The 60,948-nt window shown below is 39.5% G+C and overlaps 1 protein-coding gene across 1 annotated transcript; it reads left to right on the top strand.

Annotated features, from left to right (window-relative positions):
- Window positions 1–511: 511 nt before the first annotated feature.
- mtnr1bb (melatonin receptor 1Bb) lies at window positions 512–49,131 on the top strand. Its single transcript, XM_062433886.1, has 5 exons — window positions 512–719; window positions 40,733–40,851; window positions 40,954–41,298; window positions 41,918–42,307; window positions 49,066–49,131. The coding sequence occupies exons 1-5, from the start codon at window positions 512–514 to the stop codon at window positions 49,129–49,131; spliced, it is 1,128 nt and encodes a 375-aa protein (XP_062289870.1).
- Window positions 49,132–60,948: the final 11,817 nt, after the last annotated feature.

The raw sequence follows: 60,948 nt of genomic DNA, 5'->3' as shown, positions 1-60,948 counted from the left end.
TCCCGAGGCGGTGCGATGGTTTGACATTTTAGAAAGGATAGCCTTCTCTTTTTTTCAACGTGGGTGCCTGCAAACGGATGGGAGTTAGAAATGCCAACCAGCAAGCCCGGAACACTTGAAAAGGATGGACACTTAAAATATGAATGGTCTGGAATTTCCTTTATAAAATATTGTCTAAACGACGTATAATCTGCATTTTCAGGAGGTGTAGAACCGCCGCGTGTCCGAGCTTTTGGTGGCACGTGAATGGATTACTTTTGTGCGAAGATAAGGAAGCACAAGAGTCCATGTAACTTTACGTAGGTTACACGTGATCAACCATTAATATCAAGTTGCTCATATCATGTCCATAGACTACTGTGTGTAGCAGACTTGACGTGCGTTCTTTTGGAACTCGGAGAGGCACCCAGGTGCGCTCCATGTTTCATTCAGGACATACCGGTACCGGCGGTACCTGCGGGACATAAGACACAGTTGGGACTTGGAAGCAGCATTGGGCTGTGGGCCAGTGATGCCGGACACATTCTCACTCATAAAGAACCGCACAGAGCCACGGCTGGGGCAGCTAGAGCGCACACTGGCCACGGAGGGGAGCGCCCGCCCCGCATGGGTCATAGCAATATTGGCAAGCGTGTTGATCTTCACCACGGTGGTGGATGTGCTGGGGAATCTGCTGGTGATAATCTCGGTACTCAGGAACCGCAAATTGAGGAACGCGGGTAAGATTCGTCCCATGCAATGATGTTGCCTAATTTAATATAAAAGGTCTGTAAACCCGGTGATAGTGATCACAACCACTAATAACAACTCATATCTTGACAGAAACATCTGACTTAAATTATTTTGTTTATAGCTATTGCAGAAATGTAATTACTATGATATTATTATGGGTAGATACAATTTAGTTTGCATTAACCCTTAACCTCTTTCTGTAAGCTGATTGTGTGCATTTCATACTTTGATGACCCATGCCCCCTATAGCTGTCACTAGTGACCTCAGTGATAGAAACTATTCCAAAGTAACTTCGAGCAATTTAGTCAATTTAAGCATGAAAATTAGGAATGGAAGTAAAAATTAATTTAAAAAATACAACACACAATTTCAGCTGAATGTCTACTTTTGGATTGCGTTTCAACCTACTTCTGGCAGCCTGCATGCAACCTAACTGCATTGACTACACTGCTGACAACATTATCCAGACCACCATATGGCACAGGCTTCATATTGCTGAAGGGCATCTGGACAGAATATGTACCTGTTGATTGGAGCAGTGATGTCTGGTACAGGGAGCTAACCTTTACACTTCCAGTTAAAGGATAGTGTGTTGAAGACTTATTTCTGCCAATCATGTCTTCACAACTTCATATAATCCTATAGTGACAGCTACGTTGTTTCTTTGCACTATGCTGCTTTGATTGTCTTTTTCTTCCCTCATTCTTGTGCTCCTCAGCAGTAAGTTCAAAGGTAATCTGATTTACACTGGCTTTGTAAGAGCTGATAAATAAGTGCAGTGGAGTCCTTATGAAAAGCTGACTATAATAGTGTTGATGAACCTTTTCTGATGTGAATGTGTGAAATTACCCAGGAGACCTCATGCAGCTACAGTGAAGCATAATGCCAAATCATAAAGCATGGATGGGTTCTTTCACTGAACTCTTGCTCCAGGTAAAAAAAAGAAAAAAAAAGTCCTCCTGTGGTTGAAATTCGTCTATTTTTTAATGAAAATCAACTCCATTAAAAAAACTTATTGAACCATGCATTAATCAAATTTCTTATGTTTTGGTTTAGTTTGTTTATTTTCCTCTCTTCATTAAAATCTACTGCCACTTTTTTTTAACCATAAATTCATGAACCAAATGATCCTATATCTCATTCTAGTGAAATATATTTAATATATGCTAAAGAAATTGTTTTAACAACAAATGGGAGATCAAAAACTTCAAGATGAATATTTTGTGCAGTGAAGTCTGCCACACTGTGCTGACCCTCTATTTTGTGCTTCATCAGGCAACATTTATTTGCATATTCTGTAAATCAGCAACTATTTTTCAGCCAGCAGGATGCAACCAAGAATCTTTCTTCCTTATTACACGATGGGCAGATAGCAAGAGGATTAACAAAAACTGCTACATCCTTTCATTTAAGGACATTATGAAGCTCTCCTTCTATTGATTCACATGGGAAAAACCTTTTTTTCAGTCAGATGGATACAGTGATCAATGGACATGGATTTTCTTAAGGTTTAGGTAAAGTTCAGCTTAGTCATAGCTCTGTGTCACCTTGAATCAAGGTTGTTTTTTTAAAATGTATTGCCACTGTTAAAAAGAGGTGGAACTCAAAAAGTTAAGAATTAACAAACACATTTGTAAATTAGGAGCAATATGTTAAGAGTGATTTCATGTGTGTAGTGTAACCTAAAAGCTTCTTGTTAATCATTATCGTATTAGACATTAAACACAGAGACTTCAGTTAGCTACATTCATAGAATTGAATGTAATCAAACAGAATTCTTCTCAGCTCTTGGGTGAATAAGACAGAGATTATGGCTCATTCAAAGAGACTTGTTTTTTGTAATCACAGAGCATGTTTAACATCTTTATCGCTTTTAATTTTCCCTCCTGCATGCTTTCAAACTGATACAGTGAGTGCGTACCGCCATGTGAAGCAAGCAAGACTCAAACAAAAATTCTGGCAGTTTTTGCCACACGTAAATCTCACACAGCGCATATGATAGTCACCCTTCTATAAGGATCAGCATGTGGGATAAGATGATGCTCTGTACTGTGTTTGTTCATTGGCAATACACGTTTATCTGACTGCAGAAACTGATTCAAGTACCTCTTGTGCATCAGCAAGGTGCCTGTGGCTTGCATGTTAGAGGAACAGGTCATCATGTTGATAACAGGTCATCATGTTGATTTTCTTTTACTGAATTAGGACCATGACACAACCAAGGTGCTTGACAGTAAATTTAACATTACAGGACACATTATACCGTTCAATCTCATGTAACAATGGTCTGCACAGGGACACCTGACATGTCTTCTGTTATATCAACTGTCCGGATGAGACTACTCTATATAACAGTACAAAAAATGTTGACAGCTTGCCTGTTCAATTTCAAGATATGTTTGGATTATGTGTTGTATCCTTTCTTAAAATCTATTCTTTTGATTTTCTGTAGTTTCCTCTATAGTTCAATTGTGTTTCTTTTCGCCATTCACACAGAGCATCCGTGCCTTGATCTTTCTCAACTCAAACAGCCCACTCAGCAGTTCAGAAACTGAGCTGAACCCACAGTCATGAACTCGAAGGATGAATACCGTAGACTTAAACAACCCACTCAACAGTTTAGATGGAAAAATACTTACCTAAACAACAGTTCTTAAAACATTCACAGCAAGAGCAGAGGGTGGCATATGATCACTACAGTGGTCATAGCTTTGCATAAGTCCCTGCTGTGTCTCTCTGTGAACAGTAATAAAAGTAAACTGACCGCTGAGTGCTGGATTGCAATATTTTGTCAGATGCTAGAATGGTGAGTGATGACTAACGCTGCTTTATTGTCACCCGCCCACAATAGTGATATATGCATACCAGTTGTAAATATTACAGTACAAACATTATTATTATTACACAGAATTGGATTCAAAATATCTGTAATTTACACAAATCAAAAGTCTGATGCATGTCAGCCATTTACTGCAGCTAAGCTGCATTAAGATTGCAGAGGGATTGCACATTACCTTTCCGTACAGTTTTTTCCCTTTTCTCTTTTCAAACACCACAATGTTTAATTTAAAGCGCTTTCTCTCTCCTCATGTTTTATTGTACTGTATATAGTGGCAAGCTTGTGCCGAGAAATTCAGTCATAAACATGAATGCATTCATGAGCCATTAGAAACCATTTGTCCCCTGAAATTTGTCTTTTATAAGGGAAAGCTTTGACTCATATTCAATCTCTCTAACTTACAGATGTGTGCTTGCATGCAAAAACACACATGGCATATTCAGGGATACACAGTACAGTAAAAGTCATACACATCATATTGTAATGTTTCCTTTATGAATGGTGTATGTGTGAGTATGTGAAAAGTGTCTTGCATAGTTGTGTGGGGCAGAGGTTTTTGTCCCCTGAGATTTGTCTTTGAAGGAGCTTAGGTGTTGCAAGCCTTCAAAGCGAGTTAGACAGGGTCACACATTACAGAGACTCTCTTCAAAGAGACTTTATTTACATCATATCTCTCCCCCTCCCTCTCATTCGCTCTACAGCTACTTTTCTCTAAAGCTCTCTGCCTCTACAGAAATAATGCCTACATTAAAGCTGAGAGTAGCGATGATCGGGCCCTCACACCTTCATGCACATAAGGGCACACTGCAGTCAAAGTCAAAGTTTATTGCAGACATGTAGATGTCTTCATGCCTTGACTCTTAATGGTCCTTGCATGAAGAATTAACACTTCCTGTGTCAACTATATAGCACTAGAGAGCACCCAGTAAGAACACACCATGTAAAGTTAATGTAAATTGGATTATGTTTGTCACATAAAGCTTATTTCCTGTTGTCAGTAGGTGATGCTGTGACTATAACTCAATATTGACATGCAGATGTGTTCAGGCCTGGACTCTTATCAAGCATGATAAAAACGGAGGCAGATTGGAATGTACAGTTACAGCAACTTCATGTTTCATATTTTGGGCAAAACTGAGTGGCACATTATGTCAAAGGCATTTTTGTGTAACCTCAAAAGCTTCACAATGTAGCATCGCAGAGGTTTTTATATGTCCCTAAATCTAAAGTATCTTGTGTCAATTCTCTTGGAGGAGTTTATCAAAAATAAAAATCTAGCTTCACTGTGCGAAAAGATTGCACCTTAAATTCAAAATATCTGACTTGTTGTTGGAATTGTATGTGTATGGCTCCAAGAGGCTGGAGATGGTACATCTGCCTACCAAATTTCATACAGCTATGTCAAATTTAAAGGTGGAGGCCATTTTGCCACACCCAAGCCCAAGACCCATATCAGAAATCAAGACATGCCTCTTCAGAAAGTAATTGGGGGGGGGGGGGGGCTATAGAGTCATCAAGACATGCCTCTTCAGAAAACTAATTGGGGGGGGCTATAGAGTCATCAAGACATGCCTCTTCAGAAAGTAATTGGGGGGGGGCTATAGAGACTCTTTTGGAGTCCTTGCCTTTGCCTTCCGGCTCGGTCCCTAATAATCATCATCATCATCATCATAATCATCATTTCTATTATCACATAATTATTATTACTATAGTTTCAATGTCTACATCACATGTCAGAGATATGAAAAATGTGTCACCACCGCGGGTCAGCCGGTATGGTGCATGCCAGGGCAGGGAGCCTTACCGACGGGGAACTCTGGTATGGAGAGTGACGCACAAAGCTTATTTTCTTAACTCTGTCTTTGGGATATTATTTCAAACCAGGTCTGCTGCCTGTTGTCTTACCTTTTTCCAGACAGAGATTTGGTGATCAGTTTCCCTCCTGATTGGAGGTTTGTCTTTTGGAATGTGTTTGTTTTGTTTTCAGAACGTATGTCATTGTGGAGAGATTTTCTTGACTTGGAGTGGTGACAACAGGGGTTTAATAATCAATATAATCACATAGAAAGTCTTGTTTGAGGAGTTTATGTGGCTTACATAGACGTAGCCCCAACCAGAAACTACCATGCCGCTCAGAAAGACAGCCACGTTCACCTCCCATATTATTATTTATTTTTCAAAATTGAGCACATTAAATGTATAATGAATTGATATGAAACACTCTATCATGGCCATTTCTAAAGTCAAACTCTATGTAGACAGATAAGGCTAACAGTAGCAGCGCTGCACTAGCAATGCTGACTGTGTGGACACTGCACGCATGCGAGCCGCAATAGTTCGGCAACGCACAAACACTGCTCATGTAGCGGTAGACAGTGGGTCCCAGGAGTAAGGCTTGAAATTACACTCCCTACTCTGTGCAGTGTTTCACACCCAATCTCCCTCCTTCTACCTCTTTCCACGGTGCTGAAACACTCAAACCCAGTCTCTTTGTCTGTCTCTCTCCAAGGTGCTGAAACGCTCAAATCTAGTGTCTTCACTGTTTCTTTTCATGGTGCTGAAATGCTTAAACCCAGTCTCAGCACTGCCTGTCTCCCTGGTGCAGAAACACTCAAACCCCAGTCTCTTTGTCTGACTATCTCTAAGGTGCTGAAACACTCAAACTCAGTCTTTCCATTGGTCACTCTCCCTGGTGCTGAAACACCTCACAGTCTCTTTGTGGTGCTGAAACTCATACGTTGTCGCTTCGTTAGACTCTCTCCATGGTACTGACACTTATTCATTCAATTTTAGTTTATTTCAGTTTTAAACATGAAAAAGTCGTTAAAATGTTAATAGAGACAGAGCGTGCACATGTGTATGTCAATGGTCTGTCTGGTTTCATTATACTTGTGACGAGCAAACTTTGAAAATTAAAGCACTTCTGGCAATTTGGTCAAGGACATAACTACATGTATGGTGGTCCTGACATCTTAAAAGGGTACAAATGGGTTTAGAGTTACTTTACAGTAGATATGTAGGGCTTATGTTAGAGGTACTGTATGTGTTTGCCCCCAGTAAATGAATGCAGGTCAATAGATTATCCTCAGAAGTCTGCAAATGTGTGTGTATGTATGACTGAAGTAATGTGACGGAAGTGAAACAGTCAGAGAACTTGTGTGTTGAGTTCCTAACAGGCAACTTTAGATTTCTAGTTTATTGGACAGTTCCTAAGTCTACATTTCACATCTTTACATTTTAGGCATTCGGCTGACACATTAATCCACAGTGTCTCCCAGTGAATAAATATGAGGGATTTCTGTGTCTTGCTCAAAGACATTTTGACAGGAAAGGCTGCTGTTTGCAGACTATTGCAAGGAATCTCTGCGAACATGAACACCATCTTGCTGCCCTGTCTATACTTAAAGTGTACATTAACTGTCAATTTGAGCAATCAGCTTTTAAAGTCAAAGACCCACAGTGATTTACAAAAAGGATGATTACATATTTCTGCTACATACTTATGAGTGATTTGTTTGTGAAGTGCATGCACGATATAGAAGCATAGCCGAGATATGTAACACCATTATATCATATTTCAGTGAATATTGCACTGTTTAAAAATGTGATTTTACGATCCACTGAAAAACTTCCTCCCAATTCACTTCTACCTAAAGTACAACATAATATAATTGTCTGGCAATTGTTCGATTTATTATTATAGTAATTATTTGCTTTGCTTAATAACACCTGAAACGTGTGTCTAAGTGACATTAAGGTTAGAAATGACTTATTTCACTTAATTAGACAGATATCTAACGATTTTGAATAATCATTTTCAAATGTATTTTTATAAATGAAATGAAATGGGAATCATTAATTATCTACCATTGTGGGTAATGCTGTCAGTAAACATAGCATCTCTTCCAGTACAATGTTTATTTACTCCTCTTTGAGCATTAATCCATTTGCTCTTTCCAGGATCATATTCAGATTTTATTCTTGGGGAGTCTTAGACTGCTACAAATTACAAGGAGCAAACCAAAAAAAACATCTAAACCACATCAAATATATTGGAATAAAAATAACAATAGATTGTTTTTTAAAGCGGTGTGAGGCGCAAAAGGTACAATGTAGTAGGAAGTTCCTTTGATAAATAGGTTGATCTTTATTGATATGAAGCACTTTGCAACCCTTGTTTTAGGGTTTCAAAAGGATTTACTTACTTTCCGTACTATATCTCTTCTTATTCTTACATCACTAATGTACCAAGCACATAAGCCTACAGAATGCAGAAACTAAGATTTTAGTTAGGATAAAAATCCTGATTCTTGCATCTCTGCTCTGTTCTTAGGTTTAGAATGGATTTTAATATTCTACTCATCACTTTTAATGCATAGTTATGCCCTTCATTTCCACTATGACCCAGTAGGCATCCTCAGATCCTTTCTTATTCTACTATAATTTATGACCCCAACCAAGGTTGTTTTTTTTTGCCATGGGGGCACTTGCTTGTTTGATTTTAATTCATTAAAATCAAAACAGAAGATCAGCCAGCTGAACAGGTTGTAAGATCAATCAGATTTCCTCTAATCCCGAGGAGCTTTCTCAGCCTTCTGATGCCCAGTTAAAAAAGGGTACTCCAAACCAGACAGCTGAAAGCAGGTTCATACCAAGCAATGACCCTATTGGAACCTTTTCATGTGCATAACAGAGGAGATGGAGAAAACGGAGGCAGGGAGGGAGAAAGATCACAGAGCAGGCGAAATGGAAATAGAGGAGTGTTAAGCTGTAGCTTAAAAAGAAAGGCGGGAGAGATTAGACACAGGGGCTCTGTTGCTAGTTTGATTTGAATTAATCCATTTACTTGATATTGAATCATTTGGAATCTTGCATGAAAATTGCATTTGACATCCCATTATACATCCCATTGTGACAAATATCAGCCACTCAGTCTAGTTTCATCATGTAGTTTTGTGTAGAATCCATAGGGGAGCTAAGTTGCCACTGATCTATAATGCATGGGAGCTGATTTTCTGTATGTGTTGAGGCTTTGCCATATAATTCTTACATCATCTGATTTTACTGTTTTATTGTCTTACTCAGTGAGTATTTAGGCAGAACTGAAGGTTGGACATGACTGCTTAGGATGTTTTCAGCAGCTTCTTCCTTAGCGTGAGCTGTGCCCAGACACTGTCCTGCATCTTTTGGGTGAAGCATGACTTCTGTAATTCCCTTGAACACAGACAGATGGATAAAGGAAACAGGAAGAGCTAAGAAAGAGAGGAGCAAGGCTAGAGAGGGATGCGGAAGGAACGATTTTGGAGGAGCTCAAAGAGAAAAAAAAAATGACAAGGACACAAGCTATGATATAAAGAAAGACAGCCTAATATTTAGATAAGAGAGGAAAAGGGCTGAAATCTTTGCTTTGAAAAGGAGGAGTGATGCTGTTTTAGAGAGGGAAGAGGCGCACAGCAGAGACAATGTAAGAACTACTGTCATGTGTCATCAGAATCACCCAGTTGTTATCAGTACTTTAGTGCTGAGATGGGGGATGATTCAGTAGCACAAGTTTGCACATATGCGTGCACACACACACACAGCAGCTGACAGAACAATTTTCTTTAATCTCAATTACCATGAACATGATAGATTGACCCATTTAATCTGCAAAGCAAGTGATCGGTAATTTTGTTCCTCTATTCCTTATCAAATCCTGTAATGCCTGCTGTATCTCCCCATATCCATAATACATGCATTGTGATAATTTGAAGTGCATTATGTAACAGTTTCTCAAAACCCTCAGGCAGCAGTGGGTGAAGAGGTGGAAGAAGCTAGGGATTTGCTGCAAGAGAAGGAGGAGAAAGATAGGGAAAGGAGGGAGGTGATATAGAGAAGCCATGAGAAATCAAGGGCAATCTAGGATGAGAAAATGAGAATGGAAAACGCAAGGAGGGAGGTGTTGCAGGGATGTGCAGAACTGTATTAATGCAAACGAGTCCACAAACAAGACAGACAAACATAATGTTTGCAGTGGGAGACAATGAAGCAGGATGGAAGCCACTTTCTAATCTACTCCTGGAAGCAACTGCAAAGAGATGTAGATGAAGACTGCACATAAAGGTTTAGGCGCCAAATGAATAGGATGATACTGACTTTAAATGCATCTGGAAAATTATTTTATATTCAATGTATACAGGAATTTGTAGTCACCCTCAGAGCATGACTGATATCATATCATAAAGCCTAAGAAATCGTAGCGGATTGCAAAACCTCTTCTTTTTTTGTAATTTTCAGCCATTTGCCAGCACAAGATTGAGAGCTGCACTTTGATGTGTTACACCCTAGCTCTGGTTGAATCATCCAAATGTTGTGTTGTGTCAGTGGTGTTAATGACGCTGCGTGCTTTGCTTCAAAGAAAATTACAAGAGGAAAAGTGTGTAGTTTTCAATCAACTAGTTTTCTATATGGTAAACCATGAAGCCATTATAAATACAGTACAGTACAGAGTTACAGCTCATATAAATCTCATTAGAGATGGGCTTATTATGAGTCTCTTAAAGAAATATGTCTAAAGGGAACATCTATTTCTAACTTATTCCAATTACCACAAATTGAATATTTTATAAACGGTTATTGATGTGGCTCATGCATACTCTCGTCCTTCAAACTTTAGTTGAAGATGTTCAAGGCTCAAAGAATCTGAGACTGGTGGTATAATGGAAATTACCTCTTACACATAACTTGTTCCCTAATTTTCATCTCATCAAAATGTTGATTTTGAGACTGAGCCAAAGATACATTTCCATCTCTATATTTATATTCTGGGGCTCTAGTTGGACATCTTTGCATGATTTATTGTAAAAATAAAAATAAAAAAACCCCCAAACAAACAAAAACAGCAAAAACAACTACAAAAACAAAAAACAACTCGTTATTTACCTCATGCTGGCCCATTATGTAGCTCTTCAGTTCAGCCTCTGTCTCAAACGAGCGCTTGAGCGCTTTTTAACACCCCTCTCCCAATGAGCCCACTCTGTTCTGATTGGTCGACTTCCACCAGCTTGAGAGGCTGTGTAAAGAAACAGCAGTAGTAGGATTTCACTTCTTTTTCTCATTCTTTACTCAAAATGTCATCTCTTTCAAGCTGAAATCCGATCAAAAATATGCAAGCGGACAACATGAGCAACCACTGAACAACCAGAAGAGACGGTCATTTGTGGGTATGCGCAAATCATCTGAGGTCAATTGAATGGGGAAGCAGTGATATCATTGCAAACGGAGAGTTCAGGGCTTTCAACATTCAGGGAACATTTTTACATACAGTTTTGGAATATTGACTCTGTTTAACATAGACATCTGACATTAGAAGACTATATAAATGACATTCACACAAAGTTAAAATTTATTTGGAACGGTTCTCAGAAATATTAATTTCACTACCATACAGGCTACAGGGAATTCAACAAAAGGGGCATTCATGATTAGAAACAAAGAACAACAATTCAAAGTTGTTTTTCTCTCCTGGGGGTTTACATGTCCTTTGGTTTCCATTCATCTGTTACACAACCTCCGATCGGAGCATATTTGCATCCCTGGTTTAACTTGGCAGCCAGGAAAGATGGTTTGAGTACTCAAATGCTGTGCATCCAAAATGCCAAGTTTTCTGATCAAACACATAATGCCCACAGAAATGAAATCCCTTCAAAGGGTGTAGTTGATCAACTGGAAGTAATTCTATAAGTTATGAAGTAAATAGGCAAGCCAAAGTCTTTACATAATGAAAGAGATTGTGCCTGAAAGACACATTTTGGTGGTTTCATAATCGATAATGTCAATAGTTATTTCTCCCTTTGTGCAGTGCAGCTTTAATCTAGACTTTAATTTTCCCAATGTTCACTGTTATAATGACGAGCTAAGACAGCTTTCTGATTTAATCATCTGCTTTGCTACAGTTCAGTGTGCACTTCAAAGGTCAATCTGCTAGGACAACCGGACTTAATGTCTGCCTGCTATACTCAGTGGAAAAGCTGGTAAGCCTCAGAATCACAGAATCATTTGGGTCCAATGTGTACATTTACCAAATCACAGATATAATAACATATATTACTAAGAATCTACTGTGTAGAGAGAAGAGTAACCTCTTTTATCCAGCAGAGGTTGCAGAGTTTTTACTGTAGGAAACTATTTGACAATGCCTTATAAGTTGAAGAGTTGAACTTTGTGCATACTTGTGTCTTAGAGCTACTTCAAATTTTCTGTGAGTTTAGAGACAGACTGAGGCATGTCTGCTGCTGTTAAACTTTACAGCCTGGTCAGGGAAAATGGATGAGACCCAGTGTTGTGCATTCTAAATGTGGGCGCGGGATGGGGTGGGGGTGGGGTACAGAGGGTTTGGCTTGCCTGTGGCAAATCGTCCACAAAGTGCATTTTGAATGTAAATTGCTCCTGACCTGAGTTCATCTCCGCATTGAAACAAATATAATAAGAAATAACATAAATACATAATATAGAACACAGACGTCCTGTAGCCGTTTGTTGCACACAATTAAGTGTTTCGTATGTTATTGACTGTGCGAAATATTTAGGAAGGTTTCATCTGGCTCAAGAGGCAGTTTGAGAGGGATTAGTAGCCTTGCAAAAGATAAACAGCAGTTGGCAACAAAATTTCAATTTCCCTTGTAGCTTCTGAAAAATGTGACCGATATCTTACCTAGCAAAACGTTTTTCTAGTACCATAAAACTCTCAAGAGGAAATGAATAGCCAGCTGAAACTCCCTGCAGTCACATATTTGTGAATAAACAGCAGCCTCACGATATTCTCATAACGCTCACTAGGGGATCTTACAAGTAAGAAAAAGCTCTTCACATTCTGTCAGCCTATTTCCTCAGAGAAAGGAAACTGGCAATTTGAGTATGATAATGATACAAAATACTTTATTAATTCCTCCAGGGAAGAAACTCATTGTCACCATACATAAAGGTCAGACAACCAGTTAGACAATAGGAAAAAGGCATACACATTTCAAGACAGTACAAAAAAACCGGGAGAGCACAGTACCATAATGAATACTGTAAACTTCAATGTGACTGAACTAGTTTATGTTAGTGGTTATATATTACACTACATTACCACAATCCTCACTACAACCACCATCTTATTCATCTACATAAGATCATCATCAACAGTGACTGTCAATGACAATACTCATTAAAAAAAACTTCACTGCAGCAGGCACAGAGGTTATCCTGAATCTGAGAGCACTGGGCCTAACAAGCCTGTCATTAAAAGGGTTCTTCAGCATGCTAAAAAAAATAGTTGATAGGATGATCCTCATTTTGCATAACATTATTGAGCTTCCTACCCATTCTTTGCTCAATAATGACTTCTAGTGAGTCAGGGGTCAAGCAATTAATGGATCCTGCCTTCCTGATAAGTTTATTGATCTTGTTCCTTTCCTGAGCTTAAACCACACCCAACAGACTATGGCATAAAATAGGATGCTTCCTAAAATGCTTTGATAAAACATGTACAGGAGTGACCTTCTGACATCAAAAACCTGGAGCTTCCTGAGGCAAAACAGCCTGGACTGGGTCCGTTTAAATATGGCACTGGTGTTCTCTTTCCAGTCCAGCCTATTCATCCACAAAGACACAGAGGCACTTATAAGAGGAAGCCACCTTAATGGCATCATTTTTAATCAAGACATAGCTCACCACAGCGTTCTACTATTCCAAAATCAATGATTAGCTCCTTGGCCTTAAATTAAATGGTTTTCATCATACAATTTGATGAAGCCACCTACCTCCTGTTGGTAAAATAGGTAATTGTCTTTGAGGATACAGCAAACAAGTGTGGAATCATTAGAACATGTATGCAGGTGGTAGCCTCATGCCGGCCTCAGCCTGTAGTCAGAGGTATCAGGTACAGATCGGGACACAAACGAGGAACCGGAGGGCTCAGGCTGAATCAGAGTCGTTTATTACAGGCAGGGGTCAAAACCAGGCAGGCAGTAGAATAGGCGAAGGTACAGGTAATCGGCTGGCTATAATCTAGGTCACGGATCAAAAGCTGGTCATACACAGGGAGATACTCAAGGAAATTATACGCTGGAACTCTGACTCTAAGGACAAGACGATCTGGCACAGAGGGGAGGGGAGACACGGCTTAAATACACAAGGAGGGGGAAGACAACTAGACACAGGTGAAACACATTAGGGAGGGGAAAGCAATCACACAGGCGGGAAACTTGACAGGAAGACAGGGGTAAGACAAGGACTTCAAAATAAAACAGGAAGTGGCACAACAAGAACAGAAAATCAACTAAAACCCTAACAGGCACTAACGGGCCCTGACAGTACCCCCCCCCCTAGGGCCGACACCCGGCGGCCCAGGACCTTGGGAACGGTGAAAGTCGTTAATGAGGTGGGGGTCCACGATATGGCGAGAGGGCACCCAGGATCTTTCCTCCGGGCCGTATCCCTCCCAGTCCACAAGATACTGCAGGCCCCGGCCCCGCCGCCTGACCGCCAGCAGCTTCTTCACGGTGTACACCGGGCCCCCACCAACGAGCCGGGGGGGAGGAGGGGGTCTGGTGGCTGGGACAAGTGGGCTCTCCTTGAAAGGCTTAATGCAGCTGACATGGAAAGTGGAGTGGATCTTGGAGGACCTGGGAAGCTGCAGTCTGACAGCAGAACGGTTAATGATCTTTGAGATGGGGAACGGTCCAATAAATCTTGGGGACAACTTACGGCACTGGACTCGGAGAGGGAGACCACGGGAGGATAGCCACACCTTCTGACCAGGAGCGTAGTCTGGAGAAGGGCGGCGGCGGTCGGCAGACTTCTTGTAGGACTGGGAGGTTTTCAGGAGAGCTTCCCTTGCACGGGCCCACATGCCTCGGCACCGACGGACTAGGGCAGCAGCGGACGGCACCGGAACATCTCTCTCCAGAGCTCTGAAGAGAGGAGGTTGATAACCGAAAACCACTTGGAAGGGGGTTAAGCCGGAGGATGAAGAGGGCAGGGTGTTGTGTGCAAACTCAACCCAAGGTAGGGACTTGGACCAATTGCAGGGATTCTGGGAGGTGAGACAGCGCAAACCAGCCTCCAATTGTTGGTTTACTCTCTCCGTCTGGCCGTTGCTCTGGGGGTGATAACCAGAAGTCAGATTAGCTTTAGTCCCAATTAGCTCACAGAAAGCCCTCCAGAATTGTGCTATGAATTGGGGCCCCCGGTCGGACAGGATGGTTTGTGGGAACCCAAAATCTTTGAATACCCTCCTTAACAAAACCTCAGCAGTTTCTTTGGCGGATGGGAATTTGGGGAGAGGAATGAATTTCACCATTTTGGAAAACCTGTCAACAGTGGTGAGGACAACAGTGTGACCCTGGGAGTCTGGCAAACCTGTGACAAAGTCTATGGAGATGTCCGACCAGGGGCGATGAGGTATGGGCAGAGGATGAAGGAGACAAGCAGGGGGAGCATTAGATGACTTCTGTTGGGAACACACAGAGCAAGCAGAGACAAATTCACAGACATCCTTCTTTATCTCTGGCCACCAAACCTTTCGGCCAGGCGAAACAATGTACGTTTAACCCCAGGATGGCATGATAAGGGGGATGAGTGTCCCCACTGAATAACTTCACTCCGGAGATTTGGTGGTACAAAAAGCCGGTTTGGCGGAGGAGGAGCCGGAGCAGGGTTGCGGTGGTTGGCTTCGATGACCTTAGTTTCCACATTCCATGTGAAGGCTCCCAGAACCTGTTCTGGGGGCACAATGGGGGTCTCTTTTCCCTCTGCATCGTCATGGGAGAAGATTCTGGAGAGGGAGTCAGGCTTCTTGTCTTTAGAACCGGGTCTGTAAGACAAGACAGAATTGAAGCGGGAGAAGAACATTGCCCACCTGGCCTGACGTGGATTTAGCCTCTTGGCAGACTTGATGTACTGCAGGTTCTTGTGGTCGGTCCAGATCAGGATCGGGAGGGCCGCCCCCTCCAGCCAGTGTCTCCATTCTTCCAGCGCCACTTTAACCGCCAGCAGCTCCCGGTCCCCCACAGCATAATTTCTTTCTGCAGGGGACAGTTTTCTAGAGAGGTAAGCACATGGATGAATCTTTCCATCCTTACCCAACCTCTGGGACAGGACAGCACCAACCCCCATATCCGAGGCGTCCACCTCAACAATGAATTGTTCGGCGGGGTCGGGCAGGGTGAGGACCGGGGCTGCTGCGAAGGATTTCTTCAGGCGCTGAAAGGCCTCCTCTGCAGGCGGAGACCACTGAAAGACAGACTTGGAAGAGGTTAGAGCATGGAGAGGGGCGGCTACAGAGCTGAACCCCTTAATGAACTTCCTATAGAAGTTGGCGAACCCCAGGAAGCGTTGCAACTCTTTACGACCTGTGGGGGAAGGCCAATTAAGTACATCCTGTACCTTTGAAGGATCCATCTTGACCTGACCGCTGGAGATGATGTAGCCTAAGAAGGTCACCTGGCTCTTGTGAAATTCACACTTTTCAGCCTTCACATATAGTCCATTTTCCAACAGACGAGTCAGAACCTTTCTGACCGTGGCTACATGTTCGTTCATATTTCGAGAATGTATCAAAATATCATCCATGTACACAAAAACATCTTTGTTAAGGAATTCTCGGAGGACTTCGTTGATCAGGGACTGGAAAACTGCAGGGGCATTGGTGAGACCGAAAGGCATGACTAAATATTCATAGTGGCCAACGGGGGTGTTGAAGGCTGTTTTCCACTCATCCCCCTCTCGAATCCGGACCAGGTGATAGGCATTGCGAAGGTCTAGTTTGGTATAAACCTGGGAACCCTGAAGAAGATCAAAGGCGGAGGCAATGAGTGGAAGTGGGTACCTGTTCTTTATTGTAATATCATTAAGGTGGGTGTAATCAATACGAGGTCTGAGTGTCTTGTCTTTTTTCTCGACAAAGAAAAACCCTGCGCCTGCAGGCGATGAGGAATGACGAATCAAGCCTGCTTGCAGGGAGGCCGTGATGTATTCCTCCATGGCAGTACGTTCAGGGGCAGACAAAGAATACAGACGACCTTTAGGGATAGGGGCACCAGGTAGGAGATCAATGGCGCAGTCACCTTCCCTGTGGGGAGGAAGAGATAGAGCCTTAGACTTACTGAAGACTTCTCTTATATCATGGTAGCACTCAGGCACCAGGCTAACATCAGGGGCGGAGTCAGAGAGGGACAGTTCAGGTGACGGGGAGCTTTGGGTGAGACTGGGGAAACAGTTTTCCTTACAGGTGGGTCCCCAACCCAACACATTACCAGATGCCCAATCCATGTGGGGATTGTGACTAACCAGCCAAGGGTAGCCGAGAATGAGGGGGTGAGTGACTGAGCGGAACAGGTGGAAGGTGAGTTGTTCAGTGTGGCCATCTGAAAAGGTGAGTGCAACCGGTGGTGTTTCATGTGTGACCTGACTCATGAGCCTGCCATCCAGGGCTGTGGCAGATAGGGGCTACTCAAGGGGAACAGTCGCTAGACCTAGCTGGTCTGCTAGCTTGGAGCTCATAAGGTTTGTGTCAGCCCCAGAGTCTACTAATGCCTTTACCGAGATGGAGGTGGTGTCTGAGGTGAGTGCTAAGTCAGTTAGCTGGCGGTGTGTTTGGGAAGTTAACTGTGTAGCACTCACCAGAGACGTTGGAGCATTGGAAGGCCTGGAAACCCGAACCGGACAGTGAGCTATCACATGGCCCAACTGAGCGCAGTAGATGCACCGGCCCTCGAGGAATCTGCGCTGCCTCTCAGTGGGGGTCAGCCTGGTCTGCCCAATCTGCATAGGCTCAGGAGAAGTTGTCGACGCGATGTTGTCTTCTGGGGAAAGGGGAAGTTCCGTGGACCTGAGAGCAGGTGGCCTGTAGGGAGGAGGAGATGGTCTGCCTCGCTGGCGTTCCAGGAGCCTCTGGTCTATCCGAGAAGCCAGGGACACCAAGGCGTCGAGCTCGGAGGGGAGGTCCAGGGGAGCGAGATGGTCCTTGAGACGTTCCGACAAACCCTGGTGAAAAGCATCTACCAGGGCCGGCTGGTTCCAGCCACTATCAGCAACCAGGGTACGAAACTCAATGGCGTAGTCCATGACTGACCGTCTCGACCGGGGGTGGCAGAGTGGAAGATCTGTTTGAAAGTCTCTAGGAAAAGGGGCAGTGAATAACACACAGCTGAGTCACGACTCCATTCTGAGGTGGCCCAGGCGTTGGCTCTCCCGGACAGGTAAGACATGATGAACGCTATCTTAGCTCTGTCAGAGGGGAAGGCCTTAGCCTGAAATTCAAAATGGAGCTCGCACTGGGTGAGGAATGGACGGCAGTCACCGGAGTCCCCGGAGAAGCGTTCCGGGCTGGACAGTCTGAGGGAGCGGAGCTCAGGGAGATTGGCCTGATCAGGCTCGTCAGGAGCAGCGGCAGGTGGTTCAGCGGAGGTGGTGGTTGTCAGTCTCTGAAGCTGATCGATGACGTGGGCGAGTTGAGCCGAGACTGTAGCACACTGCTCCTCAGAGTGGGAGGTGACCTCGGCCAGGTCATGATGAAGGCGGGCAAACTGCTGGTCTTGCTCAAACAGTTTCTGTCCCTGTGCCCTCAGCGCGGTGCGGATCTGGTCCGATTCCGTTGCGTCCATGTTTGGCCAGATCGTACTATCAGGTACAGATCGGGACACAAACGAGGAACCGGAGGGCTCAGGCTGAATCAGAGTCGTTTATTACAGGCAGGGGTCAAAACCAGGCAGGCAGTAGAATAGGCGAAGGTACAGGTAATCGGCTGGCTATAATCTAGGTCACGGATCAAAAGCTGGTCATACACAGGGAGATACTCAAGGAAATTATACACTGGAACTCTGACTCTAAGGACAAGACGATCTGGCACAGAGGGGAGGGGAGACACGGCTTAAATACACAAGGAGGGGGAAGACAACTAGACACAGGTGAAACACATTAGGGAGGGGAAAGCAATCACACAGGCGGGAAACTTGACAGGAAGACAGGGGTAAGACAAGGACTTTAAAATAAAACAGGAAGTGGCACAACAAGAACAGAAAAATCAACTAAAACCCTAACAGGCACTAACGGGCCCTGACAAGAGGCTTATAAAATAAATAAGATGGGTACAAAACAGTGCCTTGGGTTGTGCCGGTGTTGGTAATAATGATATTGGATACCTCACCTCCACATACTAGGGTTTAGTATGTGAGGACATCTCTTGGCCCAGATGAGTCAGGGCCAATAGTTGTCCTTCTTAACTGTATTTTAGATATGGAGGTTAGGTATGAATGGCAGAAAAATGTCTACAGCTCAGCCAGGACAAAACTGAAATCTTGGTTATTGGTACTGAAATTCAATGAGAGACAAACTCAGTGGAAGCACCGGCATTAAACCGTGTTCAACAAATAAAAAAATAGGCATTATCTTTGAACAGATCTTAGTTTTGAACATCACATTAGAAAAATAACTTAGGAAGCATTTCAATGTGTTACAGACATTGCCAAAGTGCAACTGTTTCTCTCTCAAGCTAATAAAAGAAAAACTTATGTATTTTTACTACCTGCAGGATTGACTGTAGTAAGCACTTTAAAACTCAGCTGCATGTGTGTTGACTAGGACCAAAAAGAGAGCACACAGGTCTCTGCACTGGCTACTTGTTTGCTTCAGAATTGATTTAAAGATCATTTTATTGGTTTATAAAGCTCTTAACGGTCTTGGTCCTACCTATTTATCAGATTTGCTTTTAGCCTATGAACCCTCTCGAATCCTCAGGTCCTCTGGTAGTGGCCTTTTAATTAAGTCAGAACAAAAACCCACAGTGAGACGTGCTTTTATTTTTATGATCCTCTCTGGAACAGCCTTCCTGAAGACCTGAGGGCAGCAGAGGATGTTGATATTTGTAAAAGCAAACTCAAGACCTACCTTTATAGCCTGGCTTTTAATTGAACTTTTCTTTCCTTTTTTATCTCTGTTTGGAGTTTTCATACCTCACTTTTTTATTATTACCTTGTTTTGCAATTTTGAGTTTTTATCTATCTCTAATCCTGCTTCTGGTGTTTCCACATTGCAATTTGACTAGATATATGATCCTCAGTGCCTGTTTTCATTGAGTGCTGTTATTATTGAGTGTTTTATTAATTGCAAAGTAATTTATCGCTTTATGTGGGGTCTTGTTTTACTGTTTTATTGTGTGAAGCACTGTGTAACATTCTAGTTTTTATGAAAAGTGCTATACAAATAAAGTCTGACTGATTGATTGTAGTCTGTAACACATGCAACAGTTGCGTTCTATGTTAGAATCAATAAGCTTATTGGCTAAAATGTGTGGCTTAATTGTGATAAAAGCATCAGCTGACTCTGAGTGACTGTAAACTATAGAGTAGAACATAATCCACTCTAACACACTTCCTATATGCAAACTGGAGTGGATCTTGGCACGCAGAAACCTGCCTACTGAATTGCCCAAGTACTACTATTTTGAAGCTGAGAGGTGAGAGCTATATGCCTGAGGTCCCTGAGCATTTGTTTTTTTGGGCACAGGCACAATGCATGAGGTTTTCCATCTCAAAGCTATCATGGACTGGGAGAGAGATTGAGAGAAAATGAACTGGAGCACATCACTAAGTTGGTCTGCCCACACCTTAAGGGCATATGGCAAGACCCCATCTGGGCCAGGTGCCATATTTGCCCTGAGCCTCCTCAGCTGGGAGCAGACCTCATCAGAGGTGACTGTTTCTGGGGGGCTGGGTTACCATTTGACTCCCTCAGGGAGAGAGTGGAGTGGACTGATTCAAGCTCAGGAGAGAAATCATGTTCATCGAACTTTTCAAAGAAGTGGTTAGCCTCATCAGCAATGAAAACCCCTTCCTGGATCCTAGAAATTCATGCCATTCCACAAACCTCTGGTGTCTCTCAGCTGTAGTTTGCCGTCAACTTTATGAGTACAAATCAAAGATTTTGATCTTTGTTTTGTTCAATCGTGTTTTGTCATATATCCATCCACATGTACAGTAAATGTGACTAATTCTGCCATCAGTCCAGATTGAGCTGCACAATGGCCCATTCAAATTGCAATTTTGTTGCAAGTTAAAGCAGTTGTTGTTGACTCAGATTAAACACTTCACCCTAACCACCGCAGGTGAGTAAGTCTGGTGATTCTTCAAATAGACATCCACCTCCCTACACTGAAAATGAGCTGCAGCTCACAAGTCAGCTGTGCTGTTTGAAAACACTTTAATGGAACAACAGAAATGTAGCCGCTGCCAGGCACACACACATACTATATATGGCAACTCTGCATGTCAGGGAAACATAGGTGTATTCACACCTGATGAAAAAAAAACAACAGGTTGGTACCTACAAATCCAGCACTAAAACATATTGACAGACCTGAGCATTATTTTTGTGCCTTCACACTTCAAGTCATGCTAGAAAACCTGTGCCAGAGTAGCATCACTAATGTGGCATGCATTAAAGATACAAACTGAAAGCCACTCCAATGGAGTGGAAAAAATGACATGACCCATTCATGGTGCCTATTAACAATTTGATGCTTGAAGAAGTAAGAGCAGCAAGGAAAAGAAGTGTGGATTTTATTAGCAGGTGATTCAACTGTGATTGTATTTTCAGTTAAACATGGTGGAAAATAGTACACCTTTCAGGGCAAAAGGATGCAGTGTTCATCAGAGCTGTTACATTAACATTGTGATTCACTAGGATGTTTTAAAGAAGATTGTTTTCTTAAACTTTTAATACATTCTACCCTGTTTCCATGTATTTGGCAAACTGGTGACAAGTTTATAAAGACCACAGATACAGCCAGCTGGAGGCATAACTGAACTGAGTGAATTCTTAGGATGCTGCAGCAACCAAGTCTACACAGAGCAAGAAAAATAAAAAGAATAATATAGTTTTTCAACTGTTTTGCCGGCTATTCTTCAGAGAATATATTCAATTTCAATATGCTTTGTAATGTATAACAATAGTTTTTGTTTTGCTGGAGCTATTACAAATATAATGTTGGGTCACTATCATTATAAAGTATTCATTTAAGTAATATATCTTTTTTTAACAACTTTTTTTGCTTATATCACAAAGACGAAATAGTATGGAAGAACTATAGTTAAGAATCATAAATAAGTAAAAAGACAAATTTCAAAAGAAATCACCAGGTTCATTTATTTTACTTCTTTTGGATTTGAAAATGTCTGTACATGTTGAAACTTGTCCAATAGTTTTTTTTGTTGTTGTTGTTTTTAACACTTATCAATGCACTTTATGTAATCCACTGTAACATCCTAGTTTTTTTTCAATTATCCAGTAACATATTGTATTTTATTCTACTAAGCCAATGGCAGAAGAAGAACAAAAGTTATAGCTGTTCAAAATGACTGGAGATGACTTCGCATTTTATGTGGTCAGACAAATAGGTTTTATATGAGTCGCCTGCTAAAAATAATGCAACAAAGAAAGGCAGAGAGGCCACACCTGAAGGTACTGCAGCCTGCGGTTGGACAGAAGCTAGCCTAGCTGGTGAGTGGCCTGCCTTGCCAGCAGCAACATCATCTCCTTTAGCCAAGTTGATGAGGATTTAACTGCTGGGAACCAACAGGCAGAGCTGGTTGGCAGTATTTGCACTGCAGTTGACAACCAAAGCTACAGTAAATCATTATGCTGCTGTGAGTTTCGCCATTGCCTGTTATTTTTTATTTGACTAAATCACCAGCACAGAGAGAAAAAAGCTAACGTGTGACAATAGGAGGTTTGAAACTTTCCTCGAAAATAAACAGAAAGAATAAACCAGTGGCAAGTGGAACAAGAGGCAAGCTGAAACCTTTGCACAGGTAGACATAGTAAGGAGCTTAGGCTTGCAACTAATAATAATTGTCATCATAGATTAATCGGTCGATGTCAACCCAAATATATAAAGCTTATTATCATAGAAAGATACAGAAACCAGAAAATATCCACATCTTCTCCCTGTGTGTGGTGTCAAAGTAGTTCATGTTTTCAGACACACTGCTAGCTTGATGACAATGTTCAGTTATTAATTCTGATTGTGCAAAATGTGTGGTGTTTGTGTGCTAACATGCTAAGCTAAGATGGTGAACATGGTAAACATACCTGCTAAAGATCAGAATGTTAGCATGCTGACATTAACATTCAGCTCAAAGCAATACTGTACCTCTAATTACAGCCTCACAGAGCCACTGGCATTGCTGTAGACTCTTATCTAACTCTAACATTTCTTAGGCTTGTTTGGACTACATAGACTGGCCATCCATATAAATAGATACAAAGATGCTCCATTGACTACACAGGTGTTTAGACAAAACGTACATTTTTTGCGGTGCATGGAAAATTAATTGGATTAAAAGGGTATTAACAACAGTGTAAGTGTTGGATCACAACCCAGTACAGCTTATTAGTAAAAGCACCACCGCTCCCTTCAATTTGTGCATTACAAAAAGTTTAAATAGAATAGGAATAAAAATAAATATGTGTGATTGGGGGCTCTCTTCCTGAGCCTCTGAGTTCTGGCCTGGTGTATGTATCCAGTAACTTCTTCATAACTGCAGCAGGGAGAACAGGCTGTTACCGCCAGTGGTTGGAAGAGTACAGTAATGAGCTCAAAACGCAGTCCAGGGGTGCTCCAGTGTTAAGGATGAGAGTAGAAGAGGTGTGTCCCCCTACCCTCACCACCTGGGGTCTGCCAAGGATCCACATGTAGAGTGAGCCAATCTAAGATCCTTCATTTTTGTGATGAAACTCAAGGGAACTATGGTGTTTAACTCTGAACTTAACACATAGCTCTCTTTCTTGTCTGGGTTAGATATGGTATGAACGATATGTGCTATAGAATTTTCTGTTGATTGGTTGGGACAGTTGGCAAACTTGGGTCCAGTGTTCCCGACCATCCTTCAAAGCATTTCATCAATGCAGATGTGTGTCTCTTGGCGGTAGTCATTTGGGCAGGCTGGTCCTATTTTCTTGGGAATGGGAATGATGGACTTCTTGAATCACGTGGGTATCACACACTGAGCCAGGAAGGGTTGAATATCATTGTGGTCAGCACATAGTTTAAGGACCTGACTACTGATACCCTCTGGTCCTGTTGCTTTCTTGGTGTTCACACACTTGAAAGCCATCCTGACATCATGCTCAAAAAGGCGATAGATGATAGATGTGAAAGTTGCACCCACCTATCTATTAACCTCTGCTTCAGGTGCTTCTTCTTGTTGGCTGCTGATGGCCTCAAAGACAGCATAAAAGTCTTTTTGCTCACTTGCTAAAGATACATGCATGCTTGTCTTTGTGGTTGGGATCATAGCTGGTGTTTATTCCCTCCGCCTTTTCCTCAATGTTTACTCCGATGTTTACATTTGAAATCTTTGTCTGGCCAGGTAGGAGAGTCACCAGGATGAGAGTTCACAAAGTTGTGAGTTGATCATTTCCCTATCTTGATGAGTGACTCAGTCATGTTATCACTGCGGTCATCAAATGTAACCATTCAAAACACTCATATACATTTTGAAAAGACTATATAAACATACATACACACACACACACATATACATATAACATGTCAACATTAACGCGATAATAACGCGTTAACACAAATTAATTTTAATGGCACTAATGTTTTTAAAGTGCGATTAACGCGCACATGTTGTGTTTGTATGGAAAGCCCAAAGTGCCATTAAACGGCACTATTTCAACATCATTTATCATAAGATGCCATTTTTTAAAATTATTTTTTAATATTTTATTTCTGGTTACTCTGAGCTAGAAAGACAGGCTACATTATAACTCAAAGTTGAATCATATAACTAATTATTAATCAACGTTGAGCCTGCATGTGATGCTAATTGTGATATCTTACTTCAAACTCTCGGCAGTTTTGAAAGAGCATGAAAGTGTGTATATGAAGAGTTCTGCTGCTTAAATAAAGCTGGTATAAAGCCGGCTTGATAGACTACCCAATCTCAGAATCTCAACTCGTTCTTTTGTTAGTTGAATGGGAAGAACAAGTTCCGAGCAAGGTCTGCGAAAGGGGGATTTTTAAAATATATCCTCACTCTACTCTAATCTAGCTACTGCAGTCTCCTACCTGTTCTCAGTTGCAAACGACATCTCCAGGGAGGTTCTCTGTCGCTACGACGGATTTCTGTCAGTTGGACTGCCAAAAGGCCATATATACGAGAGTCAATTTCCAAATGTCAATTAATTGTTAAAATGTTGTTGGAAATAAGCAGACCATTACTGCATCTAAATGACTGAGTAACAACTCTCCACCGCTGTGTCTGTCTCTGCTGCATGGAGGCTCAGCTCTGCCCCCGCTGAGACAGAAGAGAGGAGCAGCTAACGTTAGCCTCTGCTGCAGTTTGCTCCTCTGCTCTCAGAAAGTCTGTTCTGTTGCTACTTTATGCCGCCTCACTGTTCTGTATAAAAGGTCCGGACACTGAATGAGGGGGACAGAGTTGCTCCGCCAGTAAGCGGCTACAGAGGTAGGCTACAGGATGCTGTTGTGTTAGCTGTGGCCGATGAGATTGAGAGTGAATGAAGTGAGGGGGAGCTAACAGTAAAAAAGTCAGTGTGGGCGCAAAGGTGCATATCACACCCCCCTCTCTCCCGTAATTTCCTGTCTCTCTACTGTGAATAAAGGTGTCTATGCTGGAAAAAAATCTGTAAAAAAAAGCCAGTGAATCAATCAACAATAACACGTTATTTTCTCATTGTTTCACAGTGGTTATGTTCAACAGCACAAATAAACTTCTCCACACACCTCCACTCAACCCTGCTGCTCAGCCTCAAACCTCTGAATCTGAAAGGCTGACGTGCTGTTTAAAAGCATACAGCAAGCATACAGCTGATATACATATATATGTGTGTGTGTGTCTGTGTGTGTGTATACATATAGATAGATAGATAGATAGATAGATAGATAGATAGATAGATAGATAGATAGATAGATAGATATCATGCAGACACTCTTTTCACCTGCCTGGTGTGCCCCAAACACACTTTGGTATTATCTCAGAGCAGTGCTCCATCACTGAGGTAGGAACAGTGCAGAGATGTTCAGAGATAAGCTATAGATACGCTTAAGCTTCCTGTCTGGGCTGTGCAAGTCGATGTGCATGACTCTGTGTGTTGGATGAACTTGAACTTTCCAATGCCAAATCCTTGAAACTTCTGATGTTTCTTTAGTGACTGCTCTGATCGATACCACACTTTAACTTCACTGCATCTTCTTGGCTGCTGGCTTTCACAGATTCTGTCTGGTTATCTTGAGTTATCTCTGGATTTTTCACTCCTGCTTTAATAGTCTCCCCATTCAGTTCAACAATATGCACCTGCAAGCACACAGATGTTTATCCTCAACTTATCATCGGTATACCAAGGACTGTATTACCACAAGGCAGGATGAGTTCCCATGACAAGTCAGCAGCTACTGAACATCACACCCCCATATTGATTGTCAATATATTAGTCTTTTTAGTTGTTTTTTCTTTTCATTGTGTGATGCAGTTTTGATGTATTTGCCCTTTTAATATCCAACTCCACAATCCCTGCTGCCACCCCAGTACAGTGGATGTAAAATAGATTCTATTGTCATTTGTTATGGAATTGAAAAATAACATTAAAAAAATTCAACAGCAATGTTTTGTTCCGCAAACAGTGTTCTGGTTGCTCTGGATAACCCACAAAGACTATTTATTTAGTAAAACGGAGTTTCCTAATGAAAACGTTTTTGTAACTTCAGTAAGCTGACCTCTTTACAAAGTATGTACACTTTTTTTTGCATAACTGGTCCACTGTGGGTAATGGGTTTTTTAAACATGTTTCCAAAGTATACCTGGTCCCTAAGCAGGTACTGTACAGAAAGGAGTTTTATTCATTTATTCATTTTTTAAAATAATTTCTATTATTTCTTCCAATTCATCAAATCATAAGAAATCACTTGGCAGTACCCGTTTGTGAGAGATTTTCACATGGATTCTGGCTAATAGTATAACCAATTATGATTGAAAAAATTATGATTCCAACTTTCCTTTTTATCATTGTGTCAGTTGTGACATAGCAATCATCATTTTACTGAGCAGAGATGGTAAGATATACATATTCAGTGACACTCTTATCTGGAGTTAAGCACATTATGAGATATATTATATATATATTCTGAAATTGTGTTTCTTTCTCTCTCTCTCTCTCTCTCTCTCTCTCTCTCTCTCTCTCTCTCTCTCTCTCTCCCTCCCTCTCTCTCTCTCTCTCTCTCTCTCTCTCTCTCTCTCTCTCTCTCTCTCTCACTCTCTCTCTCTCTCTCTCTCTCTATTTATATATGGGTCAGTGACAAATAAGGGTTGCCAAGATGAGAAACTAAAAAATAGTTTTAAAAGCATGCATCAGGTTTATTAATCTACATTTTGGGTTTGTTTTGGTTTTATGTAATTTGAAATGGCATTTGCAAGATTTTTTTTTTAACCAAAAGTAAGACTGAGTGCTCCTGAAAATGTGTCAAAGAATGATAAATATTGATATATATAAAAATAATTACTTCATTTTAAAGCATGAAATGAAAAGGAAAAAAATTTAAAAAATATCCCTTCATTTCAATTTTAATTTGTCAACATTGAACAAATAAGTTGGGGCCAATGATGTAAAATTTGTTAAAAAAACATTTTTTTGCATTGTAAAAGTGGATAACATTTTAGTTCACATTTATTTTCCAGTGCATAATCAGATTTTTATGAAAAAATAGTGTTGGACACTGGGTTGCATCAATGGATGTAACCAGTATTTTTCATAAAAATCTGATACACTGCCTGAACATGTTCTTTCTATACTATAGTCAAACGCCATTGTTTGTTGAAGAAATGTAGACTGAAAAATCAAATATGACAGTTAACAAGGTTCAGTGAACATCTGACAACAAGAAATGATTAGGATGTTATTTTTTAAAATCCAGTCAGGGTTAGGGTTAGGTATTTTAAAGTTAAACGTAGTTTAATAGCATCATAAACTACTGATATTTGACTAAAATGTCCTCTAACAGAAAAGCTTTTAATAGGACTCAAATCATGTAAGCAGTTATACGATTTTGACATTTCATTTTAGAATCAAATTTGACACCTGTGTAAGAACATGGCTCTCATCGCAATATCTGAAATGTAATTCTTAAAGTAAAAATTTCATTTTAATGAATTCTTATGAATTATCAATGTTTTCTATGGTTACACCATTGGACATGTAGACTGAGCAAACCTGACTCAGTTTATGAGTAATTGTTAAGAGCTTCTAACCTTGTCAGGCAGCAGTTGTGATCATCAGGCGTCCTTCTCCTTAAAACCACTTCCTGTTATATGACCTTCTTCACAATTTTAACAAGTTTTGGCCTTTTAAATGGTGGTTACACTGTGATACACTTCATGTGGTTCACTTGACTTGACATGATTCCCCAAATTATATTTAATATTTAGAACAATTGTATTCCATTAACCTTTATTTGATATGAAATATAAATGTATGTGTGTGTATGTATATATATATATATATATACACACATATTTATATGGATAAAAACAGACTGAGTTAAATATTTTGTGAGATAGAAACCCATTCAGCATCATGAAACACAGACCTGACATAGATAAACCATTTGCAAGACAGTTCCTGAGGGTTTGGGGTTTCTGTGTGTGGATTAAAACCACCAGCTGTAAATCCTTCACTCCATCCCTTCACCTGGCAAGCTTTTGTATCACATTGCTGTATTGTGATTCCACCAATGTCCATATGCTTTCTCCTGCAGCGTCTACTCTGTGTTGCCCAAACCCAAGGCAAGCCCCAAAGCAAGTACCTGAAAACAAAATGGCCATATGTACTGGAAGCACTTATTATGCAATTGACAGGCACTATTTGGAAGACAAACACTGTCTCTCAACATTATGTTTCAGACAAGGGAGCAATCTACCATAACTGCTGCAACAATAAGAGATATTTTTTTGATGAAGGTGATACAGCACAGACCTAAAAATTGGAAATATTTAACTTTTTGACTTTTTCTCTGATGTAATTCCAACTCTGCTTGCCCTCATGTATATGGTAATGAAGTCACGTTTTCCGGTCATCACATGATACAGAACCATCTGCCTGCTCAATGCATCACCAAGTTTGATGTTCACATCGTGTACTGCCAATGCTTTTTTTTTCTTTCCTGATGTTGTGTCTCTTGTTCATAAGTTGTGTAAGTAGTATGTATCATACTATGATATATTATCTTTAATGTGGCATAATATTGAGCTCAATATTAGTCAGTTTATGAAAAAGTTAAATTTTTCATGAAGTGGTTGCATGGTAAAATAAATGTTGTGCAGACTTACGTCGAGAAATATCCCAAAGGATTGTGGTGAAAAACAAATGTCTATGCAAATGCCTATGCAAGAAAAAAAAGATTTTTTACTAAGTACTATTCTTTTCCCACCCCACACATAACAGATAACATTTTGAATAATTTAATACATGTGAAACCACATTTTACAAGAATAATGTGCAAACACACAAGCAATTCATCCCAGCTGCACAAATGCACACATACATTCATACGCTGCCACAGCATGTTTAGTGTGAGTGGTATTCAGATGAATGTGAATGAACACAGGCAGCAGATGCTGATGCTTACACAAACCAGAAGATGAGTGACTTTGATAAGTTTGTTTCAGTATGGCCATTCTCTCTGTGCATGGCGGCATAAAGGGCAGAAAAGTGACTCTTTGTCTCATCCACTGCACACAACAATTGACTGTAATTGAATATGCAAATTGTCTGTACACAGGAGCAGATCATTATACAAACATACTGTGTACAAATCAGATCACCATGCAAACAATGTTAAAGCAAGTGTCTCTTCACTAAAATGTCTCACCTTTAGTTGAACACATTTTAAAATCTGATAAATCAACATTAATAAACTCAATGACATTAGCAGCCCTGTTGTTATTATTCTCCCTGTTTATACAGTAAAGTTACTGTGAGAAGGCTCCTCTTTTTCCCTCCACGCCTTCCATCTTTGTGCCTGACTGAACACAGTTTAAGTTGTTCCTTATCATAATGCAGGTGATTTACTCAGTAGTTACGGTTGCTTTGCACATTTGCCTGAAACTAAGGTTATACAGCATAGCAGCTCCTTAATTGGTTCTCAGTTCATTAGCATGTAGAGCACACAGCATTAGGGTTGTGTTTATTTTTGTGATCAATATTTTGTGTTAGTCTTCAACTTCTTGATTGTAAAATTATTTGACAGCATGTTTTTAATGTAATTTATTGAGAATTAATTATTAATGCTCCTACTGTGAAAACTATATTAGGGATTTCATTGCATTGCGTTAGGTATCTTCAGGATAGTTGTTTAACACTGTAACACAATAATCATTGACTATGTTTGCTGAAGATTAATGTAATTTATAAATGAATTTTTGTATTGGGTGTTGCACATTGTTCACACTGCAAACAAACTGTGACCTTTAAAAGAGAGGCAACAGATGCAGAGAAAGACAGAGACCTGAGGGGGGGGGGGGGGGGGGCAGCTAAAGGAAGAGCCTCTTTGCAAACCCTGTTTCAAAGCAGCAGCGGACCAACTGCTGAATCACATCACTGAAATATTCAACAGCCGGTTCTTACACGCTTTGCTGTAATCAAAGTGTTTTTGACTCAGTAGCTCTTGTTTAAGAGTAACTTAACACCACTTTAAAAAATCTTTCTGTCCCCCAGTTGTTGCAGTGCTGCAGTAATGTAGAGGTGATAAAAGGTGGATAATATTTGAAACTTTCAACCAGAAGATGTCAGTGACACTGCTTTTCAGCTTGATGTTAAAAGGGCCACGTAATGCTTTTATCTGCATTTCTGTTATTTATATACCGTTATGTATAAATGTTTGTGAAACAGGGTCAAAGTTCCAAAACTTGAGGTTTTATCTATGTAGAAATGCTAACTCAATCAATCAATCAATCAATCTTTATTTGTATAGCGCCAAATCACAACAAAGTTATCTCAAGGCACTTTACACATAGAGCAGGTTCTAAACCGTACTCTTCAAGTTTTAATTTATAAAGAGACCCAACATTCCCACATGAGCAAGCATTTAGCGACAATGGCAAGAAAAAACTCCCTTTTAACAGGAAGAAACCTCAGGCAGAACCAGGCTCAAAGTGGGCGGCCATCTGCCTCGACCGGTTGGGGTAGAGGGGAGAGAGAGGAAGAATAGGAGAGAGAGAGAGTAGCACATTGAAAATAAACATTGAAACTAGAAGGTCCGGGACTGGAATCTGTCATCCGGACGTCTACAGGCCCAGATTGCCTGTGAGATGAGAAAGCACAGACAACTCCGGGGAAGAAGTGTAGGTTACTGAATGCATTAATAGTACATTAATGTTATTGGATATAGATGGATGGATAGAGAGAGAGAGCAAGTCAAAAGCCTGCTCTGAACGCTTCATTTGCAATGTTTGTTCTACCTTACCAACAAGCTGACGTTGTTTCTGTAGCACTGGTTGCTACAGTTATTGCTAAGGGTTTTTCCATGTGTTATTTGCATTGTCCACTTTCATATTTCAGATTGGATTTTGGCTTGAATATGTACGTATGTATTTGAAAAGTGGGTTTTTTGGGGTAAGAACAAGAAAAAGTAGTGAAATTCTACTACTATCACTTGTTCTATGGTTCGTTGCAGCTGGTGGATATCTGCCAAGGAGCAACTTCAGGGACCTGGCCATTCAGAGCAGAATGGGCTCATCGGGACCTAATGAATATCAAAGTAGGGTCCAAATGTTGTCAGTAAACTTTTGTTTGGGGCAAGTGTGTGGGCATACCCTTTTTTATGCTGTTTTCCTGATAGCCTTGCACCACATGATATGCGTATTATTGCTCTCCTTCAAATCACTGGGAGGGGGTCCTGAAAGAGAAAAAAAACTATAACAGCCTATTTTAAACTGAGGGTGTTTGTAAAGAGCCAGTATGAGATACATATTGAACTGAATTGTAAATCATGCAAGGATATTCCAAGAGAGCCCCAGATTAAAAATAAAGACCTGTAAATGTGCATAATATGTCAAAGTTGCTCTTTGAATTTGGAGATAAGCATGTGAATAGTCCTCACCAGAAAGATAAATTCATCAGCCAAATTCAACACCAAAATGTAACATTACCTGCTTACAATTTCTTTACAAGCAACCTTTATGATTAGGCGAATAATGAATGTTCTTAACACTTTTATAGCACCATATAACATCTTTGGCAGGAAGTCAGCTGTGTCTGACTTTGACACGGGTGACTGGTCTTTGCATCCTGTTTCTTACTGACAGTCAATGTTGGTTTCCTGTAACCATGACCACGATTCTTGCATAACCTTAAGCAGCGCAGTTTTAATTGCATAAACTTGACATAACTAGAGGTTACAATCAGAAAATGCTATATTGGTCCTAACAAGAGATGACTTTGACTAAAAGACTTGTGGGGAGGCAAGTCTTCTGGGTGAAGGCATTCCATGGAGACTTTTTGGGGTAAAACACACAAACCAAGGCAGTTAGTATAAAAAAGGAAGGTGGATATGAAAAATACAACAACTCTAAATATTTAATTAAAGTTCTTTATAGTACTTAAAATGCAGTACACATCTCAAACTATGGCCTTTTGGTTATTTGTAATCCAGATTTATCACCTCAAAGAAATTCTGTGCTAACCTTTTTTTTAATTGATCTGCCACTGAAAATGTCTGCTCATATAACCCTTTGACATATTTGAGCACTAACTTCCAGGTAAATTAATAGTCAAGTCGAATGGACTTGTCACACCTCGTATTGGATAAATTGCTGCACATCCCTAATTAAAATGTAACCTTGGGGTTCTTTATATCACTTAAGTCAACCTGAATGACTTTTCCTCTCCGCACTTCAGACAGAATTTACTGGAGGGTCAGACAAATGATTTGTCAAGCCAAATGTGCTGTAACAGAATATTTGGCAAGCTGTGGATAAAGTCTTTGCAGATAGGAAGTGACTTGACATTTATCAACATCAATTCAATTCATTTTTTTCTTTTTTACTTTAATCTCCCAAACTTGTACATTTGTGGTAAAGTTAAAGCCCCTGCCAAACTGATTAACCTTACAAACAGGACATGTCTGGCTTTTGAAGTCACATTATTTTAATAGTTACCTGTAGCTGTCATATAAGCATGCCAAATTCAAACATTGCCTGCTGCAGCTTTAGTGACACTGACACTAGAAGCATATCTGGATGCGCCGTAGACTATGTTTGTCCTTGCTCCTGCAGAAGCTTATGAGAGTGTAAAGTTTGACTTACAGTATTTGCCTAAAGTGATAGCTGCTATTTAGTTACGGCATACATATTCTGAACTCTGTAAAGGAACAGAGTTAAACTTTAGATATTGGTTTTCCCCCCCCTTTTAATATGGAGAGTCAGTGAGTGATACAGCTCAGTTTTAGTGTTATTTCTATGTAATATAATATAATCTATTCATTCCATTTCAGATTAGCAACATGGCCTGACCTGTCTCTGTTGGTTACAAACTTGTTTTGTCTTCTCAGAGAAACACATTCCACTTCTGTAAACAAGGCAGCAGATGTTGCAAAAGCAGGATTATTAGGAGGGGGAGAGCAAGCAAGGGGCAGAGGGAGGGTCACCGTTCAAAACAAATTCCTTGGTTGAGGAATTTGAAGGGTAGCTGAATGAACAAACACAAAGAAGACAAGATGGATGGTGGAAGAAGTGGTATACGTGACTTAACAATCCTCTTTTTCCCTTGTCTGGTCAGCAGGGCCAAACTGAGACTGACATATATGACCAAGCAGTTGGCAGGGCAGGGGAATGAGGAAGCTACCGGCATGGAGAACCTCTGTGTGCTTTGTAGAGGGCTCTGATGTATAGTGGTGATGACAAGAGCGTCTATTGCCTTCCTCACAAAACTATGAGAAAATGATTATCTAGTGTTCTGTCATCGGCTTATTCTCTCCCTTTCCTCCACCGGTAACAATCCCATCCTCTGCTGACCTTTAATCTCCTTTTATTTTTCCGCCATCTTCCTAATTTTCCATTTCCTGTTGACAGCTTTGTTCATTCACCTCTGCAGATTGAGTCAGGCGTTGCTTTCTTTTTGTCTTTGTGTCATGTTCATATATTTAACGGATTGAGGCAGTGACCAGAGGTGACAACATAATTACAAAATCCTTTAGGGATTGTATTACTTACCCTCCTTAAAAAAAGAGATTGGCTCCCCTCTTTTAATGTAGCGTTTCCACATGAAAGTGCAGCTTTTATCGCTCCTGACCACTTCCCTTCACATCATTCCCTTCTGGATTCCGTCACCATTCCTGTCATCATTCCCTTACCATCTATTTTTTCCCTCACTAAAAAAACACATTTAAATGCAAACAAGGCAAATCTGCCTTGCATGTCCTCCCACAGGAAAGACATTAAAAAAAAGCAAATGAGAGGAAAATCATTGCAATCTCTTCCCCTAGGGCATTGCTTACAGACGTGGAGGAAAAATGCACAAAATCACTTTTGGTTCTAACATTGTATATTACAGTAATCATTTACACATTGCTTTGACAAAGAAGATTATGTTTCAGTCAACATTTCCATATGTAATTATGTACATATGAATAACCCTGTTAAAAGCTGTCCAAACTTCAGTCTTGAGAATATTAAATCCACCCATTAGACATAAAAGGAAAAATTTAAAAAACAAGCAGCAGTGCAAAAAATACTGCTAAACTACTACTAAATATACGGTGCATGTTTTTTTCATTTCCTCTTTGATTGCAGCTAAATAGGTTGCAACACTTCAGACTGCAAATACTTTCATCTGGAAATTCAAAAAAATTCAACGTCTCTGAACAGTTTGTTGTCCAAATTGCACCTCATTCCCAGGGGGTAAATTAAGTTGCAATGTAGTTTACATTCTGCTCTGTGGGTCAATACCCTGAAACAAGATTACCACATTTAAGCTTAGACTCTCCTCTATGAATAATTATGAAATATGGTCATCATCATACTCCACGGCTTAGTAAACAGATGGATCAAAATTAATTCTCACAGGTGTGTCAGCATGCATCTGTGTTTGCTGCTTCGTCGAATGCTCGCTGACAGGCTGGTGGGTTGAAAATGAAGCAGCCGGCTACACTGCTCTCACACACTGACCCAGAATTTCTGAGTCCACGCCAAAGCAGCGCATGTGTAAGCAGTGGCGGGTTTATGCAGTCATAACAGCATTACTTGGTTAGGGAAGTCAGCCACAGAATCTATCACAGAAATTCTCATTTTGGTTGATTATTACACCACAATCTGCTTTGTTGTTTTATCTTTTTCTTTTATTGCAGAACAATAATTTGTCTATAAGATGTGTGTTTGAATAAAACAAAGAAAAAATTATGATTAACGACTTTCCTATTTAATAGTCACTTACACCATCACATCTCAAAAAATGTCCTTAATTGTACAAATGTAACATCATAACAAACTTTACTCACACATTCAAGAATAAACATTACCACACACAACTAAACACACACAATGAAACAAACATCTTAACTGGCATAACTACATCGAATCTGGTTTAATGCACAATTATGCCTTAGCGAGAGCCTCATAACAGCTGTAAAGCTGTACAAAGGTTTATGTAATGCTTGTTATTTCACATGTAGTGTGATGTCACGGCAGTGCAATGGAATAGGGGGACATTTTAGACAAGTCAGACATTTCACTATTGCCTTTTTAAAACAAAACGTGACTTTGACAGCTGTGTGATAATTGTCTGAACACTTAGAAACTCACAATTCCAAATATGCAGTGATATTTGCTGTGTTGGACGTGGTCCAGTTGAAAATTTAAATTGACAATGGCATCCCCATAATTATATATATATTTTTAAAGTTATACGCAGTCCTTTCTGATTGTGTAGAGTGCTTTTTTGTTCCGTGGAAAAATTGTTTGTGAAAATAAGAGAATCATTTTTGAATTACTTAGAAGTAAACTCAAACAGAAACTGTCACCAACCTTTCAAGAATCCTTTTCTTGTCTGTGCCTGCCTTTGTAGATTAACTTTGACTGTGTGATTGTGGAATCTTTCTTGTAGAGTCATAAACTTGGAGCACCAGTTTTAAAGTTTTATTGCCTAATTTAACTAAATGTTGTAACAACCACAAATAAAATGATCTAATTTTCTTAGCAGGCTGCTCATTGCTTAGCATGATTAAAAAAAGCCAGAGATTAGCAAGCACAGTTGTTGCAACATTCATTTTAAGCACATTCTTTTTTTTTTAAATGAAATGGTTAATGATCCAAAATTTGAGCAGTAATTATTAACAAGGTCTATTGCCCATGTGCTTGCTCAAACTGATATTGCTCTGACAGCGCATGGAGGCATATTTGCATGGAAAAAAAGCTTGAAAGCAAGCAAAAACTTGTGCTGCAAGAAGATAAGTAAGACAATTACCAGAAACACTATGTTTTAGGATGATCATTAACATAAAAAGAAAAGTAGAGTTAAAGTGAGTTAAAGTTTAAGTTTGAGTCTGAAATGTCTTCCCTGTAAAGACTGCTGTTGCTTCAAGATTACATGACAAGCAATCTGATTGGGGTTTTTTTATTTTATTTTTTTGCTCTCTGTCTGTTTATTATATAGAGGTTTGTGTGTAGGCTACCTCTGTGTTGGTTTCATGCTTTGATAGTATGTGTCTTTCTCCTTTGCCTAATCTATTTATTGAAGTGCCCACACACACAGGCAAAGCAGTTAGTAATGAACATTAATCTATCCAGACCGAAAAGATAATTTCCACAATTATCCAATATTGGATACTTATCCAATTTATATTCAAATGCACCGGAAATAATGAACAGTATTGGAGTATGAAGTCTTATCAGACTATAATTTGAGATGCCATGCTGCATTTGCTTTAACCCACACATGAAGTAATTGTCCAGAGTTTTTCTTATCAGCATATATATTTGTTGAGTGGGACTGATACATATATACTGTGACTGTCCAAATACTGATATATTAGACAACAATGTTGCCCTCATATTTTTAATATGAGCTAGACTAATACATTTTCTTTGCTGATTTTAAGTGTAATTTAATATATTCATTGTTTGTATATTAGATATTATATCACTTTTCCTCAAAAGTCAATGCAAATCACTCTAACAAACTGCTCAAGCTGCATCAGTCAGTATTTATGGAGCAAAGTTTAGATTAAAACCAGGCCTCAATATGTATGTTACAGAGACATTAATGGATGTTTCATTAATTATTTTAACCTAACTTGTACATTTTAAATGAAATTGTCTGTCATGGCCTTGAGGAAAGCTATTACGGTTAAGGAATGGAAAGCCACAACAAGCTTTGACTGCCATAGCAGCTCTGTGAGACAGTGCTGTTGCTATTTAGCAGGTAGGATGTTCACCATCATCACCACCTTAGATTAGTGTGTTAGCATACTCCCCTGTGCTGATTTACATTTAACACAAATTGCAGCTGAGGCAAATGTTACATTTTGTAAGTATTTGGTAATTAACTAAAATAACCACAATTTTGACCTTTTTGATGATGGTGCTAAAGGAAAGGTCAGTTCTTGCAATGCCTAGATCCAGGCAGCTATCAAAAATCCCACCACATCATTTTGTGTAGAAAAATATCCTGTGCATGTTTTAGTGGAATGATGTGCTTTAGAGCTAATTCTATTTCTTACACTAGTTTTACATAGTAGTCTCATTTAACACTTTTGAGGTGCAGAACATCTTTCATGTAAGAAAAATACAGTTATCCTTTGAATATGCCTTGGCTCATGTAATTGTATTTTGTAAAGATTGCTCAGATCATAAAAGTGGTAACTTGCAAATATCTGTTAACCACCATTTAACGGTTTTCTATACTTTATTCATAGTGCACATTTAGGGTGTTAAACCACAAACGTACTACTATTATAAACAGTGTCTATAAACAGCAGTTTACAATTGTAATAATTGTAGATCAATTTGTCAAAAAGCCACATTAAATCTACTTTGATTCCGTACTATAAAAGAAGAAGAAAAAAGAAAAGTATTTAACAGTGCGAGCAGCAAATGGTGTAATTGTAATTGTGTCGCCTCCACCATACTCGCAGCACAGAGGAATACCTATCATTTGGAGAGGGTCTGGGTTCAGTCATGCCTGGTCAAATCTGCACTATCCCTTGCTACCAAAAGCAGAGCATTCTGTGTTATAGCACTCTGACACTTAAATGATGGGAGAGCTGAGTCCAAAGTGTTTTTCCCCCACCAAACCACCAAACCAAGAGAAGACTGTTGTCCTTGTACAGGAAGTGCAGCATTGCTGGCTTTATGCATCATGGTGCATAGTGACAGTTCTAGGTTAACAACCACACACCAAAGCCACATTTGCACATACTGTAGTTACAAAAAGAAATGTGAGTAAGCTGATATAACTATAAATAAAGCTCAGGTGCACTTTGCACCATGCACTTTTGACATGCTTTGAGCAGATGGATTATATAAGACATGACAAGTTCCCCCAATCCCTTTAAGAGATGTCTGGAAATATGACACATAGGCAGCCCCCCTCCTCAACCATGTCCTTCACAAAAACCTGGGGTCCCTACAGTACTTCATGTCCTTCAATATGAATAGAATGTGTAAGACACTGCTCATGTGTTCCTCTATTTTATCTGGAAATATAGCTGAAATATAAACAGATTATTATAATGGTTATATTGTTACATTTGGGAGAAAGGGGTCTGCTTAAAAAATCTGAGCAGGAACAAGGGTTCTGCTGTGAGAACTAATCCTCCTTAAATTGGAGAATTCAATTAAAAATGCCTTTTAAACCCTTTAAGATCACATCTGTGATCATACTGTGCACTTATTTAACAATATATGCCAAAAGACAATCAATTTCTTTCTTTTATCAAAACCCAATCATGTTTTCTTCCTATAAAATAAAATATGATGTGTACTTATGTAGGCTCGAACTAACCCATTTCAACTGATAATAGCATGACATCCATTAATCAGTCTTCCCCTTTTAGTGGCACAGAAGTAAGTTCCATTATGACACGCCTACTTTTAGTACTGGCATCAGCTTGAAAAAGGAATTATGACTGGTTGTACCAGCCCCGTTATCCTGTTTGCCCTTGCGATGAACATGGTGGTCAAGGCAGCAGAGACTGAGTGCAGAGGCACTCTGTCTAAGCCAGGCATTCGGTAGCCCCCCCATTAGAGCCTTCATGGATGACTACACTGTCACCACAATATCAGTGCCTGCAGGCAGGTGAGTCCTTCAGGGCCTAGAGAAACTCATAGCCTGGGCAAGAATGAGTGTCAAGCCCACCAAATCCAGGTTTCATGGTTCAAGCTGTGTACGACGTTCTATCTCAATGTCTGGGGTAGGACATACTCTCCAGCATGTCCCTGTTGCCCTGGAAAAGGCTCTCTGGAGCATATTTTGAGCAGCTGCCCATCAGCTCTGGGGGAGGGCCGCTACTGCTGGCGGCAAGACCAGGTGCTAAAGACAGTGGCAGAGGCCATTTCTGATGTTACATGCCAGAGGACAGGCTGGAGGGTCTGCTGTGAGGCCATTGAGGTGGGGTGTAGAGGTTTTGCTGGCTGCTCACTGAGCAAACTCTACACCCTGCTTGTCATCACTGGGGTGGCTAAATGGAAAGCCCTCAAGTCTGCCACAGAAGCCGCCGAAAAAGCCTCTCGATGGCTGTGGTTAAAGAGGTCCAACATGTGGGCCAATGCTGCTGGAACACAAGCCAGGGTCTGATCAACCCTGGCTGGGTCACCTTAGCGAGGGTATCTGATGCTTAAAGACCTGAAACACCCGATGACCTCAGGAACATCACTGAAGATGTGTCCCAGCGCATCTTCAGATGTATCTTCCAACTTTAAGGATCTAATCAAACTCCTCCCAATGCTATGTCCTGCCTGTCTACCCCATTTCACTCTGAAATACGTCACAATGCGGAAGTTGGATACTCTTGAAATGCAGTTTCACCTGGGCTTTAACAAAGATACATGGAAATTAGATCTTAGTTAATTATAAATATTACTAACATTAGATCTTTTTTTCTTCTTCTATTAAATCAATAAAAGCCTGGCACTTAAGGTAAATTTTGGGGTTTGGAGTTTGCATGAGTGTATCAACAGAATGAGAAGTGTCAGGATATAATGACTACTCTGTACACCAGTATAAATACAAGGAGATATTACTAATCAGCTGATATCCAGACCAATAAATGAAGCATGAGTGGAGCAGCTGATTCATATGACACACCAACTAGATAGTGCAAACCACAAACCACTTTTTAGATGTGTCTGGGGATTTGGTAGATGAAAAAGCACCAGCATGCCCCAGAGTCACAGAAGCTGTCCACACGTTTGTCCTCCCACTCTGTCAAAACACAGCAAATCTGCCATTATTTATAAAACTTTGTCTATGAACAAGGTAACAGTCTGTGGGGCACAGCAGCTAGAAACCTTTGGTATGCAATCTCAGCTCTCTCTGTCATCAATCTTGCTAAACTGGAAATGCTGAAATATAATCCAAGCATACTGAAAATTGCAGTAGTCCAGTATTTACTGGAGCAAAGTGATTATAAAACCTACTGCAATATAAACTGCACTTTCTTATTACTATAACCCACATAAGGTCATTGCCAATTAAGTAATGTACAGCAATCTAATTTCAGGGGCAATTGTTGATGCAATTTGCAAGATGTGCACGCAATTATCTAAAACTATACCACTGTACTGTAGCAACATGACAAGCTCTGACATTGTAACATAATGTCAGCCTGAGAGGGCACATACAATGGAAAATGAAAGCAGTGATCAAAACATGTAATATCATTGAAAGTGGATGAACACTACTCATGAGCCATCAGAGAATGTGCTTATCCTGATTGCCTGGGCACATGCAGACACATTGCATTGCGCTTAGATGAGAAGATGAGGGGTCAAACCATCAGAGCCACATGAGAGGATGAATCTAAATGGAATTGTATGAAAAGGGTGTCGGCATAATACAATACCTCACATTATAGAGTATATGCATTAAAGAAAACTGAGGCTGTCTCCTTTTGTCTCCTTCTCCAGGTAATGTGTTTGTGGTGAGTTTGGCATTCGCTGACCTTGTGGTTGCATTCTACCCCTACCCACTGGTTCTCTATGCTCTTTTCCATGATGGATGGGCACTAGGAAACACACAGTGCATGGTAAGACAATATCAGCAACAGTATGTTTCAGTTTACTACAAGTAACCTCTCTCCAAACACAATCTGACACAAACACTGCACTCTTTCCTCTTATCTGTTCAGGTCAGTGGTTTCCTCATGGGTCTAAGTGTCATCGGCTCCATTTTCAACATCACTGGGATTGCAGTAAACAGATACTGCTACATCTGTCACTCATTCTCCTACAGTCGGCTGTACAGCTATCGCAACACTCTGATCTTTGTTGCCTTAATATGGCTGCTCACAGTAGTGGCCATTGTCCCGAATTTCTTCGTCGGTTCCCTACGCTACGACCCGCGGGTCTACTCCTGCACCTTCGCCCAGAATGTCAGCAGTTCCTACACAGTGGCTGTAGTGGTGATTCACTTCCTGGTTCCCATCGCAGTCGTTACCTTCTGTTATCTACGCATTTGGGTACTTGTGATTCAGGTCAGGATTCTGCTTCTCCACATGGTTATTTATGTCTTTATTGGAACACAAAAGGTATTAATAGGGGAAGTGTTTGAATGGCATAATAAGGCCAAAGCAAATACACCTATAAACATGTCATCAGCTGTAAATACTGCAGACACCCCATGGGATTAATCAGTCCACCAGGATTCATCCAAACTGGACCTGTAACGTAGAAAATATGGTCTTTTCTAGATTAGTGCTTGACCTTTAATTATTGACCCTTTACTGGATGAGTCAGTGTAATTTCTTTAAATGTCAGAATACACTGACAAAATGCATCATCACACCAGTGAAATGCCTCTCGACATACAACACAAGAGTTAAGCATTTTGATCTTTAATTGCTTGTAAGTATAGATAAGACAAATCTGTATAGTATAGATATGACAAATCTCAAAGATTTGTCAAGTGCCTGTCAATGCCTGGGATTTCAGCTGAGACACTATGTTTGACAAAGGTAGATGGATTCAATCCCTGGAATAGTTATAGATATCAGGGTGTGTTCTGTGTAATGTTTGGGTGTCTGTGCATGTGTGGGTTTCTGTCTGTTTGTGTAACAGAGAGGCATCTATCTTATGTGGTCTCATCATGTCCAGGTGCGTCGTAAAGTGAAGACTGAGGACAGCCCTCGACTCAGACCCAGCGACATGCGGAATTTCATTACCATGTTTGTGGTCTTTGTGCTGTTTGCCATCTGCTGGGCTCCACTTAACCTGATTGGCTTGGCGGTGGCCATAGATCCATCCCGTGTGGCTCCCCGTATCCCTGAGTGGCTTTTTGTGGTCAGCTACTTCATGGCCTATTTCAACAGTTGTCTGAATGCCATCATTTATGGCTTACTCAACAGGAATTTTAGGAACGAGTACAAACGCATTGTCACATCTGTTTGGGTGACTCGGCTTTTTGTGACAGAGACTTCACGGGCCGCCACGGACGGCAGGAGCATGCGGAGCAAGCAGTCACCGCCACTCAACAACAACGAGTCAGTCAGAGATCGCATACACAAGGAATGAAATCCTCAACTCTGAAACATGGATCCATGAGCCTGTTAAATGGTAATTCCTGTTTTTATGTGACATCCAGTCAGTTGTGCAGCTAAAGAGTATCAAGTAAAAGGTGAAACTGGAATACATGGCTTGGTGGTTTACTATTGATTGACAATATACAGAGCAGGTGAACATGTTTACATCTGTGGATATGGATGTGGATAAGGATTCCATATAATTTTATTTTATAAGTTTATTGTTGGGATGATTAACTCAACAACTGTAGTGCTAAATAAAGACAATTTTTCAGGTTTTCTCTGTGACCTGTTTAATGGACAAACATTTTAAGAGATGTTATTGTGTCCTGGGAGAACTGAGCCATGGATCGCAGTTTCATGTTGTCCTCATGACTACTCTAAAAATAATCTAAATGGTACATTAATATTACATTACAAATGTAATATCCTTTAATGTCTGCTGCTGTAGACTCTTAGACATGTTTATCAGTGGGTAACCACTGATAAACATGCACCTCTCTTTAGTAACTTCAAAAACCTCAAAAAGTAAAATGCGCCTCACACCTGAATGCTAGATTAGTAAAAGAGAAGACAATGTCATTCCGTGGGTGTAAAATCAGTCTGACAGGGTTAGACGTGGTGACACTGATGTGTTCAGAATTGCACACTATGCCTAAATGCGGCGGTAGCTTACACTCCATGCTGCCTGATCTGACCCAAGAACAAGACACAGAAACTTAGTAATAAACATAAACATCAACTTAGTAATGGCTGATACAAACCAAGTCATGGCCAAATCTAGGACCAAACCATTTAAAATGTGTCAATAAACATGGCTGTTTTATTTTCAGATGGTGCATGTGATGTAGCAGGTGGAGGACACCTACGTACATATCTACTATTGCTGCTTTATCCGTCATTTTGCATATCGCCTGTACTTTTTCAGCTGCTGCAGTTTCACCATGCTGTAACTTTATTGCAATAGCAATTCATGCAATAGGTCATTGTGGGATACATTTAAAGTCATCCTTTATATTATCTTTGAAATAGAAAATGTATTCTGAATGCACAAGGAAAAAAATACAAGGAGTAATTACTGTTGTGTCAGCCTTTTTGCTGAAAATGGCATGAAAATGAATTTGATATTACAACTGAAATTATTCTTCAGTCATTAATGTTAAATTATTTCATCTCTCAGATAACATTCTGCACTTAACAGCTTAATGTAAAAAAATAAAAAATACTTAAAACAATATCATAGCCATTGAAATACCACATATGGGGGTTTCTTTATTTTCATAATTTTTCTACAATAGAGTTGCAGCATGAGTTTTATACATAGCATAAACAACCACGATTGCACCTTTTTTCAAAGATGTAACAGTATAGAATATATATTATGTTTACACCTTTTAAAAATACAATATATAAAATACAATGTATGAATAATATATAAATGCATATTCTATAAACAGCAATGTTTACAAACAAAAACATTAGTAGTGTCTGATAACAATTCGTAGCCAAAAATATAAAAGAGTGGAAGTACCAGGAGGAAACAGAATCTAAACCCACTTCAGGCAGTACAGCCTAATTCAGACAACAACCACAGTGCAGGAAAGTGTGACAGAGATTTCGCAAATGGAGAGCACAACTTCATATATTTCTGTCATCATATTAATAAAATCATGATGCAATAAATTCTTCAAGTTCAACAGCATGTATGATCCTTTATCTACTTTGCTATACACACTATGCAATTTGGAACACAGTGGCCGTATGCTCACATCACCTAAAAGATCATATATAGTTAATAGTGTAGCTGAGATGGTCCCTTAACTTGAACAAGATGTCACAAGCTCTTATGTATTTACTGTAAACAATGCTGCTCTCCAGGTCGCACAATAACAAAATGACTAAGATACACAACCAGCTCAGGGTGTTTGTTCTCCTGCCTCAAATGTTAAAACACCTTCAAACCTATCTAGAAAAAGTAAGTGAAATAATACATTTACTGAATGTACAGCACACAATATAGAATGGACAGAAGTTCCTCTGCCTCCTACATCAGATGCAGTAGATATTTTTCAAATATTCAATGTGCGTTAATCTTATGCAGTGGCAACTGTTATTTTTCATTCAGAAAATCTTATGCAAAATATCAGCTTTTCATTTCACAGGTACTTTATTTTTGTTAATTACCGTTGTTATTTTATTTTCAGATAAAAAAAATAAAAAATAAAAATAAAAAATAATCCTTCACCAGGGACAAATTTTGATGCTTTCACTGTGGGAAAGAAAGGAATAAAAGAGAACATTAGGGGAAGTGTTAGGAGTCATACTATAACTTGGTTGTATTTTATGGAGTGACATTCATCGCCTCTTAGCTGAAGTGAACACATGCATTGAAAGACGTAGATTGTTGAGACGGTACAGCTCATATCTGTATTCCCATCTCAGGGTGCCTACCGAACATTTTGTTGTCTTAAACAATCGTCCAAAACATTTGCAGTTTATTAGCTGCCAGATGAGTGGAGTCTGAAGACATTTCAAAGGGATATTTTGTAAATTAGTGTCATTATTGTTTTTAATTGTGGTATATTGTTATTGGGGACGTGTTTTTTAATATGCAGCATCAGATGCTCAGTAACCACACAAAATTCAAAGTTTATAATGGGATTATGGTTAACCTCTCTTTCCATTAATTCTACTACACTTGCAAAGTCCATCTAAAACAATCTCTTGTTTAACTGACATGTACTGTACATTGCATCACTGCAAATTTTGTTGTTTTTTTTTTGTGTGGAGTAATACAATTACAGTTGATTTGGAATCAGCTTCTATAATCACAAAAAACAAGAAAAAAAACACATTTGTGTCCCCTTATACAGGGTAATAAAAGAAGAAAAAACAATGTTCAAAGCCATAGATCAAGTATGGCAACAGATGCAAAGCTCAAAGTCATACTATAAATATTCCTGGGACAGGACAGATAAAAGAGCGTTATGAGCAGAGGAAGAATGTTTGGAGGCCAACAATGACATTTGTGGTGCAGAGGAAGGTAGACAACAGGGGGACAGTAAGTGAGTAAGATTTAGATAAATATAGGTGATGACATGCTGCACTGACATCAGGTGGGAAGGTCATTCCACCATTGGGGAAGCGGGAGTGGTGTCTAGGTCGCTGCAGGGAAGGGAGAGATGAACAGCAACAAAAACTAAAAGAAAAGTGATGTTGTTATGGCACAGAGAAAACTAATGCTCAAACATCTGGGGAGTCTTTTAGATGCACTTGGAGGAACACGAAGACTGCAATTTAAACCAAAGAAACGGGCATAGCTGAAGGGGTTTGGTACACAGAGACTCTGTCAAGTTATTGCTAGGGAAAAACTTTAAAACACCTTGGGTCTATTTTTCCTTTCAAAAGTACTGCCTTACAGTTAACACAATAGTGTCAAATTTTAAAATATTATGGCGAGTGCCATATTTTCTATTAAAAATGAATCCATTCAGCAAACCTGTCTTGCCTCCATATTGCTTCTTTTTACGTATTAAGGACATCCGTCTACAGAAAGTTTTCTTCGCAGCATCACACAGCAGGTCACATGCAGACCTCAGGCAGGAGACTCGATTGTCAAAACAGAAGAACAAATATTATCTTTTTTCTCTTTTGTGTTCTTTTTCCTATGTACCCTATGGCAAAATTATGTAACTAAGTTCATTTATGTTCCCTATGCTCTCTGTCTGCACCCATACTTTGTTTTCTACATGCAACCAAATATGACACCTTGCTTGCCAACCAAAAGGATAGGTTGTCTGTTTTTTCAATCTACATGTTATAAAAAATGTATCCTATCATTTACAGCCTGGCTTAATAGCACAACTGTTATGTGGGGACGTGCAGGTGAAGCCAAATGCAGACAGGCTGGGAGACAGGGATATACATACAGTATATGGTAGGAACAAGGCATTTATTGTAAGGTGAAGAAAAGGAGATGCAGGCCAGGGGCAGCGACTGGTAGCTGGAATATTAGTGTTAGAGCTAGGGCAGGTAGCTGGGAAACTGGAAGCTGGGAAAAGCAGAGGTCCAGAACAGGGAAACTGGGCTGACAAGAAAAGGGACGAGAGACAGGGACCAGAGACAGAGCAGACACCTGCAGGGAATAGGAGATAGGGTTAGGCAAGAAGCAAGCAACAAGGAGAAGAAAAAAAACAGGATAAATACAAGCAAAGTGGCTTGAAGCGTAATATCACTGACAGGTGGCAGAGTCTACGATCTGGCAGAATGGAAGTGGCAGGGCTGAGTATCTGTAGAGGGTTCGATTACTGAAATGAGGTGCAGCTGGTGTGGCTCTGCTCTGACTCTAGTACACCTTCAGACAATCACACACGCACACACATTTCGACCCCATTATTTCAGATGACAGAAGGCACGGCCATGACTAAAGAGGGAGATGCCCACAACAGAGCCAATTGACAAACTATTAACTGAAATAGGAATAACATAAGAGGAGAACCTAAACTATTATTGGCATGTGTAATCAGTAAGATCAGCAGTGTAGGTGAGTGGAATGCTGCATTGTGCAGAGACACAAGCCAAAATGCCGACCATAAGCCAAAGGGTGTCTGTCTTAGGGAGGAGAGCACATAGCAACTAAGCTCCAAGAGGGATTTTTTAAGGAGCACTGGAACATAAAGCCCCAGGTGTTGTTCTCCAGTACCTGCACAGACAGCAGCCACACAAACCAAGTAACAGGCAGACAGGGCGGAGAGGGTCGTGTCACACACACACACACACACACACACACACACACACACACACACACACACACACACACACACACACAAAAGCACACACACACACACACACACACACAAAAGCACACACAGGAGCAAGAAGGAGAGAGCCACTCAGGGAATGGCAACTAGTTACAGAGACACAGGATCGTGACAACAACCTTGTAGCTTTAGTTTAAAAAAAAAAACTACTCTGCTCCAATTTCTCTCTTGGCTTTAACAGTCCGTTTAGGCTAATATTTAGCCCTCCAAATCATCATATAAATCTTGCTTATTCTTGTTCTTGTTCAATTGTAATTAAAAAACACTGTCACAATTTTTTGGATGCACAAGCCCTACAATGCACATGCCTTGTTGGCTTCCTATTTCCAAAAAGGAGATTTGTTTGTCTGGTTTTAGATTACCATACTGGGCTTTGTTTACACCAGGCGAGACGCTTCAGCAGAGTGTGGTGTGCTGAATACATGATTGTAAATGAAGCGAAACCACATTTTTATGTTCTGGGTCAAAAAAGACAAAAAGTTAACCAATGTTTATTTTTATTACGTGTAAATTAAAATAAAATGTATATTAATTATAACTGCCTTCAAAATAAGGAAGTAAAGCAGTGAGGGTTGTCACACCATTTTTCATTGGAAGATAAAAGCTGAGGTTTCTGTGTGATACCAATCATTTTGAGTGGTGCACTGTAATGAGCTGACACTCTCACATTTCTGAATTACGCTGTTGGTGCCCCTCTTGCACCCACCCCAACCTCAATGCACAACATCCATGCAAGGTTAATGTTCTACTAAAACATTCATTTACTGATACAAAAAATGTATTATGAAATGTATTCCATAATCATACAACTACTCGATAATCAGGGTTCAATTAAATTGTTAAATTCACATACAGTTATATGCTAATTAAGGCTATTGTATGTAATTGGAAATACCAATGTATGTATATTTGATCAGATACTGTCTGCTATGCAGAACCCTGGCAACCATGCGGACATGTGTAGGAGAGAGAGAATTATATCAGTCTCCTCTATTCTCCTCCGCTAACTATAAGCTACATGCCTGCATGGCACAACTCGAGTTAAAATATCTTGCCCCATATAAGTTTAATAGGCTGATGAATGTAGGCAAATGATTAACTGTACATGTGGCAGCTCTGAAGCCTTTATTTTCATCTGGACCTATTGTTTTTTCTTTGTATCATTAAGGGGTTATGTAACAGCTCACAGTTTAAAACAGACAAGGATGCAACACTGATCTTTTTTTTTTTTCCATCAAAGAAGAAAATGAAATGATAAGCCTTGGAAACATAATGGCATGCACTTACAGTTTGTTGTCAAGCAAGATACACAGTAAAAGTGAAGAAACCAATCCACATATTTAAACTCTGACTATGAAAACATTAATGAAACAGCTTTTTAAAACATTTGCAAAGCACAAATAATCTTCACCTGATAAATATTTACACCCAGCGGCCAGTTAATTAGCTGCAGACGCAGGTAGGATCTCTGCTTGCCGGCAGCCTGAATTATTTCAGGCATGACTTAAATGTTGGAAATGTTACACAAGTATTCCTGTTCATGTTGACTTGATGCTGTTACACAATTACTGCTGATTTTTTTAGTGGGACGTCCACTCATCGGACGTGGGGTTCATAAAAAGGGGTTGTAACTGATAAAAATGTGGCAACTGAGTGTTTATCTTAAAGTCATAAATGGCTCTTGTGAAAAAAAAAAATATTGTAATGTTTTATTACTTTTCTGGTGCAGCAGACAATTAAAAATTACTACAGAAATTAGTGATTGAACTTTGCATTTCAGGCATTTAGCCAGGTGACTACTGTGTCTTGATAACTGTGTTCTGTTCCAGCAGCTGTGTGAATGTGCATGCTTGTCTGTTGTTCTTTATGACCGATGTTCATTCAACAAGAATTCGCCAACAAGTGGAGACCGCAACGCCCAGAGGACAGTCTGAGTAACATGAGCCAAAGGGAAATATGTGGAATGTAATGGAATTTGAATTTTCAACACTCAAAAAGGCTTGGTTGTGACACTAAGTCTCATCAAAATGAACTGTGTGTAAAAAAATTAAAAATAAATAAATATGCATTATGTGTACAGTTCTCCTGAAACACGATGTTATGGAAAATAAAATGAATCTATAATTTATGATGTGTGATATTTGCTCATTTGTGCATCTGGAAAATCATCAGAAATACACTCTGACATAAGCATTTCAACGCTCTCTTTCTCCACAGGACATTGCATTTCATATTTCATATTTAAGTGGTTAAAAAGTTTCTTAAAAGCACAGATTCACTAAATCCAACACATTTCCTGTAGTTGAATGAGGCACCCTCTTAAGACTCAGAATTAGGCTGAATTGAAGCTAGAGAGCTTTTTGCAAGCTAGTGGTGCATACTTTGAACTCCCTTGTGCCACCAGGCCCTGCTGCCTTGCAGTTGTAGAGCCTTCCCAACTCTTCTTTTATGTGGCTGGGAGAAATGGATAGAAAGTTTCAAGGGAAGGCATATTAAAGAATAAAAGCATTAAAGCATATTAAAGGTTCACCATTTTTCTAATGACAGTATTAAAGCAACAGTCAGGTGCCCATATGAATGTTAAAGAAAGTTTTCTCTTGCTGTAATCATTCCTCAAGATCCCCTCCAATGCATTTATATAATGTAACTAATGGGGGATACAATCCATAGTCCTTGATTTAAGAACAAATGTATTTAAAAGTGGTTTTTTTCTGAATATGGGGATTCAGTCATATATGACTGAATATATGAATATATGAATATATGAATATTTGTATACAAATTGATCAAATCAAGTGGAATATGTCTCAGTATTTTCCTGTTTAGCTGCTGTGGGACAATACATACTAGCATAGGGAATTTGGCACTAAAACAACTTTAAAGATATTGACTTAATTTGATTTTTTTGGAAGACTGAAGCTTCATATTATCTTCAAATAGACATTTAAATACATTTTTGCACAGACAGAGGGATGTGGATTTTTTCCCCCCTTAACTTACATGGAAAGTGTATTATCAAGGGATCTCTTAATGGCCAGTATAAGCAGGACGTATGATTACAGCAAGAAAACACATGTGTCAATGTTCATTTGGGCATCTGAATGTTGTTTTAGGCCAGATTTGAAAAACTGTGAACCTGTACTTTAAGGTGAGGATGTGAAAGATAGTTAACATTTATGTAAAGGGTTAGGGTTAGGGTTAGGGTTAGCGGTTACATTTTTAATTTTTAATTTTGTGCTTTTTTTACTTTGATCCACCTCTACCAACTAATCTGCCCTCGCAAATTACAGGTCTCAGCACACCGAATTTTAAAAATAATTGTCAAATTATCAGTGCATGACACAGAAGTGTTTTTAGCAGTCTCTCAAATGCTTACAATGTTATGAAGTCATTTATAGTCACACAGTTGTGTAGTGTCGTTGCCTGACAGACACCCAACAGAATAAGGCATTCAGCAAAGTAAATGCAGATTAGATTTTAGCAGACGGCAGGACACGGACAAGTGGCTGGAGGTGATCCAGCACCGGAGGCGAGGATTATGATAAAGAAATGGGGATGTGGTTGAGATAAATTACTGGTAGCTCCAGATGAATAATTGCAGTGGACGATATCCAGATGGTGGTCTCAACTCATCCTCATAATCAAACTGAATACACACATGGCTGCTATAATGTTAGAGAAAAAGGGCAATATTTGCTGTTGATACAACTGATGAAATATCTTTCATGTGGAGAAAATAACACTTTCTTCACTAAATAAAGGTATAAAATGGGGATTTCTTGGAAATTGTGTGATAAGACACTTCTTATCTAAGTAAGGATTTTGCAAGTGCTAACCCTCATAGCCTCATTCATAAATATGTGTCTTCAACCACAATACAATAAGCGGAAGGGGGCAAAACAGATGAAAAGTCACAGAACCCAAACTGCTACCACAGATGAGTAGGTCAGTGATTAAAAATTCTCAAGTATAAGTATTTTGCTAACTATCGCTTCAATCTTCACTTAAATATTAAAATGTAACTTCATGCAAGTGAAGTTCACCAGATAAGAAGTTCAACAAAACAGTTTACTCTCATATTTCCATTTGATAAAGCTGGGCAAGTTTAATATATCAAAGCTCAATTGACTGGTTGTGTTTGCCCTTAATTCGGATTAAGATTTAGTGTGTAAAAGATGGTTTTAATTGGATCTAATGCATGGATTAACGGACTAATCCACTTGTTAGATTAACTTTGTTCATCCCTGTATTAGTTTCACTGAGAAACAATATTGCATAATTTCATTTCCCTGTAAGGCAAAGAGATTGGAGGGTACTCTTTAATGAAATGTACTAAATGTATTATAACAGATAATAGGGCAGATTCTTCAGTGTAGAGCAGGGCAAAGCAAATAAAGGAATGGGATCAGATGAATCATGGTATTTTGTCTTAAGTATACAGTATTTAGTAATAATACATCTACATATAAAACTGTAATCTGTTATGAATTTGTGTTTTCTAGAATTTAAAACACAAGGGTTTTGATTTCTGTCACTGTAGAATCTAATCTAATAAATATCTTGTGTGTATCTTATCTGTATACTGTGTGTGAGTGTGTGTGTGTGTGTGTGTGTGTGTGTGTGTGTGTGTGTGTGTGTGTGTATGTGTGTGTGTGTGTGTGTATGTGTGTGTGTGTGTGTGTGTGTGTGTGTGTGTGTGTGTGAGTGTGTGTGTGTGTGTGTGTTTGTGTGTGTGTGTGTGTGTGTGTGTGTGTGTGTGTGTGTGTGTGTGTGTGTGTGTGTGTGTGTGTGTGTGTGTGTCTAGACACATAAATCAGTAGTGTCCGTTCTTTTTCATTAACTCTTAATATCCAGTTACCCCTTTTATTACTTTAGGGTGTCTGACAGTGTCATATAAATTGATATTCTATATTCTTACGAATCTTAATTGAAGCTATACAGTTTTTATAATGATGTGCAACATTCAAACCAGTGCATTTTTTTTGCATCATAAAATATTCAAAAATAGAAATATATTCACATACAATTCAGCCTGACATTGTTGGATTGTTAGGAAAATGTGGGATGTCTACTATTATTTAAAATGAAATGTTGTTGGTTGAATCAATGTTTGGCTGCACAGCAGCAGCTTGTAATGACTGACCAATTAGTGGACCATTGTTTGTTAAAGGTTTAATAAATCTGTGCAGTTTTTTAGTTTATAGATATTACCTTTTATTTACACCTGCCAAAGATGACTGTAATTACTGTAATCCTTTTTTTTTTTTTTTTTTTAGAATTTACTTAGTCTTTGAAAAGACTTCTTCACACATCACACCACTCTTGCCTGTTGATGTTATTAGTCTTAACAGACGGATAATTTTTTTTTAGTGACAGACTTGGTTCACGAGCATGGCCAATAGAAAAACCTGTCCAAAACTATTGACCTGCCTCATCCAGGTGCAGCTTTTGTTCCACTGCTATCAAGCTTCTCATCTGCTGCTCAAGAACAGCAATCACGGTGCCATCAACAAAATCAAATACCTTCAATTACTGTACTTTTCAATTGGCCAAAGTGAACTGACTGGCTGCAGCAGAAGTGAGGTATCTACTCTTTGCTGAGGACCAACACAATCTTAAAAAACTGTTGATAGCTGCTGAGATACCCAGTGTTGTAAGGACAACAGACGCTGCACTGGCGCTTTTTGTTATAAAATCAACAGCCCTAAACAACCGAAACTGTAACGCAGCCAACCTTCCATGCTCCTCAGCATCTGGCTAGTGTTCAGCAATGAAGATTAGGTATTCAATTTGCTTTTTCATTTTCTCTTTCTTTTATTTTTATCAGAGCATAATATTAAAAGTCAGTGGTATCAGCTGCACACTAGTGCCATACTTAAAATAATGATACAGCTGGTGAGGTCTCTGTAAAAGTACTTTTCCCATTCCATCAATAACTGCGCTTATGGATGTGTGCTGTTATATTTTCTGTCATCTAGTCATTAGTTTGATTTGACTGGTTTGATTAGTACTTTGTCAGTTATTATTACACTACCTCATTGATAAAGTAATGACTTCTGTCCAATTGGGACTCACTGTGAGAGGATTCATTTACAGAGAGGGCAGTTCATTTGTCCAGAGAATGACCTCAATTGTTGGGACTGTTCTTTTTAATATTACACTCATGAGCCCCATCCCATTCTAAATATATTTTCCATCAATTTTAGATTGCAGAATACAGGATCATGTATCCATCATTAAGCTTTTTAATTCTCATGTTGCCATATGTATGATGGCAGAGCACTCATGGTGTTTCTGTGTTCTCCCTGTGTCTGTGTGGGTTTGCACCATTTTTCTCCCATTGTCCACTGACATGCAAGTCAGGTGGTGTGGGAGCCTTAAATTGGAGGTGTGATGCTGAGTTTGAATGTGTTTGTGTGCAATAGACTGACAACCAGCGAAACATCAAGCAAGCTGTGGGGTACAGCTGCTTAGAAAATGGATGAATGGCTGAAAGGCAAACATGTGTCTTCAAGTGAACTAGTGCAAATAAAAGTATTATCTTAATTTATGAAGATAAGATGTTGAATCCCCAACAGCGGCCTTCATTAGCAAGCTACCTACCAAGTATGGCAGGATAAGTGAGATTTATGAGCCAGTATGTGACATGAATATTTATGTATCTGAGAGGTTATTAGCGTGAAGTATGGAATGGTGTTTTGTTCAATATGGAGAGTTTGTGTACAGTATTTTAAGCTCAGATGATCAACTTTATCTTATAGGCAGGAAGCATATAATTGGTTGGGCAGGATTTAATTTATACCTTGCCCTGTTGTCCTCTGTACCCTTTTCAGATTGAACACCAAGATTTTTTCTTTTAAGCAGTAAGTCTGAAGGGCATTTAATATTTCCATTAAACCACTCGGACCTGACGCACATAACTTCCCACTTTTCAACAGTTTATGCTGGTCAGATCTAATTTTGTCTGACTCATTTTTAAATTTATGATCATGTCAAAGTGTCAGTAAAGAGTTATATTACTTCATTTTACTTGTCTTTTGTTCCTGGGAGGTTTTTGAATTTACTCTGGGTGAAAAAACTTGTTCCAAATCTGAATTTCTTTTTCACTCTCTCCCATGTCTCATGCTCATTTTTAATGTGTGAAATCTACACATTAAAAGGGAGTCTTGCATACAGTGTACAAAAGCAGTAAGTAAACAGTTTGCAGTGCAGCAGTAAGGCTGTAGATGGTAAACAAAACAAAAAAAAAGACATTAATGATATGCAGAAATTAAGTGTTTTTCCTAGACTAGCAAAGTTTCATGGTGTTAAAAAATCCCTCCGAAATGTGCAATGCAAATTCTAGTTTATTATATGTTATACATAACTAATAGATAGGAACTCTTATCCTTAAATATATTAAATATAAAATATATGCCTATTTATGACCATTATATAGAATTAATCAATTACATTTGGGATAACAACAGTGTTTTCATTGTCTTATTTTCAGAGAAAATGGATTACTGCTGCTTCTGACCATTTATTTGTGGCAGCTATTTATTAAGTATGAATGAAGTGAATAGCAATTATACTACCATTATTTTTCTGTTCACTGTGCATGCATGCTGTGTGCTAGTGGAGTCCACTTCATTTTGTTTATATCACAGATGAACTGTGAGACACTTTGTGTTTCAGTTTCAAACATGTCTTTGGTTCCCACAAAGTCACATTTTTTGAATCACTTTGGAAATGGAATACTGTCTCAGAGTAGCAAAATTGCATTTTAATGGGGCTTTACAGATAAATGTAGCTTAGTTAATAGCCTATTTCTTGAACACATCCAAGTCAGTGTTCACATGCTGAACACTCACGGTGCTGATTGGCAGGCAGTCCCAGCTCTCCTGATCCAGATCTGCTCAGCAGAGGCAGTCCAGAAGGTGTCTCAGTTGCCTGACTGGAAGGATTAAAGACGACATCAAACAGTAATCTGAGATCTGTTCATTACAGCTCCTCTGATAAAATGGAAATGTGGATGTGAGTTATGCAAGTTGAACATAGGGAATGGGTGTCTCAAAACTGTAGAAACTAGTTAAATGGTGTGTGCACATAATGAGAACTGGTCAGTTGCATTAAATCACCTGAATTGTAAAGTGTTCAGATCATCAGGTAAATAAACATCATAATTCATATTTCCTCACAGTATGATTCAAATTTTGATTACATGACAATCCAAACAGTTTATGATAGTATAAACATAACAAAAATTGCATCCCACAGCTTTACAGTCAAGTCAGTCCATATAGTGAAAAAATCAATTCAATTCAAATTAATGCAATATGGAAGCTGTCAATTACTCACTGCTCATTGCACTCCACATCCATTAGCTGGCTTTCAAGCTACAGAATATGTTTCATGCTACTTCTAGTGCTGCCTCTTCTGCTGGACTTTCTGTCTGCTTGCATGGGTCATTATTGTTACCTTGCTGTGAAAATCTGAAATTGGTGGGATTTTTCACTAAGAGCCTATGAAGAAAGATTTAACTAAGCCCTGAACAGAGCAACCTTGGATCTTGAACATAAATGATAGCAGTTGGTTGGTAAGTGTTTTTTGAGTTTGACTCAGACTTAAGCTGTTGTCAGGCTTTGTAACTGGTAAAGACCTGCGAGTCTACCTTCGTGAGTCCGTTGAGCAAGGACAATAATCGGTTATTCCTTTTCTACTATGTATTCATATAGCCTGCTTAACTCACCATTTACAACAAAGACATCTCTGTCATTCTAGACAGAAAATGCAAGTCTGAGAACCTCTATTCATTCAGAAAACCCTCCTCCACTCACTCCTCCTTTACTCTTGGTTCTCGTAATATTATACATTGACCACTGCAACTCATATCACCCTGCTGATAATATCCCCCCACTGGCTCCCAGTTGCTGCCCTCATTAACTTCAGAACCCTGACATTCGCTTACAAAACATCAAATAAAACAGCTCCTTCTACCTGAACCCCCTTATTCAGGTATACGCTCTCTCTCACTCACCAAACTCTGCCAATGCAGTACTGGAACAAGTTACCAAACTGCATCAGATTTGCAGAGTGCCTCTTAATCTTCAAGAAAAGACTGATGGACTTAAAAAAAGTGCTTCTATGTATTGCCTGTTGTAACCTCTGTCCTATTAGATTTTTGCAGTTCTTATTGTAAATACAGACAGTAGGACAAATTAAAGGAAAAACTTGTTCAGGTCTGAATGGTTGACCCCTACAGTGACAGTATCTGGTGGATCTATTATGCTGCAGTGGGCGTTTTGCTGGCATGGTTTGGGTCAACTGCAAATCAACAAAAGTTGTTCTCAGTGATCACCTTCATCCTATAATGAAACATTTCTCTCCTGATGGGAGCGGTCTCTTCCAGGATAGCAATGGCCCCATCCACAGGGCGCGAGGGGTCACTGACTGGTTTGATGAGTATGAAAATGATGTAAATCATATGCTGTGGCCTTCACAGTCACCAGATCTCAATCCAATTGAACACCTATGAGAGATTTAGACTGACGGGTTAGACAGCCATCATCAACACACTAAATGAGGGAATTTCTTTTGGAAGAATGGTGTTCATCCCTCCTTGTACAATCAATGCCAAGGAGCATTGAAGCTGTTCTGGCAATATGTGGTGATCAAATACCATACTAAGGGACTTTATGTCAGTTTTCCTTTAATTTGTCCCCCATCTGTGTACTGTACACATGAAAATTATCTTCAAATTGTAAATGCATTGTACACTGTAGCTAAAGGGCACATCTGTTCAAATGAGTGTAGTAGCATTTGCTACATGGGGGTTTCCAGCAAATTGTAACAGTCCTGACAACTTTAAATTACATTTCCCCATTTTCCTCCATCTCATTACACCTCATTAGTTCGGTTTATGTATTTGAGGAAATGACTGTATGGAAATCCCAGTATGTAAGGATGTTTGCATTAAACATATTATTGGTTTACCATTTTATTTGCATGCAATACAATGAAAGGGAGCATATATTACAGTGTATAATATGTACCACCACAGGTATAATACATTAGATTATATTGATATGCCAGAAAATTAAAGACTTGTCCTTTACACAGAAATTAATATTGATGATAGACAGGATTTATTAATGCAGTACAATACCAATTGTCCCCTTCATGTCATCCACCAACTTCAGATGATTCATCAGCAGTGAGTTCAAATTCCCTGGCCTACTGTCATCCTTGTAATGCAGAATTTCTGTCAGTTCTCAGTTATTCCTACTCTACATTTCTCAGACTCTCTTGAATGGTTGACAATCAGGGAATTCACTTCCACTGGTTCATAACTGGTTCATGGATGTCATATTATTTGCTTGTGCACAAAGAAGAGGTGTGATTGGCTATGAGTTTATGAAGGGGCAATAGTCAAACAGGTCCAGCATAAATGGGCTGGCTGGACAATGTTCCAGCAGGTTTTTGGTTGATTATGTGGAAACTTGAATTTCCCTGATGGTGGACTGATTGCAATGTGTTGATCTGTAATATTTCTTGGCCATGTATTAATACCATATGTTGATTGGTTGTTGAATAATCTGAGCCATGTTTTTATGCTTGCAATATGAGAGGCTGTAATTTCAACAAAGTAGCTGTTGGCCATGATGTGGTGTTCCAGCTCAGTAATCACATTGACTCAGTTATCTCACTGGTTAGCTCCTGCAGAAAGGAGGTGGGGACAGCTGTAAGCGGTTGGGAAGTTGGGAAGTATAAAATGACATTTCTAATTGGCTTTTCAATCAGAGAAGACTTTGTGCTTCAAATTTGGTTGACTGGCTTAAACAGTAGGAGGGACAAGCTACTTAACTGGTTGGCCAGAGAAGAAAGCCATCTGACTGGTTAACTGATACAGAAAGGAGGTCAGGCGAGCTGTCTGATTAGACCCTCATGTAGGACCTTCCACAGGCAGTAATGTACCGCCTCGATAGAGTACAGAGCTGGCTGCGCTACATCACAAGCGAACATCAGCCAATAACCAAAACAGATAGTCGCATAACAGAGCACAATCAATCTGAATACACACTCTGGAGTCCAAAGCCAAATGGGTAAAAAGAAATATACTGTACAGGACAGATTGTCTTGCTTTAGTTGTTTGATTTTTTCTCCTAAGGAGGTCTTCATAAAGCTGCACAGGTTCAATAAATACACTGCTCACCTCTCAATTGGTGTGCAAGAAATCTCTGTTAACAAGTGTCCTCATAATTTGAGTGTATGTCTGGAAGCACTGCCAGGATTATATAGTCAGTTATCTTCAGTTATATAGCCAGGTTTAGCCCCACAAAGAGTCATTTTTTATTGTCCTGGTCTCCTCTGAAAAGACTCCTTACACACTTTGTTTCACTTCTCTTGACCCTGATTGCCACCTTCAATAAAAGTGTATTGTTACTGTACATATGCTGTGCTTTGTACTCCTGCCTTGATAATTATGTTAAAGGATGATTCTGCTTGACTTCCCAAACTGTAATTTTTTTCTGTAAACAGTTTTCGTAAATAGCTTGTATATGAAGTAAAGATCCACTGCCATAACACAAGTTCATTCATATAATTCCCTGGGTGATCCACGGCCCACAGGCCACACACACTACATTATATTCATTTGGCGAACATTTTTGTACAAAGAAAGTTACATCACATTCAACATAAAAGTAATATGCCTCTTAGTTTTACAACTATTTATTTTGTGTATTGCAAAGGGTTTTTCAGGTGATACATGAACAAAAAAAAGAGCAAAACCTGCATAAACCAAGAATTCAATAACTAAACCTATGGAAGAATATTGACTATGTAACTCTGTGCTGTTGAGATGTGTGCTAAGAGTAAATAAACAGACTCTAAATCAAACAAACTGTGTGATGTTGATTGTTTTTGGTGTAGTTGACAAATGAAGTTAACTTATATAGGTAGCAAACTAATGAGGTGGGAGAGTGAACCGGGTGAATGTTAACATGTGTGGTTGTTGCTGTTACACTTGCCTACCATTTTTGTTTCCATCAAGTAAAGTAGTGCACTGTGTTACCCCCCAAAGCACTGCATTTGCAGGAAATGTATTATTAGTTATATTAAAATTCTTAACATACAGTATAAGATAAGCATACCAGTATGAGCACATTTCAGTATGTTTCATGGTCCAAGATTGAGTAGGTAAAAGAAAGCTATTCATAGACTCCACAAAACTTAAATCAGAACATTAAAAGTCTTGTTCAATTCTTCTATTTACAAATTGGAAATATTGCCAAAGTCAAAAAATGCTTCCCTAAAAACATAGTTAAACACACCCTCATTTCCTCCTGCCTAGTCCACTGCAATTCATTATTTACTTGTCTTAACCATGAAGCAGTTGCCTGTCTACAGTTGGTGCAGAATGTAGGAGCGAGACTTCTCACAAACATGATATAAGAAACACATCAATCCAGTCCGGGCCGAATTAAACAGGCTCCCCATTTGTTACAGAATTCAATTTAAGATTTTATTGATTACTTTTAAATCCCTACATGGTCTGGCTCCGTTTTACATTTCAGAACTCTTAACCCCTTGTTCTGCACTCCTTAGATCAGATATTCAAATGTTGTTATAAGTTCCACGTACCATTCCCTAAACAAAGCGGGGTCATGCTTTTACTGTTTTATCGCCAACGCTGTGGAGCAAACTCCCCCTCAGTATCAGATCAGATGAGTCATTGCCTCAGTTTAAAAACCTTTAAAAATCCCACCTGTACTGAATGGCAAATATTTTCATAACGTTTTAATCTTGCTCTTTCATATTTTGTTTTATGTTTGACCACTTCTTGAAACTTCTTGTTTTTATTGCATTTTCTGTTTATGATGTCCTTTTATTTATTTATTTATTGTTTTCTCCACAGTCGCCTCCTTTGCCGCTCTCTATTTCATAATATTGTATTTTGCGAAGCACCTTGTTCTCTGGTTTTAAAAGGTGCTACAGGAATAAAATGTATTATTATTATTATGTGCTCAAAGATCCAGTGTTATGATGTGCAACAGTCTGAGTACAACAGAGCCTCCATCTCATCTAGCAGTGACAGAACCTTAACACTGCTGATAAAATAAAGATTAGACTTAATTTTCCACAAAAAAGTGGCAAATACTCAAAGGTTAGATAACAGTGGACCCAGGTTTGAAGTGTGCTTTTCCATCAATTCATGTACTTACAAAAGGTTTGTTATAAGGAGTGGGAAAAAACAAGCCAGAAACTGTAAAAAGGAAATGAAATGGAAGAATAAATTGAGCTGCATGGGCTCTTTCAGCAGGCCTGCGTATTCTGTATAGTTAATAGTAACTTTTTGTCATTTCTTCTGTTTCTGTCTGGAAAATTATGCCACCTTTGATCAGGTTGTACGTGCCTGCGTGTTAGTGAGTGTGTATGTGTGTAACCTAGATATACACTCTTCATGTACTTCGCTCACCCTGTTCAACTAATCAAATCATCAGACATAAAACCTGCGTCAACAGACATCTGACGTCAGTCTGCTGTAAGCTTGAAATTGGCTGTAGACAGCTGAGGGCATCTGATAAATTATTAAGACTTTTTTTAGCCTGACCGGTTTTGTGTATGCTTTTTTTTTAATTAATAAAATTTAAGCTACCTTGATATTAGGTTTACGTTCATGTCCAATTGCAATTAACTGCAGCTTTGACTCAAAGAAACATCCAGTCCAGGACTGGATAAAGAAACAGCAGTGCTTCCATCAGACATTCAAAAGCATGGACGCAAGATCCAATATAATTAGAAA

This window comes from Scomber scombrus, chromosome 14, assembly GCF_963691925.1.
Source record: "Scomber scombrus chromosome 14, fScoSco1.1, whole genome shotgun sequence".
In the NCBI taxonomy this organism is placed as follows: domain Eukaryota; kingdom Metazoa; phylum Chordata; class Actinopteri; order Scombriformes; family Scombridae; genus Scomber; species Scomber scombrus.
This window is presented reverse-complemented; position numbering and strand designations above follow the sequence as displayed.

Excerpts from the sequence above, each read along its gene's own strand:
- mtnr1bb (XM_062433886.1), top strand. The coding sequence starts at position 512 with ATGCCGGACACATTCTCACTCATAAAGAACCGCACAGAGCCACGGCTG. Across the intron at positions 40,852-40,953 it reads TAGGAAACACACAGTGCATG|GTCAGTGGTTTCCTCATGGG; the intron begins GTAAGACAATAT and ends TTATCTGTTCAG. Across the intron at positions 41,299-41,917 it reads TTTGGGTACTTGTGATTCAG|GTGCGTCGTAAAGTGAAGAC; the intron begins GTCAGGATTCTG and ends CATCATGTCCAG.